The following is a 70,408-nucleotide window of genomic DNA, read 5'->3' on the forward strand; positions in this document are numbered from 1 at the left end:
AATTGTGCCTTTAAGGCTATATATATTCATTTTTTTATAAGTACATAACAAAATTTTGAATGGTAAAAGTCTCTAATATATCAAAACAACTTTAAATCTTTGTATATATTACCTCATAAATTTCTTCTAACATTTCTTGATGCGAATTCATTGATAATAGTGTTGCTATCAACCTCGTTTAATAATTTTTCTCAATACATAACATAGCCTATCCGTTGAGTCGATCTTGAGACATTGTTGACCTTAAATGTTGTCGAGCTCAATAAAAACCCAAATATACTCTTGAATGTCTGGAGTTACAGATGCAGTTTTAATTAGTTAGACAATTAAAAAACAGGTCTATTGTAACTTTAACAGACCGGACCCAACATATAAGACTATATATATGTACACTACTTGGGGCCCTTCTAAAACCGGGGGCCCGGTGCGGCCGCTCCACTTACCCCCCTCCAGGACCGGCCCTGATGCCAACAGTGTATAGCCAACTCCGCTCGGGTCCAGATCTGTTTTATGTAGTCTGCTGCTTGGTCAAAGATGTTGTACTAATATAGACACAACAGCTGCGGGGTGCGGATGGTCAAAGCTGGACATGGAGGATGCCTTTACACTGTGGGCTGATTTGGTGATAAGGGGATCATGGAGAGATTAAGAGAGAAATGAACTATTTTTTTTGGTAAATTGTTATAGGAAGCGGAGAACTGCTATGTTCTCTTGTAGTTGTATAATCTTTAGCAGGGTTTGTATGTCCTTGCTTTTGCAGGTCTTACTCTTGCGTTCTTTACTTTTAGGCCTATTTTGTCAACCCCATTTTTTCAAGTGATTTTCGTTTTCAATTGGAAAAACGGAGTTACCAAACTAGCCTTATATATAAAAAATGGGTGGCTTAATTACCTTGCAAAATAAGTAATACAAAACTTATATATCAACAGTTAAGATAAAACTTGTATATAGAAGTGTAATAAGCAATACAAAATACTTCACAATATGATTGTGAAAAATAAATGTAATAGCAAGTGTAACTTGAAGCACAAACCACACAGGACAAAAGATAGACACAATATTTATCTCTATGTCCTCGTTGTGGCGAGTCTAACCTTAAACATGGATCTCCTACATATTTAGGGATAGAAAGTAGAAGATGTAGATGTAGATATAGTTTAGCCTTAGACATAGGGATCTTCTACTTAGGTATAGAAAGTAGAAGATATAGATATAGACGATATAACAACAACCGTGGGTATTTTAAATGATAGTTTATCACTACACGACGGTTGATCTTTAGCGACCCTTATTAGGTACCAACTGTTGGTTGCTAAAGGTTAGGGACCGACGGTCAGTCGCTAAATCCTTTTGTAGCAACAGTCGGTTGGTCGCTAAAAGTTTAGAAATTTAACAACTTATGGTTGGTCGCTATAGATGTCGTCGGGGACTAGCGGTGGGTCGCTATAGAGCAAGGATAACTATCAAATCTTATAGCCTGAACGTACCTGTAGATGTTAGTGACTAAAAATTAATTAAAACAAGTAAACATTGATCGCTAAATTGTGTGGTGATTTATTTCTTTTTTATATTGCTTGTATGTTTATTTCATGGTTTGTTTATGTATGGACATGACTATAGTATGCAACTATGTTTTTTGTGCTTATATGATATTATATTCGAGTTGAAAGTCGTTTCAAATCCTACATAAAGAGTATGGATAAATCATGGATCACAAGTGAATGGTTTTTTAGGGAGACAAAGGTTTATAAACAAGAGGTGAATTGTTTTCTAGTTTTTTATGAATTTTTGAGTAATTTAAAAAAGTGCTTGTTATTTATTTACCTTTGGAATGATTTTTGATTGCTTATAATTGATTTTTTGGATATTTAATAAACATTTCTTGTTAAATAAAAATCCTAGTAAATTAATAATATAATTATTAGTTCCAAAAATAAATATTTTATTTATAAATAGCTTTGAGTTAATTGTTATAAATTTTATGGTTATTTAAAATTATATTTTGAAATTAGAAAGGAATTAGAAAAGAAATAAAAAAACTAACCTAACCTAAGCCCATGAAACCGGCCATGCCCCCAACCCTAGCTGCCACTACCCTGCTCCCTCTCCCAAGCCGCCGCCACTCCTTCTCCCTCCCCCTTTCTCTCTCTTCTCCTTCTCCCTACCCCTTTCTCTACCCCGAGCCCCCACCCGACCTGGCCGCGCAGCCCCTGCCGGCGTGCACCCGACGTGACCGCGCCTGGAACACCGCCTAGGCGCCCCGCCTCTGCATCCGCCCGCCAGCCGACGGCGGGGACGACAGCGCTGGTGCTGCTGCTGCTGCCTCCACCAGCCGACGGCGGGGATGGGAGCTCGTCGTTATCCGCGCCGGCGTGATGCTGCGAGGAGCTAGCGGCGGCCGCCGCCGCCGCTGCAGGCCAGTACTCCTCCGACAGCTGCGTCGCGCTGTGGCCTGCATGGAAGGTCACAGAGGTTGGTTACTCTGCTCATCTGTGTTTTAGCCATGCTCTGTTTTTTTTCTTTCCCTGGAACAAAGAAGCAGAGATATGCACTTTGCGTATCCGCAATCGCAATACGACATCTTGCTCTTTGAAAGCAACCTGATTAGTGTGAAGTTTATTTATTTAGCTGTAGACATATTCGATTGTGTGAAAATAGGCATCCATAAAGCCATTATTAAGTTGGTCCCGTTTGTTTGAGCTTCTACACGGCTTGTCGGCGTGAAAGACCAAATGGTTGATGTTTTCTTTTTCCTGATCACATAGTAGACAGCGAGCTGGATGAGGCAAGTTTCTTTTGGCTAAACAGTCAGCCATCCAGCATCTGCAACTAGCCAAGCAAAAAAGACACACTTAGGTCAACCTGCTGAACCTGACAGTCAGACAACAAGGGAGCCTGTCCGAAGTCCTGGAAGATTTTCAAATACAGCTAAGCTTGCCCTTCTTCATGAATATCGTAATCCTGTTAAACTAGACAATTAGGACGACTATGAATGATTTAGTTTTCAAAGCAATGCAACCAAACTTGCAGACAAGTCGAAGTGCCCTCCAAAAAGAGCTTGGCCAGCTCTCCTTTAGAGCTAAACAGAGATCGAGCCACTTTTTTGAGTCATGGTGCCAAAGTCTATTGTAATTGCTGTCCTTTTTCTCCTTTTCTTTGTTTCATGATTTTATTGTTGTAAACTTGTTGAACGTTTATTTTTAATTAATTCTGTATAGGAGCTTTGGCTCTTCCAGTTTCATCAAAAAAAAAAAACTGAACCCTGAAGACCCAAGTAACACTATGTACTTAAGCTGATGATTTGTGGACGGGGCTGAACTTTCGAATTCAGAACACTCACATATCTGTGATTTATCGATCCTAGATCAAAAATAAAGTGGAGGCATATTTTGTGGTAGGACCGGAGGAGTAAAACCTTTATCGATTCTTTTAGGGTTTGTTTAGGAGAAAGAGATAGAAGTGGCTTAAATCCCCTTGCTATTCATATTGGAGGGGAATGAAGGGGCTAAAATCCTCTTGATATCCAAAACAATATTTTCCTTCCGTGCCACATATAAGCTAGCTACCGAACTCTAACCGACAGCGTGAACAATATTTTCCTTTTGTTGTGGTGGAGTGTGATTCCGATCCCATAATGCGGTAGAAAAAGAATATGTTAGCATGATTTCTGCATGTCCTGTTTTTTATGAGCCATTGTCACTTCGGAAATGGAAGCTGCTTTTATGGTCATTTCATTACATGTTTATTTTTATGATATTATGACACATTGCTGTTTTTCAAGTAAACCTAATTTGTTTTAAATTGTTCACGAGACTATTCTTCCTGTTGTATCCATATCTTGAGTTCTTGACATACATGTAATGTTAGCTAAGAGTGCTACTTGTGTGGTTGTGCCTTTCATTCTTTATGCTTATTTTTGTTGTGCATGAGTAGCAATTTTAAGACTGATATATTGTTTTATATTTCTAGGACAAGACTCTGGTAAGGAAAAGATTGATATCAAGCAACAACACTCGTGTCAAGGCAGAGTCTGGCACCTGTTAACGATGATGAGTTTAGTGCAACCTCATATCATGCTTTGTATCTGTAACTGGTAGAAACAAAGTTGTTGCAACATCATCCATTGCCGATGATTTGACAGAGGTTGACATGCCATCAAAACGCAGGAGGCTGTTGAATCAAGACACAAGACTATCTAGAGCAGAATACCTTGATGACAACAACTCATGTGTTACTGGTATATCAGCAGAAGGCAAACTTCTTGTGGATAAGAAAAAACTTCAAGCTGGATTGATGTCGATGTGGTGCTTTTGTGACTGATCATCTTTAGAGCTTTTGTGAATGATCTAGCTAGCTATCTGTAAATGATCTAGTTGTGAATGATATTATAATTGTGATGCTTTTGTGAATATATAATTGTGGTGCTTTTGTGTTTATGTGATGGATCTATGACTATGGTATACTGATTAACTGTGTATGTTTTTATGATTAATGTATAAAAATCTGTGATTTGTGGTGCTTAATTAAATGTATGTTATTAATAATAACAACTGTAAAAAGGGCGACTTTCTGTTGGTTGCTAAATGTATAGTATGTCGACTTACGGTTGGTTGCTAAATCTATAGTACAGCAACCCACGGTTAGTCGCTAAATATACAATATTAGCAACGGTCGGTGGGTCGCTAAAAAGATGTCGGTCGCTAAAGCCTTTAGCGACGGCACTTACAGCGACCATCCTTATGGGTCGCTAAAAGTTTTTAGCGACCAACCGTAGGTCGCTGAAGGCCGTTTTAGCGACCAACCGTAGGTCGCTGTAAGTGAACCGTCGTGTAGTGTATGGGCTTAATTATGTTTTATTATATCATATGTGGCCGGGTAATTTGTATACAAATTTAGGTGGTTATTTTAAGTTGCCTTTTATAATGATAGGTGAGTAATTTAGATGCAAGATATATTAGAAGGGTTACTGCATGTATTTTTTTCATAATGATATATAGAGATGTTATATATATCTTTAGAAGGGTTATTTTTTTTAAAAAAAAACTTTTTCTTGCATGCAAGATTAGAAGGGTTATTTTTTAAAATCTTTTTCTTTCATGGAAGAGCAAGTCCAGCTGTTACATATATCTTTATAGAATATATAATTATTGCTACTCTTACATACTATTCGGTGACCAGCTTGAGCACGGTTGTTGTTGTATTATATTAATTGGATCTGACGCATCCCCGGCCGGCCGCGTCAAGTGTGGGTGCAGCAGCAAACAGGGATGTGCATACGGCTCGTGCACCTGAAACCGGAGAGCTTGGAGTGGAATTCCTCACTGCATTTTGCCTCGCACACGGCGTCCTGGCATGTCGGGTACTGCTGGTAGCAATCCTCTGGACATACGTATATATATAAATTAAACTCAATGGATCAGCTAGCAGAAGTACATGCATTATTTGCACACTGGGTTTTAAATTAACCAATTTCATGCATGCATGCGTTTATATATACAATGTATGTATACCTGCTGCCCAGGTGGGTGTCGTCATGAGGGTGCAAGACATGACCATGAGAAGAAGGATGCAAATGCCAGCAGCTGTGGAGTGCACCGTCCTCATCTCGTGCAGTGCAGGTTGTGTTCTGACTTCTGAGATGCAAATTGCCGTGCAGATTGTGCTTGTTTATATAGAGGGAAATTGTTAGTGTAAACGCCAGGTACGTACATTAATGCTGGCATATCTCAGAGCCAGGATATATATATTAAATGTGTACACCAAAGTATTAAATGTGTTCGTATCCAATTCGCGTGGCTCTACATAATTAAAAACAACAACAAGCTTTAATCTTTTTCCCCCTCTACTGTAACCGTGACAACAGATTTGTAGATATAATTCCATTACATTATTAGGCACACTAGCTAACGTACTGTGATACCAGAGCGTCACGTTGCCAGGTTGAAAGGGAAATGTGCCCTTGGGCCATTTCTAAATATTTTGGTGATTGAGTGCCAACTTAAGTGCTTAAAATGTGAATTTATGCAATGGATGAACAAAGTGCAAATCAAGAGCAAAGGTATGTTTCTAAGTCTTAGTACATTGGTTTTGTGTACTAATATATTTGTCTAAGTGGTAGAAACAGAAAGAAGAAGAGAAGAGAAGACTTGGCTGTGTACAGCCAAGGGGTTGTCTCGGTCTGGGGCACCGGACTGTCCGGTGGTGCACCGGACAGTGTCCGGTGCGCCAGGCTGCCTCGACCGAAGAGGTCGCTCTCGGGAATTCGCCGACGACGTACGGCTATAATTCACCGGACTGTCCGGTGTGCACCGGACTGTCCGGTGAGCCAACGGTCGGCTAGGGCCAACGGTCGGCCGCGGATTCTGCGCGCGACACGTGGCCAAGGCAACGGTCGGAAGGGGGCACCGGACTGTCCGGTGTGCACCGGACATGTCCGGTGCGCCAACGGCTCCCGCATCTGCAACGGTCGGCTTCGCCATTTAAGGAAAGGAATCGGGCACCGGACAGTGTCCGGTGTGCACCGGACTGTCCGGTGCGCCCGACGACAGAAGGCAAGATCAGCCTTCCAGATTTGCTCTCAACGGCTCCTAGCTGTCTTGGGGCTATAAAAGGGACCCCTAGGCGCATGGAGGAGCACACCAAGCAACCTTAGAGCATTCTTGATCATCCACACTCAGTCTTTGCGCATCTGTTTGTGATTCTAAGTGATTCGAGCTCTGTTCTTGTGAGAACTGTGAGATAGTCTTTGAGCTCGATTCTTGGCCGTGTGTGTGCGCATTTCGCTGTGGATTTGTGTGTGTTGCTTCCCTCCCTTACTCCGTGTTTCTTTGTGAATCCTAAGTGTAAGGGCGAGAGACTCCAATTTGTGGAGATTCCTCGCGAGTGGGATAAAGATAAGCAAGGCAAAAACACCATGGTATTCAAGTGGGTCTTTGGACCGCTTGAGAGGGGTTGATTGCAACCCTCGTCCGTTGGGACGCCACAACGTGGAGTAGGCAAGTTTTGTACTTGGCCGAACCACGGGATAAATCACCGTGTCTCCCCTGTGTTAAATTCTTTGTGATTGTCATTTTGTGCAAGATCTCCTCTTTAGCCACTTGGCAATTATTGTGCTAACCCTTAACAAGTTTTTGTGGCTTAAGTTTTGAAGTTTACAGGATCACCTATTCACCCCCCCCCCCTCTAGGTGCTCTCAATTGGTATCAGAACCGTTCTCTTCACAAAGGGACTTACCGCCCGAAGAGATGGATCCTAAGGGGAAGGGAATCGTGATCAACGACAAAGAAAAGGAATCCTTCGTCAACGAGCCGAAGGACGACAAGCCTACCGACTCCGGCTCAGGACATAGACGGAAGGAAGGAAAGAAGAAGAAGACAAGGCGCATCAAGGAGATCATCTACTACGACGATAGTGATGAGTCTACTTCTTCCCAAAAGGATGATGACAACGACTACAAAAAGACGGTCAATTCGAACTTTTCATTTGATTATTCTCGTATTCAACATAGTTCGAATTCGCATTTGCTTTCCATTCCTCTTGGCAAACCTCCACACTTCGATGGGGAGGACTACGGATTTTGGAGTCACAAAATGCGTAGTCACTTATTCTCTCTCCATCCAAGCATATGGGAGATTGTGGAGAATGGAATGAAATTTGATAGCTCGGATAGCCCTATGCTTATAAATGAACAAATTCATAGAAATGCACAAGCTACTACTGTTCTCTTAGCGTCTTTGTGCAGGGAAGAGTACAATAAGGTGAGCGGCTTGGACAATGCCAAGCAGATATGGGACACCCTCAAGATCTCTCACGAGGGGAACGACATCACCATGCTCACCAAGATGGAGTTGGTGGAGGGCGAACTTGGACGATTCGCCATGATAAGGGGAGATGAGCCAACTCAAACTTACAACCGGCTCAAGACCCTTATCAACAAAATAAGGAGCTACGGAAGCACGCGTTGGACGGATCACGACGTCGTCCGCCTAATGCTCAGGTCCTTTACCGTTCTTGATCCTCATCTCGTGAACAATATTCGTGAGAATCCCAGGTACACGATGATGACGCCCGAGGAAGTACTTGGAAAATTCGTGAGCGGGCGGATGATGATCAAGGAGGCAAGATACGTCGACGACGCGTTGAACGGTCCACTCCACGAGCCTCAACCCATTGCTCTAAAGGCAACGAGGAGCAAGGAGTCGCTACCTAGCAAGGTGGCGCAAGTTGAGGCGGCCGGGCTCAATGATGAAGAGATGGCTCTCATCATCAAGAGGTTCAAGACGGCGCTAAAAGGTCGAAAGGGACAGCCAAGCAAGGCCAAGACCAAGGGAAAGCGATCATGCTTCAAATGCGGTAAGCTTGGTCATTTTATTGCTAACTGTCCCGAAAATGATAGTGACCAGGAGCAAGGGAAAAATGGGAAGAGAGAGAACAAGAAGGTTTACAAGAAGGCCAAAGGCGAAGCACACCTTGGAAAGGAGTGGGATTCGGATTGCTCTTCGTCCGACTCCGACGACGAAGGACTCGCTGCCACTGCCTTCAACAAATCGGCTCTCTTTCCCAACGAGCATCACACTTGCCTCATGGCAAGGGAAAAGAAGGTAATCACTCGTAATGCTAATACTTATGATTCTTCTAGTGATGATGAATCTAGTGAGGATGAAATTGATTACTCTAGTTTATTCAAAGGATTGGATAGAACTAAGATAGCTAAGATTAATGAGTTGATTGATGCCTTAAATGAAAAGGATAGAATCTTAGAGAAACAAGAAGACCTTTTATATGAAGAACATGATAAATTTGTTAGCGCACAAAATTCACTTGCTCTAGAAGTTAAAAGAAATGGAATACTTTCTTGTGAACTTTCTACTTGTAATGAAACCATTTCTTCTTTAAAAGGTGAAATTAATGTTTTAACTGCTAAACTAGAAGTAGCAAGTAACTCTTGTATTGAAAATATTACAATTTGCACTAGGTGTAAGGATTTTGATGTTAATGCTTGTAGTGAACACTTAATTTCAATTTCAAAACTAAATGATGAAGTGGCTAGTCTTAATGCTCAACTTAAGACTAGCAAGAGTGAAGTTGATAAAATAAAATTTGCAAGGGATGCCTACACGGTTGGTAGACACCCCTCAATTAAGGATGGTCTTGGCTTCAAGAGAGAGGCCAAGAACTTAACAAGCCATAAGGCTCCCATCTTCGTCAAGGAGAAAGGGAAGGCCCCTATGGCTAGTAGTGCTAAACGGAACCATGCTTTCTTGTACCATGATAGGAGACATGCTAGAAATGCTTATAATGATTTTGATTCACATGTTTATGATTCTCATGCCATGTTTGCTTATAGTTCTTCCTATAAGCATGATAGAGATATGTGTAGGAGAAATGTTGTGCATATGCCTAGGAGAAATTTTGCTCATGTTCCTAGAAAAGTTGTGAACAAACCTTCTACCATTTATTATGCTTGCAATGCTCCCTTTGCTATTTGTAGAAAGGGTAAGAAGGTAATTGCTAGGAAGTTAGGGGCAAGATGCAAGGGAGATAAAACTTGCATTTGGGTCCCTAAGGAAATTTGCACTAACCTTGTAGGACCCAACAAGAGTTGGGTACCTAAGTCCCAAGCCTAAATTTGCCTTGCAGGTTTATGCATCCGGGGGATCAAGCTGGATTATCGATAGCGGATGCACAAACCATATGACGGGAGAGAAGATGTTCACTTCCTACGTCAAGAATAAGGATTCCCAGGATTCAATTATATTCGGTGATGGGAATCAAGGCAAGATAAAAGGGTTAGGTAAAATTGCAATTTCTAATGAGCATTCTATCTCTAATGTATTTTTAGTAGAGAGTCTTGGATATAATTTACTATCTGTTAGTCAATTATGTCATATGGGGTATAATTGTCTATTTACAAATGTAGATGTGTCTGTCTTTAGAAGAAGTGATGGTTCACTAGTTTTTAAGGGTGTATTAGACGACAAACTTTATTTAGTTGATTTTGCAAAAGAAGAGGCCGGTCTAGATGCATGCTTAATAGCTAAGACTAGCATGGGCTGGCTGTGGCATCGCCGCTTAGCACATGTGGGGATGAAGAACCTTCACAAGCTTCTAAAGGGAGAACACGTGATAGGTTTGACTAACGTGCATTTCGAAAAAGATAGACCTTGTGCAGCGTGTCAAGCAGGTAAACAAGTGGGAGGAGCGCATCACGGCAAGAACGTGATGACCACTTCAAGACCCCTGGAGCTGCTGCATATGGACCTCTTCGGACCCGTCGCCTATCTGAGCATAGGAGGGAGTAAGTATGGTTTAGTTATTGTTGATGACTTTTCCCGCTTCACTTGGGTGTTCTTTTTACAGGATAAGTCTGAAACCCAAGGGACCCTCAAGCGCTTCCTCAGGAGAGCTCAAAATGAGTTTGAGCTCAAGGTGAAGAAGATAAGGAGCGACAACGGGTCCGAATTCAAGAACCTTCAAGTGGAGGAATTTCTTGAGGAGGAAGGGATCAAGCACGAGTTCTCCGCTCCCTACACACCACAGCAAAATGGTGTGGTAGAGAGGAAGAACAGGACACTAATCGATATGGCGAGGACAATGCTTGGAGAATTCAAGACCCCCGAGTGTTTCTGGTCGGAAGCCGTGAACACGGCTTGCCACGCCATCAACAGGGTCTATCTTCATCGCCTCCTCAAGAAGACTTCGTATGAGCTACTAACCGGTAACAAACCCAATGTATCTTACTTTCGTGTATTTGGGAGCAAGTGCTACATTCTAGTGAAGAAAGGTAGAAATTCTAAGTTTGCTCCCAAAGCTGTAGAAGGGTTTTTGTTAGGTTATGACTCAAATACAAAGGCGTATAGAGTCTTCAACAAATCATCGGGTTTAGTTGAAGTCTCTAGCGACGTCGTATTTGATGAGACTAACGGCTCTCCAAGAGAGCAAGTTGTTTGTGATGATGTAGATGAAGAAGATGTTCTGGCGGCCTCTATACGAACCATGGCGATTGGAGAAGTGCGGCCACAGGAAAAAGATGAACAACCTTCTTCCTCAACTATGGTGCATCCCCCAACCGAAGATGACGTACAGGTACCTCAAGTGGAGGCGCTTGAACAAGGACGAGCACAAGATGATCAAGTAATAGAGGAAGAAGCGCAACCGGCACCTCCAACCCAAGTTCGAGCGATGATTCAAAGGGATCATCCCGTTGACCAAATTCTGGGTGATATTAGCAAGGGAGTAACTACTCGATCTCGATTAGTTAATTTTTGTGAACATTACTCTTTTGTCTCTTCCATTGAGCCTTTCAGGGTAGAGGAGGCCTTGCTAGATCCGGACTGGGTGTTGGCCATGCAGGAGGAGCTCAACAACTTCAAGCGCAATGAAGTTTGGACACTGGTGCCTCGTCCGAAGCAAAATGTTGTGGGAACCAAGTGGGTATTCCGCAACAAACAGGACGAGCACGGGGTGGTGACGAGGAACAAGGCTCGACTTGTGGCAAAAGGTTATGCCCAAGTCGCAGGTTTGGACTTTGAGGAGACTTTCGCTCCTGTGGCTAGGCTAGAGTCCATTCGTATCTTGCTAGCATATGCCGCTCACCATTCTTTCAGGTTGTACCAAATGGATGTGAAGAGCGCTTTCCTCAACGGGCCAATCAAGGAGGAGGTGTACGTGGAGCAACCCCTGGCTTCGAGGATGAACGGTACCCCGACCACGTGTGTAAGCTCTCTAAGGCGCTCTATGGACTTAAGCAAGCCCCAAGAGCATGGTATGAATGTCTTAGAGACTTTCTAATTGCTAATGATTTCAAGGTTGGGAAAGCCGATCCAACTCTTTTTACTAAGACTTGTAATGGTGATTTGTTTGTGTGCCAAATTTATGTCGATGACATAATATTTGGTTCTACTAACCAAAAGTCCTGTGAAGAGTTTAGCAGGGTGATGACGCAAAAATTCGAGATGTCGATGATGGGTGAGTTGAACTACTTCCTTGGGTTCCAAGTGAAGCAACTCAAGGACGGCACTTTCATCTCCCAAACGAAGTACACGCAAGACTTGCTAAAGAGGTTTGGGATGAAGGACGCCAAGCCCGCAAAGACGCCGATGGGAACCGACGGACACACAGACCTCAACAAAGGAGGTAAGTCCGTTGATCAAAAAGCATACCGGTCAATGATAGGTTCTTTGCTTTATTTATGTGCTAGTAGACCGGATATTATGCTTAGCGTATGCATGTGTGCTAGATTTCAATCCGATCCTAAGGAATGTCACTTAGTGGCGGTGAAGCGAATTCTTAGATATTTAGTTGCTACGCCTTGCTTCGGGCTCTGGTATCCAAAGGGGTCTACCTTTGACTTGGTTGGATACTCAGATTCCGACTATGCTGGATGTAAGGTCGATAGGAAGAGTACATCAGGGACGTGCCAATTCTTAGGAAGGTCCCTGGTGTCGTGGAAGTCTAAGAAACAAACCTCCGTTGCCCTATCCACCGCTGAGGCCGAGTACGTTGCCGCAGGTCAGTGTTGCGCGCAACTACTTTGGATGAGGCAAACCCTCCGGGACTTTGGCTACAATCTGAGCAAAGTCCCACTCCTATGTGACAATGAGAGTGCTATCCGCATGGCGGAGAATCCTGTTGAACACAGCCGCACAAAGCACATAGACATCCGGCATCACTTTTTGAGAGACCACCAGCAAAAGGGAGATATCGAAGTGTTTCATGTTAGCACCGAGAACCAGCTAGCCGATATCTTTACCAAGCCTCTAGATGAGAAGACCTTTTGCAGGCTGCGTAGTGAGCTAAATGTCTTAGATTCGCGGAACTTGGATTGAATTGTAGCATACATGTGTTTATGCATTTGATCAGGTTCATTCTGCATTTTGTTGCTTATTGTGGTGCTCAAGTTGTACAATCACTCCCTGGACCTCACAAGTCCGTTGCAAAGTGATGCACATGTTTAGGGGGAGATGTGTTACAACTTGACCCTTTGAGACTAACCATTTGCTTGAGTTTGCTTGATTTAGTCTCGAAGGTGAATTGAAAGGGAAAGGTGAACTTGGACCATGCAAGACTTCCACTGCACTCCGATGAGAGGGTAACTTATTCCAAGTTCATCTCTATGATCTTCTTGCCTTTGTACTCTTAATTGACGATTTTGGTGAGGCAATGGGGTTAAAGGGCCAAGATTGATCCCGTTTTGGTGCTTGATGCCAAAGGGGGAGAAAATAAAGGCCAAAGCGATAAATGGATCAGCAACCACTTGAGAGATTTTGAAAATAGTAGAATAGAGCTTTTGTTTTTAGCAAAACTCTTTTATTGTGTCTCTTGTCAAAAGTTGGCTTCTTGTGGGGAGAAGTGTTGATTATGGGAAATAGGGGGAGTTTTTGAAATCTTTGATCAATCTCTTTTGGAATGACTCTCTTTATACTTCAACATGTGTGTTTGACTTAGAGATAGAGATTTGAATTTGATTTGCAAAAACAAACCAAGTGGTGGCAAAGGATGATCCATATATGCCAAAATTGAATCAAAATCAATTTGAGTTTTATTTGAAGAGTTTTTGCACTTGTTCTAGTTGCTTTATGTTGTGTTGGCATAAATCACCAAAAAGGGGGAGATTGAAAGGGAAATGTGCCCTTGGGCCATTTCTAAATATTTTGGTGATTGAGTGCCAACTCAAGTGCTTAAAATGTGAATTTATGCAATGGATGAACAAAGTGCAAATCAAGAGCAAAGGTATGTTTCTAAGTCTTAGTACATTGGTTTTGTGTACTAATATATTTGTCTAAGTGGTAGAAACAGAAAGAAGAAGAGAAGAGAAGACTTGGCTGTGTACAGCCAAGGGGCTGTCTCGGTCTGGGGCACCGGACTGTCCGGTGGTGCACCGGACAGTGTCCGGTGCGCCAGGCTGCCTCGACCGAAGAGGTCGCTCTCGGGAATTCGCCGACGACGTACGGCTATAATTCACCGGACTGTCCGGTGTGCACCGGACTGTCCGGTGAGCCAACGGTCGGCTAGGGCCAACGGTCGGCCGCGGATTCTGCGCGCGACACGTGGCCAAGGCAACGGTCGGAAGGGGGCACCGGACTGTCCGGTGTGCACCGGACATGTCCGGTGCGCCAACGGCTCCCGCATCTGCAACGGTCGGCTTCGCCATTTAAGGAAAGGAATCGGGCACCGGACAGTGTCCGGTGTGCACCGGACTGTCCGGTGCGCCTGACGACAGAAGGCAAGATCAGCCTTCCAGATTTGCTCTCAACGGCTCCTAGCTGCCTTGGGGCTATAAAAGGGACCCCTAGGCGCATGGAGGAGCACATCAAGCAACCTTAGAGCATTCTTGATCATCCACACTCAGTCTTTGCGCATCCGTTTGTGATTCTAAGTGATTCGAGCTCTGTTCTTGTGAGAACTGTGAGATAGTCTTTGAGCTCGATTCTTGGCCGTGTGTGTGCGCATTTCGCTGTGGATTTGTGTGTGTTGCTTCCCTCCCTTACTCCGTGTTTCTTTGTGAATCCTAAGTGTAAGGGCGAGAGACTCCAATTTGTGGAGATTCCTCGCGAGTGGGATAAAGATAAGCAAGGCAAAAACACTGTGGTATTCAAGTGGGTCTTTGGACCGCTTGAGAGGGGTTGATTGCAACCCTCGTCCGTTGGGACGCCACAACGTGGAGTAGGCAAGTTTTGTACTTGGCCGAACCACGGGATAAATCACCGTGTCTCCCCTGTGTTAAATTCTTTGTGATTGTCATTTTGTGCAAGATCTCCTCTTTAGCCACTTGGCAATTATTGTGCTAACCCTTAACAAGTTTTTGTGGCTTAAGTTTTGAAGTTTACAGGATCACCTATTCACCCCCCTCTAGGTGCTCTCACAGGTTGAACTTTGAACTGACAGTAATGTCACGAGCATCATTGACGGCTTGTTTGTATATTAACCAATAGTGATACTATCAGCTGTTTCGTTGCAAGGCTATTCTTTTATTCGGCATTTGACATTCATGACACCACTGCTAAGTGAGTGTTTGGTTCCTTTTTAGTCACATTCCTAAAATTTAATTAGAGGCCAATTTTTAGTCTTAGAATCCTATTTGAAAGACCTATTTTAGTCATATTATTTAGTATTTTAAGAATTAAAACCAAACACAGCCTAAATGTGTGCCACAATCAGCATTCAGCAGTGAGTGTTGTCGAGTCACTGTCTCTCAGTACCGCAACCGACGGTACTTTAAAAAATGATTTGGAGTTCAGAGGCAGTCTTTTGTTGTCTCCCAAAATCTCTAATTTGGAACGGGGAGAGTATATATGTAATTTGTTTGGCATATACACTAATAATAATTATGAGATTTTTTTTGAATAACACGAGTCGATCAAATTTGAGATAAAAAAATTAGATAAATTGTAAATTGGAACGGAGGGAATATATGTTTAATGTATATGTTTTATCTCTTCTTACGGGTATTGACTACCCACATGAGCATCGTTATGGGCACAAAATTACACCAGCACATGTCTGGGTTTATTCGTGGATAAAAAAAAATTTATGATGAGCATGGGCAGGTGATACCCATAGGGTACAAACCCATTGTCATCCCTACAAACCACCAATGCAAGCAATGATCTACTAGAGTCACTTTGCAGTTCAACATGCATTCCAAAAGGCACAAAACTAGACTTTGAATTTATTTTAACACACAGCAATTTCTTTGCAGTAATGATCTGTGAAGGTTTCGTTCAAACAACACGCTACAACATATCTGAAACAAAAAACAGAAACACCATGTGTGAACTATATAATGCAACTACTATCCATCTCTCATTTATGCTGAGTCCATGACACATTCAATTGCGTGTTTGCAGATCCCAAACTACCCAGAGCTACGCTCTGATTACGCTGCAGCCATGATGCATTCAATTGCTTGTTTGCAGATTCCAGTCATAGTCGCTTCTGGCCCATACACCTGCGGTGGATTTTTTTTCAAAACACAATCAGCTCATCTATATGTGAAGTTGTGAACTGCTGACCATGATTTGTGACTGCCAACAACAGACGGTTCAATGCTATTTTTCACATCTATTTTCTGAGCTAAAGGGTTTCCATCACCCCAAAAAAATGCTTACAGGCAACTAGATCAGTACCTCAATTGGAACGCCGAGTTCTGCACCAAGCTTACGCATTTTAGCCAGTCCAGATTGGTAATTTGGACCACCTCGGCGGACATAAATGTGCATTCTTGAAGCCTTCAACTTGGATTCCTGAAAGTGAATTGTGTGGCGATAAAACAGGTGAAGAATCAATTAGGTGAACAGATATGAGTGGTGCCAAGCACCAGTGAGGATTCTAAAGTGAGTGGTCTTAGGTACCTTCTCCCTTAAGGCTCGGATGATGCCATTGAATGTGGTAGCAACATCAGTGAAGTTAGCTATGCCACCTCCAATGAGAAGGGCTCTCTTGCGGCCATCAGGATCAGCAGTTGCACACTACATTTAATTGTATGGTTAGCAGATGATCCTAACATTGTCCCAACCAGATGATGGTCCTAAGGTGGAGTTAAGAGCAGCATTGACAAGGTTACAATGTTTGCTTACATCAAGAACAACTCTAGAATAATTCAGAACCTCCTCCTCATTAGGAGCACCACTATACTCTGCATAGTTTCCAAGCTCTGATGCATATCCCAAGTCTCCAACCTGGTAAATGGGAGGAATTGATTTCATCATGGCAGCTAAATATAGGTGAATAGTTTAACATGCATCAACATGAAAATCTTTTTATGTGTAAATACAAATTGATGCTTACTGTATCAGCATAAATGACACTAGCACCACCACCAGCGACCATGGTCCAGATGCGACCTTTCGGGTTCAAAACCGTGAACTTCAGAGAGGCACTTGTCTGAAATAACAAGGTTGGCGAATTAACACACGTCAACAGAATACACTCCAGATCTAGTATTTCTAATGGAAACTGATTATTTTATACATGATAGACCTCAGAAAAAATAAAAGATAAAAACATAGCCCTGAGATCAATACCTTCTCATCTAGTTCATGGATGAAACTTTCTGTAGGGCTGAGTACTCTTCCAAAAGGTAGAGGAAATTCTATACCTCCCCACCTGCACGATTGATAAGAATAAATCCAACAATGACAAGAAGAAATTGTATCCCTAGGAAATCTGACTCACTTCTTGAAGTTCTTGAAAGCTGCTGTGTCATCTAGTTCTCCTCTCATGTCCAGAGGATATGGCTCCCCATTGACCATGGTGAACGGATTCATCTCAAGAAATGAGAAATCCAAGTCTGGAGATGGAGCATATTTCTTATCAACATGGCAACTCAGGAGATATAGCGACATGAGCAATTCTTAATTCACTACAGCTGGCAAATAAAAAATTCCCAAATCTGCGGTACCTAGGAAGACGGCAAACACTCCTTTAATGAAGTCACCAATTTTTCCGCGTGCCTGATCAGCAAATAAGGAGTACCTCCAATGTGAGAAATGAGATAACATGGAGGTATTGAGGTTAGAGCTGAGGAGGAAAGCAACAAGTACCTCCAATGGAAGGGTTGCAATCAAAGGAGCACATGAATCAGACGTCATTGGCTTCTCAGTAGGAAGGAAAATAGTCTTAACCTTGTCCCAGTTCTCCTCAATCTCAATCCCTCCACACTCTGAGAAGCTGATGGTGCTGCCCAACCTCTCTGAGACAATCGAAAGGTAGTACTCTTGATCATGTGGCACAAATGGCTCGACGATGAAGGTCGTGATTGGAGCCTTGCAGCCACCCATCTCAACCTGAAAAATTAATGGATCACATGACACAAAATCAACTCATGTAGCATGTCTGGAGGACAGGTTATTTTTCACACAAGCAACTACTATACCTCAACCCCCAGCCGCTCCTTGACAAACTCCTTGACTTGATTGAAATCCAAGTTGAGAGCCACGAGGCCGCTCTTCCCACGCTTCCCGAACAGCATATCAGGCTTCACCACTAGCTTCATGGTTGACAGCCATGGCTGCTGGCTCACAAGCTCCGCGAAGTCCGTTGATTGCGTGATCTATCATTAAGCAAGGCACAGAAATTCAGTCTTGACTTGTTATTATCATCTGACGACATGACACTGTGTCCAATCATCAGTCCTAGAATAAGACTGGAACCACCCAGAGTCCAATTTTATACTAGAAATTGAAACCGGTGATCATGGATGTCTTTGTAAATGAAGTTACTTAAAAATACCCAGATACCCCCAGATTCAACAATCTGAGCGCCCCTGTCACTGTCCTACGGATCCAAGCTGCTTCAGACTACTTTAGACTGGCCTGAGTAAAGCAAATGACACCGCACGGGCAAACAACCAGCAGATCCGGCAAAATAAACAGTTCTACTCACCTACTGCCACTGGACTGCAGCAAGCAACGGTAGCTCATATCGATTGGATACAAAAGTAAAAGAAAAAAAATCGCACCTTTTCCCATGTTTCTCCTTCTCTGTCTGTCTAGATCCCCATACTATATAGGGGTAGTTCGTAACACGCCACATTTTCTACCGATTGACGCAACGGTTCAGTGATAATAAAATCATAGGAATGCGGCTGCTTAAATCCGTCGGGCCGGCCGCTCATGAAAACCGGATCTTTGCACCGCCCGAAGCCGGATCACGTGAACCGAGACAACACGGCGACAGATCCAGTGCGGAGAGGAACGCCGGTCAGACAGAAAGGGGGTGGGAGGGAGGGAGGCGACGCGGACGGACTGACCTGGGCGGAGAGGATGGTGAGGTCGATGCCGGCGAGGCGCTTGAGGTGCTCCCTGAGGAGGCGCTTGGAGTCGTACTCCCGGATCTTCTTGCGCGCCATGGCGACGGAGGGAGGGAGTGGAAGGTTGGTGACTGGCGCTGGGCGTGCCGGGGGAAGAAGAACAAAGGACTGGTTTTTGTTTATGTAGAGAGAGATTCAGAAATGCATGGGTTAGATGGGATCTAAGTAGTGGTCGTTACACAGAAATGGACATGGATTTTAACCCTTTTTTTTTAAAAAAAAACATAAGCATCACAGCGCTGCAGTGCAGTGATAGATATAAATAAATATTACGAAATAGTAATTGTCCATCTTAATTAACATTATGTGTGTTGAAGTAGTATTATTGTACATGGACAAGTCCTCTCTTCCTTTTGTTTTGCTTTTTTGAAAGTCCAAAACTGTGTTCCTAGGGGAGAAAATTGGGGTGGGATACTAGTACTGCACAAGATTGTGTGCAATGTGTCAAACACTACGTGCGGGTATTAATAACTCGTGCTTTGACCTCGTGGTGAAGGAAGGAAGGAATGGTTAGACCTTCTTTGGAAAAAAGAGAAAAAGTGAAGGAATTTTGAAAGATTAAAAACTCTATGCAAAAATTTCATATATTCTTTTGGAACAAATGATTGAGTTGTCATAAATCCTATAAAATCGAGCCTTGTAGTGAGATTTTGGAGGATTTTTAGAGCTAACTTGGTAACCCTATTTTACCAAACGAAATTAGTTTATTTTCTTTTGGAAAATTAGAAATGTCAAACATCCTTTAACATGAGGTCCAACCTCTTGAAATTTTTTCTATGGAATCCTTCATGACATACAACTCTATTTCTATAATTTTTCTCATCACTATGTTTTAGTAATACTCCTTTCCAAAGGAGGCCTTAGTTTTGAGGTGCATTGCAAGTGAAGGGAAGACGAGTTTGGTGGCAGGTGAATGGAATGGGCCTGCTGACCGGTAGATGCATGCTTGGTTGGTGTCAGTTGGTTGGGCAGCTGCTGCTTGCTCTTCCTTCGTAGCCACACACGCAACCTACACCCAACACGTTGGTGAATGGTGATGGTGATGGTGATGGTGATGGTGATGCCTCCCATGGCCGCAACCAGTGCAGGTGGTCCGTGGGCCGTCTCGGCCTTTCGGCCAGTTCAGGTGCAAGATGAACGGACAAATGAGTGAGGTCCAATTTGGTTTTTTTTTTCACAAGGATTCGGCCCAATTTCTCGTGATACAAGCTTCAACCCAAATATTCCGGATGGCTTTTCCGAATACAATAGATAGTAAAAAAATTGCATGTAAGCTTTGGTGTCATAAATATAGTTAAGAAACTATATATAGAGATGATCCCTTATCCAATAGACCCGCCTTTTGTTTTTTAAAAGAAATCACATACAAATAGGAAGAAAGCAAGACCAACAATTCGTTTATATATATATATATATATATAGTGTGATTTAATATGGTGTAATGTTTCTCATCCTAATGACACCCCAAACATACATTCTTCTTCCACGGCTGGGTAGCCAAACAATCCCACAACATTAAAATCCTAATGCCTTCCTAATCATTGTTCCCGCTTTGCAACTAACATTTCCATTTCCCGCCACACTCTCCCGCGCAGGCGCAGCACCCCTTCTTCTTTCCCTCCACTTGCCGCTCCAGTTGCAGTTGGTCGAAAAAAAAAGTGGAAAGGAAAGGGGCAAAATATCCTAGGGTTCTGCCTCCATGGACATCGAGACCCACGCCGCCGCCCTGGCCCGCGACGAGCTGCGGCGGCTCCTGGCCGCCACCCTCAGCCCCGACAAGGCGTCGGTTGACGCTGCCGCGGCGGGGCTCGACGCGCTCTCTTCCGACCCACGCTTCCCCCTCGCCATCCTCGCCGTCGCTGCAGGTACCCCCTTCCTTCCTTTCTCCGGCCGCTGCTTCAAATTGTAGCTGTGCTCCCGCTATAGTCCCGTCCCTTTTTGCGAATGCTTGAGCCATTAATTGCGCTGCTTCGAGAATCAATACCTTGCGTGGCTACAGTAAGCTGGCACGCACAGCACCGAAATCCCTCCTGTATTTTACTGAAAGATGGCACTTACCATGTCTGGATTCTGTTTATGCACATGGAAAGACCAAATTTAGGAAAACCTTAGATTCTGGGACATGATAGGACCCACCAACTGTGGCCATGGCCCATGGGTATTATTCAATTGATTGCAACTCATGTTTTTTTACTCGGGAAAGAGAAACAGAATCAGAAGTTAGTTATTATTTACTTCTGAAAGTTTGGTGGTTATGTTCTTAGTTCTTACTATTTGTGATGTGGCTATAGGGGACGGTGATCAGGGGATGAGAGTCGCTGCAGCGACATACTTGAAAAATTTTACCCGCCGCAATTTGGAAACCCGTCTGTGTTCATCTGAGGTTTACAAGGAGTTCCGTGACCAACTTGCCCAGGCTTTGCTTCGAGTGGAGCCTGCAATTCTTCGAGTGCTGATTGAAGTTGTAAGTCCTATACTCTTATATCCCTCAAGAGCTCTGTGGTCAGTGCCCTGTTTTGTAAGCTTTAGGGTCTGTTTGGTTGGGCTGTGGCTGTGAAAAAAGTTGCTGTGGGCTGTGAGCTGTGGAAAAAGCTGCTGTAGGCTGTAAGATGTTAAAAAACTAAAAACCGTTTGATGGAAACCACTAAAAGTCGTTAAAAATTCTTCAATATATGTTTTCATAGTTATATCCGAAAAGCCACTAAAAGTAGGTCCAGAGGTGCTTTCAGATTTACACTACGAGAAAGTCAGCTTTTAGAAAAAACTGATTCCTGGATCCAGCCCTTTGGTTGGCTTTTGGCTTTTAGGGGGGCAAAAGCCAAAGCCAAAAGTCAAACCAAACACACCCTTATTTAAGGTTGTTTTACTAATGGCTTATAATATCTTCTGAACAGTTCCGCCAAGTTGTTGAAAAAGATTTTGTCAAGGATAACTTGTGGCCTGAGCTTATCCCTCAGTTGAAACTAGTGATCCAGAGCAGCAATCTAATTAGTCCAGGCCAGCATCCTGAGTGCAATACTATTAATGCACTCACAGTACTTCAATCTGTTGTAAGGCCCTTCCAGGTACATCTCTTGCTTTCTATGCTTCTGGCATTTTTTTAAAACCACCTTTTTTACCCTCCGTTTTATCTCTAGAAGCATGAAATATGATTGTGACTTTGACGTCTATACAGTGTGCCCTTTGATTATCCAACAGCAACAACAACAATAAAGCCTTTTAGTCCCAAGCAAGTTGGGGTACCAATTTCTTGTTTCCTGTGAATGAAACTAAAAGCTGATTCCTTACTTTTTGAAATTTACTGTTTTGTCCTTATTTTCTGGTAAATCTGTTCGATATGCTATACTCATAACTTAGCATTTCAATTCACTTGTAAGTTTATTATGCTGCTATCAGACTTGTACCGTCCACACTAATTTGTTTAGTTCTATCCACTGATGTTCCAGAATCCAGATTTCAGCCATAGTATTTTAATATGTTCCATATTTAATTTGTGTCATCTTACAGTATTTCTTGAATCCAAAAGTTGTGAAAGAGCCTGTTCCACAACAGTTGGAGCAAATTGCAGCAGAGATTCTTGTACCATTGCAAGTGACATTCCATCACTTCTCTGACAAGGTATTATGTTTCTGCACACTGTTTTTAGTTAAATGCTACAGCCAGCTTGATACTTTCTGTTGAACATTTATCGTGTGTGCAAATAGGTTCTTTTGTCACCTGATGGGACTAACTTGGAATATGAGCAGCTCCTACTCATCACATGCAAATGCATGTATTTCACTGTAAGCACTGTTTTTATTTCTTTTTTTTTGTCTTAAAAATATCATCACAACATTTTCTTGAATCATGACAACAACACAATAAAGGCGAAGAAGAAAACCACAAATTGGTACCATAAAACTAAGTATCATTCTCACAGATGTATTTAGTTATTAAAAAATCTGGGATGGTAAATTAACGAAATGGCGGGTTGAGTTGTTTAGCTTCATGTATGTTTGTGATATTATTATAGGATTGTTATATTGGGCTTGGCTTTACCCATTTGTTTTGTAAATCCATTAGTTGCTTCTCTGTGCATTGAAACTTATGGTGCAGCACTGCAGCTTATCAATTCTGTGGCATGCATGCTATTAAGTGCTAACTTTTTATCATGGGTATCTAATTGTTACTCTTGCAGGTGAGGTCATACATGCCATCTAGGGTGAAACAAATTTTGCCTTCCTTTTGCAAAGACATGTTCCGTATACTAGATTCTTTGAACTTTAATAGTCTTATTGAAGATGGATCTACCATGAAGCTCAAGATTGCAAAGAGATGTCTCATTATATTTTGTGCACTTGTTACACGTCACCGGAAACATACAGATAAGTATGTACTATCCTTTACTACTCTTCTTTCTAGCATATTTTCCATTCTATCTTTGCAGCTATGCTCTAACATTTTCTTCAAAACTTATGCTCCGATGTTCTCAGCCAGATGCCACATATTGTCAACTGTGCAATCAAAATATCAAAACAAAGCATCCATTTAAGTGTAAGTTCTACATCTCAGAATTTAATCATTTGTGGCAAATATGGAGATTAGCATTCTGAGTCAATGCTGGTATTCTAGATTAATAAATGCTGGGATAATTGTTTTTAGTTCTCATCGGATTAGATCCTAATATAGACAAATGATTGCAGAAACTCGACTCTCTCCCCAATCGGATTGTTTCATTGGCATTTGATGTGATTTCTCGAGTTTTGGAAACAGGACCGGTAAGTGTCTGCGCCAAATAGTTTGGATGATAATTCTCGGATATGTTCAAAAAATTGATGTCCATCTGCTCTCTTATTTGAAGGGATGGCGACTAGTTTCACCACATTTTTCTTCACTTCTTGATTCAGCAATTTTTCCAGCATTAGCATTGAATGAGAAGGTTGGCTCCTATCTTTTGGCCATAAATAATGCATGCCCAATATGTACTTCTTTTGTCCTAACTTTTGTCTATAATAGGATATAGAAGAATGGGAGGAGGATACTGATGAGTATATGCAAAAGAATCTTCCTTCTGAACTTGTAAGGACAGGGTTCAGCATTTCTAGTTTTGTTTCTGGTGTTCGTTCTGTTACTGATATATTTATTGGCAGGATGACATTTCTGGATGGACTGAGGATTTGTTCACTGCCAGAAAAAGTGCAATCAATTTACTTGGTGTTATAGCGCTATCAAAGGTTGTGATTCCTTTTTTATTATAGTTTGTTGAACACGCATAGTACTGACTTCAGGCTGAGCAAAACATTTTAACGGATTGTTTTGCTATATTGTATTCCATGACTTTGTCATTCTATATTAAGTGATTTCAATGGCTGCATGCAGTCTTTCATATTCGAATACACTTGATATTTTTCACAGAACCATGTAGTTTGTTGAATTAACTCAAAAATTGAGATGTTGCTGTCATTTGCTTACACTTTTTTTGGTTTCAGGGTCCACCAGTTGCATCTGCAGCATCGAAGCGTAAGAAAGGTGATAAAAATAAAGGGAAATCTGAAATGAGCTCAATTGGGGAGTTATTGGTCACCCCATTCCTTTCAAAGTTTCCTATACCTTCCCATGGTGAAGATGCATCATCAGTAGCAGTGCGGAAGTAAGAAAGGCTTAAAGACGATTAGACATACCACTATGTTTATTTACTATACTATTATCCTGATGTACTAAATGATTTCATTTCAGTTATTTCGGTGTTTTGATGGCATATGGAGGCCTCCAAGATGTAAGATTTTCAAATTTTACCCTTCTAGTGTGTCTTATTTTATGAATTTGTTTTATAAGAAAATGCTGATTCATTTCAGTATCCATCTTGCAGTTTCTGACTGAAAAGAAAGATTTGACAATTACATTGATCAGGAACCGGATTCTCCCATTATATTCTTTGGATCCTTGCAGCCCATATTTGATTTCAACGGCTAATTGGGTTATTGGTCAGCTTGCGATATGCCTACCAGAGGTTACATGTTTTTCTTGTTTTTTAATTCCATCATCTCATAGGACATGCTGGATCAAAGTAGAGGCTTAATGTAATATGTATATCCCTCTACATTATACATTTCACTTTATTTCTTGTTTGCTTACCTGTAGGACATGAGTTCTAGTATTTATGAGTCCTTAATGAAGGCGTTGACCATGGAGTATGTGGAGGACATAACTTGTTATCCGGTTTGTGCCTCTGCTTCTGGTGCTATTGCAGAACTCATTGAGGTAAGACTGGGTCAAGGCAGTATTTTGCATTGTAGTCTACTTGCACCTGGAAATATGAACTGATATATTTTGTCTGTTTTTTTTTCAGAATAGTTATGTTCCACCTGACTGGCTCATTCTTCTGCAAGTGGTTCTGAAAAGAATAAGTACTGGAGATGAAAATGAGTCTGCTCTTCTGTTCAAGCTTCTGGGCACAATAGTTGAGGGTGGACAGGAAAAAGTTCTGTCTCATATTCCTGAAATTGTATCCAACATTGCCAGTACTGTAATGGAGCTCCTACCCCCTGTCCCAGATCCTTGGCCTCAGGTAGTAGTGCATCTTTCTTCTGTGTGGTCAATATTTTGGTACTTTGTGCATGGAGGTTAAATCACCATGCCTGCTTTTAATCTTATGATCAGTTATTACTTTCATGTTAACAATATCGTTTCCATCCATTGACAATTTATGGATTAGCTGATTCCTATACACATTGGTACTTAAAATTGGACATAAAAATATTAACCTAACTTGTAAACCTATTTGAATAGAATAATACCATACAATTCATTTGGAAGTACTGACTGTTTACTTTTTTATATAGAAATGCATGTTTCTTCAGTCATGCCTGTACGATCACCTTTCATCATATTCCAGTATTCCTGGTGTATCGGATTCCTTGAGGAAATCCCAGCCACACTATTTAATATATCTGCCATATAGGTTGTTGAACAGGGTTTCGCAGCCCTCGTAGCAATGGTGCAAGCTTGGGAGAGCTCTGCACCAGATGAAAACAAGACACCTGAAAAGAGGTTCTGGCAGTCAGGCCAGTCTGCAATTGCCCAAACAATTTCATTACTGTTACAAAAAGCTTGGTTGTTGCAAGCTGACAATATGGTATGTTAGTTTGCCGTTGACCTGTTGTCTTGAGGTATTCAAGTGGTGAAACTTGCTTGACTGTTTTCAACATTCATTTCAGGAGGGCTCTGCATTACCACCTCCGTCATGCGTAAACGATGCTTCTGTGCTACTTGAGTTTGTCATGAGTTCTGTCACTTGCATGGAAGAAACGGCAAATCTGAAGGTCTTTGAACTGGTAGCTACATGGGCTGACGCTATTGCCAACTGGGACTCCTGGGAGGAGATGGAGGATCAGGGTGTTTTCAACACAATTAAAGAAGCTGTCAATTTCCACCAGAGATTTGACCTCGACGGTCTCTTCCTGAAAACGCTTCCGTCGCAGTCTGAAAATGGTTCACAGAGTTCAGTCATCGGCCGTGTCTCTAATTTTGTGACTAGGGCAATTGCAGCTTACCCATCCGCAACGTGGAGGGCATGCTCGTGCGTCCATACACTGCTGCACGCTCCAAAATTCTCCCTTGGAGCACAAGACACTAGAAAGACTATTTCCGAATCCTTTGCACAAGCAGCGTTTTCCCGCTTCAAATCTGTATCCGACAGTCCTGCTGGGCTATGGAAACCACTGCTGTTGGCGATATCCTCGTGCTACATCTGCTATCCCGATGCCATCGAACAAGTCCTGAACAACGTTGATGGTAACGGTTTTGCGATCTGGGCGTCTGCATTGGCACAAGTCTCAAGCAGCTTGTTCAATCCTGGCCTGTCATCTGAATCCGAGATCAAGTTAGCTGGTAAGTGGAGTATGTGCAGACCACTGCATTGTTTATCATCCTGTGAATGTGGGCTAGCTTTTAATTGTGTGTTTCCTTGATGCAGTGCTGACGCTATCTACTGTGATCAACCATCTCGTGTCCCTTTCCACGGGTGGCACCAAATTGTTGCAAGACTGCTATGCATCACTGATGGAGTCTTGCATTCAGCTGAAGGAAGTTCAGGACGATGGGGACAATGACGATGATGATGATGGTGCTGAAGATGTTGATGACAACGATGAAGAGGAAGACACCGAAGATGATGATGAGGTAACAAAACCGTCCTGTACCTTTTCTCGTCACGCTTAAGCGCTCCGCTCAAGATTAAAAAAAAACAATGATGTGACTAGGATTCGGACGACGACGACGATGCGAGAGAAGAAACAGAAGAGGAATTTCTGGAAAGATATGCACTAGCGGCGGCTGCGGGCGAGTCAGTCGAGGAAGGAGACATTGATGAAGAGACCCAAGACATCGAATTGGGTAAGTTCCTTCATCTGTTTACCCCAAAACACGGGGGTACGGCTAGTGTCATGACCACTTGGCTCTTGATGAGTGAACGCAGGCTCTCTGGATGACGTGGACATACAGCAGGTGGTTATTCCCCTGATGCAGAAACTTCCTGCTCTGCAGCCCGCCGGAGCGTTTCCGGACAGCCTGGTTGAAAGAATTGCAGAAACATTCCCGGAATACGAACAGTTTTTGCAAGCCCTTCGACGAGCTTAGAGTATAGGAAACATGTGCAGATTTTTCTCTTTTTGTTATATGTTTATATTTTTTTGTGTCATTTTTGGTTTGCTTCTACCTTGAGCGTTGTTCCGAGATGTGTTTCTTTTTGTCAGATATGGTGTTTATTTTCCCTTGATGTGGGTGGCAAGATATGGGTGATGATGTACGTACGATGGTTACAAGTATGTTGTGAGCATAATTGTTATGGCAACACTATCCTCCGTTCGGCTATTTTGCCTATTTTTGTTTGTTTTTACTCTCTCTTTTGCCGTCGCTCCACTTGATATATGTTTGTTTGTTTGGGTCAAAACTAAGGCCTCCTTTGGAACTTAGAAAAAAAATGAAGGAATTTTATAGGATTCAATTTCTACAGAAAGTTTTCCTATATGAGAGTCTTTACATCAAGGATTGAATCTATCAATTTCTTTAAAATTCCTATAGAATGATATCTTCTATAGCAATTTTGAAGGAAAATAAGCATGCCTCATGTTTTCTTTTGCATCTTAGCATTTTTGTATTTTTGCTGCGCATGGTCCAAACAAATGATATGTGTATTCTAATCCTGTGTTATTCCAATGACATGTGTACGATATAACGTGACACCACATCATTTTAATTGTTTTCACAAAACTGAAACAGGAGGCGACAACAACAAAGTGCGTTGCAGAGAAGCATGTTATACGTACGTGCTTATTATTAGTACCATAATACAACGCACGGTACAGGTATATATATACGTATAATTACGTGATATGATAACACAACACAACACACGGTACACATATCATCATTTGTTTAATTTATTCCATGCATCTATAGACTCCCTCCCTCGTAGTCGCAGTAGTTCCTTTTATTTGTTGGAGATCACATCCCATCGTCCTACGACCCCATCATCCTACGACGACCTAGAGGAGAAGAGCTTCGGTTCGAGAATGAGAAGGAGAAGGGCCCGGCGGCCAGACCGAGCAGTCCGCCGAGGAGCGGCCCGCCGCCGACGACCCGAACCGGCGCGCTGAGCGTGCCATTATTGGCGCCGGCCAGGGACACGTTGCAGGCGGCCAGCGGGGTGGTGACCACCACGCTGCACTGGTTGCCCAGCAGCATGGAGGAGAGCGAGAGCACCGCCCCGCCGCTGCTGTTGGCGTTGCGGATGACGCCCACGCCGACGAGGAAGTTGCCGCGGCTGTCTGCCGTCGTCGCGCGTCCACTCACGTTGCCAGCAAGGGAGGCGGCGCCGCACTGCAGCTGTAGGCTGGCGTCTGTCGCAGGCCGCCGAGACCGGCCGGCCGTCCGGACATTAATAGTACGTAGTATACGGAAAACAAGAGACACACGCATGCATGAGAAAATATAATAATGGCAGCTCACTTGGGAACGGCGGGGCGGTGGCCACGTTGATGGAGCTCCCGGTGCTGCATGGCACTACGCCGAAGACGACGGCGTTGGGGGCGCTAACATTACCCGGAATAATGGCCGCCTCCGCACCACGCGGCGGCGGCGTCGTCTGCACCAATATGGTGGCGACGACGACGACGATGAGAGCAGCGAGGACGACATGCTGCTGGCTCTTCATGTTTTGGTGGATCAGTTTGTTTGTTGTCTGTCCGTGTCTATCCATCCAATAATGCAAGGGAAGGTGTGTGCCGCTGAGAGCTGAGTGACGGGGAGGGTGCATATACATGGATCATGCACGTGGCGAGGCATTGACAGGACGTACGATACGTGCTGCTAGCTGTTGATAGCATCAAGTGGAGCGACGGCGGTTCTAGTTGGAGGCACACGCCGCCGATGCTCTTCTATCTGTCCTCTTCTCCGGGACAGCCGCCTCTAGCTAGTGTCCTACAACTACAACGGTTCTAGCTAGTGGATCAAATATCATCTGCCATTTTTTGGTCTGCCGCTTATGTACTCGGCAAAGAGCCGTATTTAAGTAGTGGAGGCGTCTTATGTGATTTGCCGATCTCAAGATAAATTCTAGAATCTCTTGTCTCTGACGGGTCTCTCCCGGAGCGAGACCATATCCAGATGTTGTTGACGAACGCCGTCATCCCTATGCACGTGTGGACCGTCCGGCTCATTAGCATGCGGACCGTCTATGCATGCTGCCGAAGAGAGCACCGTCGCTGGTACACTTCGTAGTGATTAACGTCCAGATTGACGGCAACACTTTGCTTATAAGATGAGATAGTGAGATGCTTCATATACATATATGTGCTAGCTCTGGATCTTTAGTACATGCATGCATGTTGAATAGCCATGCTAGTAGCTCTTGAACACTACACCATGACACAATATTGCCAACGGATTGTCTGATGGTAAAACACCTAAATAGTGTCGCACAGTCTGTCGGTAAAGAGCTTTGCCGACAGATAATGTGTGTCGGCAAAAGTCCTGTCGGCAATAACCTTTACCGACAGACATAGATCTGCCGACAGACTATGTGTCGGTAATGTTCATGTTATTGCCGACAGACATATCTTTGCCGTCGGACAAATTTTTGCCGACATATTCTTGTGCCAACGGCTTGTGTGTCGCTAAAAATCTATATACCGACAGATTGTCTGATCTTATCCCTATGTGCAGTTTACAAAAAATCATGTATACAAATATATGCTAATGAAACAAATAATAAACTGATTATGATGCACATTGCAGAACAACTTGAATAATATGTAGCTCAAAATATATGAAATTTGATTATAAAAAAAGATACCAATCTTTGATTTTGAATTCCAACATATATTGTTTTGGAACACAATTTGTGTGATGAACAAATAAAAATAATAGCATACATGTTTTCTAAATTCTGAATTGATCTTTCAGTTCTATTACATGCAAAGTCTAAAGATTCATCTAGCAAACTAAAATCTCTCCATCAGCTTGGTGTTACGCCAACGGCTAGCATGCATGCGAGTAATCATTTTTCACACACTTCAAGCACTCTGATCCTTGCTTCCAGCACCTCTTCCCTACAACATATTTTGATAATTTGTCAATTACTATATCAATAGGTATATAAACTCCCAACAGAAAAAAAAACAAACTGAAAGTTTAATAAAAGTATTAAATGGAAGTCTATAAGAACTAAGTCTATATTGTTATAGTGCTGATTATGATTATGATAGGAAAATGGAAGTCATGACAACAGTAAACCAAAGATATACACTAAAGGCAACAGTTCAAATCCATTATAAATAATTAAATTGGCACTGTCATGAATGAAATTGGCAACAGTTCAAATCTAGGTGGGCACATACTATACCTTGACAACAGCAGCATGTGTACTATGTCGGTATCAGCAAAGATGGGCCAAAAGATCACCGAATAAGTTCTGAAGAGGACAAAACAGAGACATGAATTTGGACATTAAAAATTAAGACATAATAGAGTATTGTGTGATTGTTGCACTGCTACAGGTATCTTGAATGAAGATAATTAAACAGGGATTAATTAAACAGGGATATGAACCCATACTATTCTATCTTATACTAACCTACTACGCTCCAGACTTTTGGTTAATGACCACTACATGTTTATAAACAGGTTTGTTTCAAAGTATATTGCTTTTTTTTATATAAGCAAAGAATGTTCTAGCCCCTAGAGAGCCTGGTCAGGATTGCATTGCCATTGATGCGGGCAATCAATCAGGCCCCTTATATCATGATTGTCGCCAACAGCCTGATGCAAGAGAACTGTCGAGTGAATGAGGAAAGGCTTCACAGTCATGGGTGGCCGCTGATGAACCTCGAGAAGCAACAGAACTTCACTGATAGTACCTCCTACTATTCTTTTTCTTTTTGCTCATTGTATGCTGCGACTTCCACCTCGAGAAGCGGTTGGGTGCTGAAAATGATGTGGGTGAGCTCCAGAATGACAATGGAAGGGACACAGAGCTGCAGATTATTGTTAGGGAAAACAAGCTTCCAATTGAAGTGATGGCTGAAAATAATGGTTTATTGTGGGCCGAGGAACCAGAACATGGCCTCACAGCAGCTGGTCCTAAAAGAGCAGAGGAGGAAGAGGTGGAGCACTATATGGATCTTGGTTTTGAGGCAGAAGGAGATGATCCAACTGGAGCTGACGAAGAATGGAGGTATTTCAAGAATGCAGATTTCGATCATCCAACTGACGCAAGAGCTGCAGATTTGGATCATCCAATTGAGGCAAGACTTGATGCTGTACCAAATGATGAAGCTGCAATGATTGGTGATGCAATTGCGGCACAAACTACATATGATCGGGAGAATCCAAAAATAGTAGTGGGATGAGCTTCACTGCTTGAAAAAGTGGAAGCAGAACGAAGTGAAGCAGTGAAGCAGAACGAAAACAGAACTAAAAAAATGAAGCAGAGGAGATTGTTGATCTGTGCCTTGCTGACAAATGCACCGGCCTCCAGGGCTTCCTGGTCTTCAATGCCGTTGGTGGTGGCACTGGCTCTGGCCTTGGTTCTCTCCTCCTTGAGCGCCTGTCTGTGGAGTATGGCAACAAATCCAAGCTGGGCTTCACTGTGTACCCATCTCCCTAGGTGTCAACCTCTGTTGTGCACACTTCATACAGGAAGCATGCACACGTACATGTTATCAGTCTTTGTCACCTGATAATGATCATCGACCTCAAATAATACGAGACAGTTATCGAGATCTGACAACGTCTTCAAAGACTCCAAGAGTAGATCCATGAAATTGTGCTCTGTGAAATCTTTGATGCACATGGGCTTGAGCTGTGCCATTGAAACGACCAGCTTGCAGGTAAGCTTCACTGTCCGCAGGTAAACTGCAATTGATTTATGATGCAACTGAAGATAGCTATTGGTACACCACATGGATTGACAATCCACACCGATGCTTGCAAAGGTTTGGCAAATGCAGTCCTCAGGGTCTTCCAAGGTGCAGCTGAGCATAGAGAGTGTTTTAGACACCTCATGAAGAATTTCAGAAAAAAGTACCAGGGTGATGTGTTAAGGTACATGTGGCCTTGTGCTTGGGCATGCACACCTCGTAGGCACCAGGTCTTATGGGAAAAAATTAGAGAAAGTAGTCCTGAAGCTATTGTGTACTTAGAAACGAACCATAAACAGATATGGTCACGAGCTAAGTTCAGTGCAGATTGCATGGTTGATTATGTGAATAACAACATATCGGAGTGCTTTAACAACTGGATTAAGGACTACAAAAGCTTTCCGGTGGATATTCTCATGGATGCTATAAGGGGCAAGATCATGGAAAAGATAGCAACAAGGCAAAAGATTGCTGCAAGGCTAACCGGACGAGTACTTCCTAGTGTTATCAATGAGCTGAACATTAAGAGCAGATCCTTGAAATATACAATCACAGGAAGTGGTGGTCTTAAGGCCGAAGTACTTCCTAGTGTTATCAATGAGCTGAACATTTTGGGGGTATTTTTCGAATCTGAAGAACTTTCAATGCTAGAGAAATAATTTTCCCTTAATTTTTCATTCATGACAGTCAAGGTCTTTCTGGGCCTAGGTAGTGAGTCAGACCTTTCGAATGACTACACTTATACACAATTATATATGAAGAAAATATTTACCTGCTGCTGTAGAACCTTGGGTCAACGTTGATTTTTTGTTACGACCCATCTAAAAATACAGAACATTAGAAGCTTGTTCCATTAATTACATAAATAAAATACAAGGTTGTAGTATTACCTTGTTTGTTGGCCATGCAATGGGCATAAAAAGAGCATATCCCATACTCTCTACACCTAAGTATGGTCGTGGCAGAGTACTTTCCCTTTTTAGCACGCGAGTCACAAAAACCTGTGTGAACTCTCTTCCAAGAGGAACATCTCCCACCTTAGTGGTTGGGTCGGTTGAGATAATATTTGCTATTGCAACAGGAACTTCTGATCTCATCATAGAATATAATATCACTTCTTTACCAACCTAATAAAATATGCGAAGTAAGATTACAAAGTTCAAATAATGAAACATAAATATGAAGTGATAGATGAGAAAATTACAGGATTATCATCTGCATTTTGAGATGATCCATGATTTCTTTGAGGTACCATTGTTGCAATGTCTCGCCTGTGACTTTGCTCTTCAATAGTATTAACATCTTCACGATTCCTTAGACGACCCATAGTGCTTGCAACTCGCCTAGTAAGTTGGAAGTCATCTTCAACCATATTTTGTGAATGGTTATTACCATTGTAATCATGTGCTACCTCATCTGAACGATGCACCCTTGAGTTCTAAAGAAAAACAAAAAGGGAAAAAGTGTTAGTGAGATAAAGGAAACAAGCCTAATTAACATGATAGACACTGACTAAACATATGCAATATTATATCACCTGTCGAGAATTAGACCCATGTTGTGATGGGCTTTCTATATGTTGCACCCCTTGAGCTGCTACCATCATTTGATAAATTTGATCCATTTTTTCTTTCATTTGATTCATATCCTGTCTTAAGGCTCTAACCTCTTGCTCAGACTGACTGCGAGCTTGCAATGCCATTTGAAGCTTTGTTGATATTTTCATTTGAGTTCCAGGGGTGCCTACATCTTGTGGAGTTGGTCCTATGCCTAAACCACGAATACGACCTCTTGGTTCTTTCTCTCCAAAAACATGTGCATATAAATCACCATCTTCAATACTTCTGTCCTTCAGTTCTGGGTTCTCAGCAACAGCTTCTTCAAATTTATTCTTAAGAGGACCACACATATATTATATTTTGTTCACTTATATTTTAATTATTACATAAATCAAAAATATGTGTACTCACAATGAATATTTCTGCTCCAGGTAGAGGCACAATATCCCCTTCTTTGTTCTTACGCGTGTGTGTTCTAACATATATTTCATCTCTTCTCGCAGGGCGTCCTTGTTGCTCGGCCTACAAGAAAAAATGATTTGGTCCAGTAATTGATTAGATTTTTCATAAATTAAAATAATGATTATACAAACTAGTGATTATAATTTTTTACCAGTTCATGACCCACACGAGCATAACTCTTGCTGCCAGCTGCATGCGACATAGTCAGCTTTGAACGGTTATCTTTACCTCTATTTGAATGAACCTACAACATAAATATGAATCTATCAAAACAATAATACAAATTCATTCATACAATAGTTTAATGAAGGTTTATATCTCAAAAAAGAATTCAAAACAAACCAGCATGTACCTCGGCTTCTGGAGACATCCAATAAGTTATCAACCACTCCCAATCAGATTCTTTCACCCTTTCATCCCTTTTAGCAATAAGCTCTTCAAAACTCAATGTTTCATCAAAATATTTGTTCTTTAGGTCAGCCTTAAACTCTCTCCACTTTTTTGCTGCAGATGTTATAACATAATCTATACCAGATTCATCCATTTCATAGTATTCCTGTTTCAACAAAAATGTAGTTGATTACCAAATCTACTGACAATAGGCTAAGACAAATTATCTCACTAAATCAGATTACCTTCACTTTTGTCCATAACTCAAACTTCTTTTTAGAATCAACTAGTCTCCAATCCTCACAAGAAACAGGGATATTTTTCCTCACCAAAGTTCCTATGAAATTACCAAACTCTTTGCTGTTCCTACCAACTGGTTGTCCATATTCATTAAGGGTAATGCAGATTTTAGGCCCACCACTACTTGAATATATGTTCTTCTTTAAGGTTGGGCCCCTTCCTTTCCTTATATTTTGATGCCCAATAGGTTGCTCTGCTTATTACAGGAGATAAAACAAATGAAAACCTTTGTTGATAACTATTTTCAAAATTGCTACAATAAATTTAAAGTTTGTTTGATTTTTACCTTCATCATTGATGGGATTGTCAGATTCTTCGTAACTATTTTCAGATTCTTCATCAACAATATCCCTTTCAGTCCTTGATCGCAAAGTAGGTCCATTAGTTGAAGCTGCTAATGTCCTTGTCTACACTCAAAGAAATGAAAACATTACTAATCGTCCATGCCAGTTAAAACTTAAGGTTCAGAAATTAAAGCAGTCAACCAATTGCTAGTGAAGCAGCAGAAATTTCAAGCAGTGAAGGAGCAGAAATTAAATTACATGCTCAGTCGTCCATGCCAGTTAAAACTTAAGGTTCAGAAATTTGGTTCAGAAATTAAAGCAATCAACCAATTACCAGTGAAGCAGCAGAAATTTCAAGCAGTGTGCGTTCAGAAATTTCTCGGACAGGGGGTCAGCTTCACTGCTTGAAAAAGTGGAAGCAGAACGAAGTGAAGCAGTGAAGCAGAACGAAAACAGAACTAAAAAAATGAAGCAGAGGAGATTGTTGATCTGTGCCTTGCTGACGAACGAAAACAGTAGTGGAGATGGCAAGGTGTCTACTGAAATTGACAAGTTGTCTGGCAAGGTGTAGAGAGTGCCTTGGCAGACCAGAATTGGAGAGATGCAATGAATTCAGAGCTGCAGGCCATAGAAAGCAACAACACCTGGTCTTGGCCAGATTTGCCTAAAGGGCATAGAGCTATAGGATTGAAGTGGTGGTTGAAGCAGCTGGGAATGTATTGAAGCAGCTGGGATTGTATTGAAGCAGCTGGGATTGTATTGAAGCAGCTGGGAATGTATTCAAGCTGGGAATGTATTGAAGCACAAAGATTCTGTGTTAGTCACTCTGGGTTTTGATAAGTGCAGTGTGGAGGATGTTGTCTACAAGAAAGGAACTAATGATTCACTATTGATGGTAGGGGTTTATGTGGATGTCAGATGAAAGGATGTAATGACTCTACAAGAAAGGAACTAATGACTCACTGTTGGTGGCTGCCAATGTTGTCTACAAGAAAGGAACTAATTGTCTATCAAAGTGCTTATGCTGCAAAAATAGTAGAGCTATGTCAGATGAAAGGATGTAATCCCTGTGATACTCCTATGGACAGATGACGCACACAGACAGTACAAGAACTGAAAGTCTGAAGGAAGGAGGAGGAACAGAACTATCTTTACTGGGAGCTATGTCAGGTAAGATACATTGAAAACAGTACAAGAAGTAGAGACTGCAGAATGCATGTATTGAGATAGATTGTGGTACTATTAAATTAAATGTAAAAAACATGGACTTATTAAATAGGGAAATACATTAACCTTATATTTCTTATTGGCTCGATGTGATCCATTTGCTTCTTCATTAACCATAGTACTAGGTACATGGAGATTAAGAGATCTCACCCTCTTCAAATTTTCTTTTATGTTGGCAGCCCTTTGTAGTTCATATTCATTGACCTCTGTTTCTTTACCCATTCCTCTTCCTCTTACAAACTTTCCTCCTGAATCAAGACATAAAGAGATTACAATCAAGATTCAAGACAAAGAGATTACAACGTAAAATGAAACATTTTTGCGAAAACAGATATAAACATATCTTACTTGCTAGGTTGGTTTTCGGCAATCATTATTCCATCTATATCAGTCCTAACACAACTACCACCAATAGATACATTAACTTGTGTGTTTGCATCCAAATCTGGCAAGAAAGAACCTATTTCTGTACTATTGTCTAACCTTTCTTCCATATCATACATGTCACGTTGTTTTGACTTTAAAACAGCAAACCAATCAGCATCAATAGGATCTTGCACATAGTAAACTTGAGTTGCCTGAGAGCTGAGATGCAAAAATAAATGGCTCATCTAATTCCTTGTCACCGGTATTGAATAAATGCTTGAAGTTGACCATTGTCACCCCAAACTTGTCTATTTTGACCCATTTGTCTCGTACTCGGTTATCAATCCAATCACATTTGAACAATACTATTTTTCCCTGATGATGGTAGTTAAGCTCAAGAATGTCTTTTATAACACCATAATAAGTTTTGCTCGTTGATATTGGGTTATTATTGTTTGTCCCATCAAAACTTGCTGCTTGTGCAACTAGGGCTACACCACTACACTGCACTGACCTACCCACATCATAAGAATGTGTATGGAAATTTATCCCATTTATAGTATAACTGTCATAAGAATGTGCAACCATGTTAGGCTCCTTAGCTAATATTGTTATCTCCTCAGGTAATTCTTCACCCGTTGTTTCCACCTGATGATATTGAAGATTGTTATTGCACTAAAGAAATAATGTGGAACTATATTCTATATAAACATTTTCCTAGATACTTACGTGTGACTTAAACCACTCGTGAAAAGTCTCATAGTGTAAACGACTGATTGCTCTTTGATTTTGATGACCACCAGAGTAAAGGTATTCTATATGTTTACTAAACAAACATTATAATTTAGTAATCATGAAATAAATGGATGATACTGATTATAACATATAATGGTTAACTTACTTCAAGTAAGGCTCTATATGGTCATAGTTGAACAAGACATATCTATGTGCTTGAAGCCATGTTTTGTGGTCTAATGTGACACTATGCTTACCAACCAATCCTCGACCTATGTTATGGAAGAAAGGGGTGGTATTGATTAAATCAACATCCAAGCCATCGTCATTTCTTTTTTTCCGGTTAAATCTAGTTTCACCATGTAAATAGCGAGAACAGAATGTGAGGCTCTCATCAAATAGATAACTTTCTGCAATTGATCCCTCTGGGTGACTCCTAGTGCGAACATGGCCCTTACATCTCATTAAAAACCTATAAAAGAGAAATGGCATATATGTTAAACCTTCCTTTGAGTAAAACTAAGTTTAATTTATTGCTAAAATATATTAAATTTTACCTCTCCACTGGGTACATATTACGAAATTGAACAGGGCCAGCAATTCTAACTTGAGTAGGGAGATGAACCATTAAGTGTACCATAATATCAAAAAAGGATGGCAAGAATATAGTCTCAAGAATGCTTAGAGTCTCAGCTATTTCTGACTCTAGCTTATGCATATCGCTTATACGAATAACTGGCGAATAGATTTGCTTGAAAAAATTGCTCACACGAATCAACGCAGCACTAACTATTTCTGGTAAAATCCTTCTCAGAGCAAGTGGGAGTAAATACTGTAACAGAACATGGTTATCATGGCTCTTTAGCCCAACAAGCTTCTTCTCCTTCACATCCACATTGTTTCTTATATCTGATGCATATCCATCTGGAAATTTTACTCCTTTCAATACCTCACAAAATAATGTCTTCTCGGACGCACTCATTGTATATGATGCTGGTGGTAAATATAACTTGTCACCCACTGGAATAGGATGAAGCTCAGTTCGAATGCCTAGGGACTGAAGATCCAAACGATATTTCAAGTTGTCCTTGGACTTCCGTTGAATGCCTAGGAGGGTGTTGACAATGTTATCACACACATTCTTCTCGATATGCATGACATCTAAATTATGTCGTAACATTAAATCCTTCCAATATGGAAGCCTAAAAAAATAGACCTCCTTTTCCATATGATAGTAGGCTCCCCTTCCTTCTTTTTTGCTTTCTTTTTATGTTGGCAACCTTTCCCATGCACTGTGTGCATATTCTCTGTTTGCAATAAAATTTCCTCTCCAGAAAGTGGTCTAGGCGCTGGCTTATCCTCAACTTTACCATCAAACGAATCTATATCAAATCTATATGGATGGTTTGGGCCCAAGAATCTACGGTGTCCCATATAACAATTTTTTGTACCTTGTTTCAATCGTAGAGAACATGTATATGAGTGGCATTCAATACATGCTACGTCACCTGATGTACTACATGCTGCAATGTACCCTAGGCCTGGATAATCAGATATGGTCCATATTATTGCAGCACACAATTGAAAATACTCATGCTTTGAAGAATCATATGTTCTTACCCCTTCAACAAACATATCTAGCAGATCATCAATTAGTGGCTGAAAATAAATATCTATATCACTACCAGGAGATCTACGGCCTGGAATCAGCAATGAGATGATGAAATTTGTTTGCTTCATACACAACCATGGTGCAAAGTTATATGGGATGAGAATAACAGGCCAAATGCTATAGCTAACATTCATGGACCTAAACGGATTAAAACCATCTGTAGCTAAAGCAAGTCTAATGTTGCGACTATCAGAAGCAAACACTGGGTGCTTTTGGTCAAAATCCTTCCAGAGAGGTGAATCTGCAGGATGCCTTAGTAATCCATCTTGTATACGCTCCTCATCATGCCACCTCATGTCACTTGCTATCTTAGATGACAGAAATAACCTATGAAGCCTTATTTTTATTGGAAAATAACGAAGAACTTTGCATGGAACCTTGTGTACACGTTTTCCATTTAAACTTATCCTTTTTGATTTCCAGCGTGACCTTTCACATGTGGGACATGCATCATACTTAGCATACTCCTTCCTAAACAAAATACAATCATTTTCACATGCATCAATTTTTATATACCCGAGTCCTAGACACTTAATTACTTTCTTTGCTTCATTGAAATTTTTTGGCAATGCCAAGCCATCAGGGAAAGCCTCCATTAGTAGATCTAGTAGCATATCAAAACTTTTATCTGTCCACCCTCCAAGCAATTTCAAGTGAAGAATTCTTATTAAGAAATGCAACTTGGAGAACTTCTTACACCCTGGGTATAGCTCTTGGGTATTATCTATCGCTAACTGATTGATGGCTTCTAAATCTACATCAGTTTCATCTAAACCATCAGATACTTCAAAATCCCCTTTATCATCTAGACCACCAGCTAAGTCTTGAACCAAATTGGCTATGTCATCTTCATTTGAATTGTTTACAGCCTCTGTATCAGTGTAGTCATGACTATTAATAGGCATAGAGTCTATTTCTCCATGATAAGTCCACCTTTTGTATCCCTCTTGAAAGCCATCACATATCAAGTGTGCACGAACTTCATTTTCATCTTTCCATAGAGAATTAACACATTTTCTACAAGGACATAGAATTTTGTTTCCACCTATAGAATTGCTAAACGCAAACTCAATAAATCCAGCCACCCCATCTATGTAGACCTTCGTGTGCCTATGAAGATTAGGTACAAATACGATATGTTGGTACAAGGTGATTACCAAAAAATAATGGTTTATAGTGGATTGTCAGAAATATACCTAGGTTCATTCATCCACCTTTTATCCATGTTGTACCTTAATAAATAATAAGATGGATTGTACCCTTCCCAGCTTCATAATATAGGTGAAAAAATGGTGGAAAAGGGGGGATCATTACAAGTATCAAAGATAAAAACCGAATTAAGTAGATTTCCTAGTGAAGATAGTTCTAATCAATAGAATATGGAAAAGTTAAGGCTGGAGATTACCACTTACCAATGGATGTGATCCAAGAATCTGTAGCAGCCCGCCCGCACTCGTCCTCGCGGTAGTCGCGCACACTTGCCCTCGCCGGCAGCCTGCCCACACTACTCCTCGATGGTGGCAGTCGGCCGCTTGCGACTCGCCACCGTCCCCTTCTCCTGTGATTAAAAGCATATCGATTTAATTTTGTTTTAAAAATAAAATGTATATAAAATTTTAAATAAAATAATGATAGTAAGACACAGGTGGATGGCTAAAACAATAGAACACACAATAATAATAACACTAAGGTGCGGATATCTTGGTTCAGTAGTTCTTTTTTATCTGAATTTGCTAAATCCTTCGACAGTTGCATTGTCTACGGGCAGATCGAAGGGTTTATGACCTTTGCAGCACTAATGAGAACAATTACTATATTAATTTAAGGGACTAGCTAAAGTTCAAAAAATATTGTACCCTGACCACAGTAAAATCATCACAAAATGCCATGCATTCAGAGCAAATATCAGTATCAACTATCAAGTAACTCCATATCATTTTTGTAATCATTTCACTAGAAGAATCCATCAACACTGAAGTAACATCTTACTGAAATTCTTCGTACTTGGACATTTGTGGTTCACTGATCTTCAATATTCGATACAGTACCCTAGAAAGTTGAACTGACGGCTAAACCTACGTGCTCTGTCATCCTTCAGTAAATTGCTAATGAAGCATTTTGGGTGTGTTGATTTCAAATCATAGTAATCATGAACCAAAAAAATACCGATATGCTTTTAGGAATTAGGACTAACCGAGAGATAAGAGTCAAGTTACACACTAAATCCACTTAACATTAATTACCAGAAGCCATGTGAGGCCCCGATTGGCTGGACCCTGGCTCCATGACGGCGTTCGAGCCCGAGATCGAGTCCCTACGGGTACCCAATCTTCCAGGGCGGCGTGCACGTCTGCTCAGCAGAGAGCTCGCCATCATGGAGATGAAGTCCGTCATCGTCTCCGTCGTGCAGAGCTTCGACATCGAAACGCTCGTGCCAACGAATACTACTTCAGGTAATTATGTATAGATCACGGCTTAACGTGTTGGGCTACACCATCAGCAACCACAGACGAGAGAAATGGAGGCAGGGGCAAGAAGGGAAACCAACCTTGGCCGTGCTCGACGAAGGGGATCAGCAGCAGGAGGGGACGAAGTGGATTATTGGCCGTGCTCGACGAAGGGCGTGAGGCAGTGGTGGACTGGCGGCTGCTGCTCGACGGAGGGCAACGGAGGCCGGGCGCGACCGCGCGCGGGTGAGGGAGCGCAGGCCGGACGTCGGCGGCGGCGGCGTCTAGGGTATAAGGCGCGGCGGCGGCTCCTGCGCAGGCACACGCGATGGGAATTTTTCTTACGGGTACCCGACCGCGCAGGAGAGGATGACATGCATGTTGGTCTTTTTTTAATTAAGTCCTAGCAGTTTGTTTCCGACAGATGTTGTGTCACGAATAATTATTTATACCGACAGATAGTCTATCACAATAGCTACAAATTTTTGCCGACAGTTTGTTTGACACCAAAATACTATATGCCGACGGATGCTGTGATGGTATTATGTTGCGACAGACTGGCTGTCGCCAAAAGCCTATTTTTACCGACAAATGTTTGTCGCTAATTTTATGTCATGGTATAGTGGAATATAATTAAACCACCCCATCTTCATTATTAATTCGATGACATATATATATAGCAGCAGGCACACTATATGCATGCTATCTAAATATAATGTTTGGACTGGACATATTTATTAGGCGTTGGTCTTGGAGGAGGAGCTTGGAGGCCAGGGGTGGTGTGGGTCCTTGACGGTGCAGCAGCACTTGAAGGGCGCGACGGCAGGCTCGCATGCTGACGCGTAGTTGCTGCTGCCCTCGGCGCGGGCCTTGTCCCGGCACGAGTCTCCGCACTTTCGGGAACCTGGGAAACGGTTGCAGTCGTAATTCACATCGGTGCACTCCTTCTTACCGATCTCTGCCGACACAAGAGCGGACGCCATCAGGACGACAGCGACGAACACTTGAAGGGCGGCAGCCATCGAGCGTGTACTGCACGCACATACAATACAATGGCTGAGTCGTGTACTGCACTGACCCCCGTTTTATTTCCTTATATACAGAAGGAACGGCCACATATATCTATCTCATGCACATGTACATTATATAATTTATTTATGTTGATCTCAATCTACTACATATCTCTATTTCTTAATTTCTGCTATACATATCTGATATCTATCTGTCCCTGACTCTCTGTATATGTCTATCTACAGATCTATCTATCTATCCTAATCTAATCTAATCTATCTATCTATCTATCTAATCTATCTATCTATCTATCTATCTATCTATCTATCTATCTATCTATCTAATCTGATGCTCAATTGACGAGGATGCTCACATATAGAAACTAAACCCACAGAATTAATAATGTGGCTCTGGTGCTGGGTTTTTATTCACGACTGCTTTATTGTTCCATACATCATCACACTATGACATGCCGAAGTTACGCTTTGATTTATAGCAGGCCTTGTTTCGCTTGAGAGAAACTGAATAAGCTCGCTTTTTAATAGGCCTGGCCCAAGTATACTTGCTCCGTAAAAGATTTGACACACTGTTTGTTTCCTTGGATGACCATCTATACCGAACATCCAAATGAAACAAAAAAAAGCTGCTAGTTTTTTCAGGGGATAGATTTCCATGACTTGACATTCAAACAGCGTACGACAGTGTGATATTCATTCATTCTACTGAATCTGCACGCATCGCTCAGAGAAAGAACACACACACTCACACAACATGCAGGTAGGCGGTCATCATGCATCGAGCACCCGGCAGCAGCAGGTGGGGTAGTACTGTCCCGGCGTGCAGTAGGTCTGGAAGTTCTTGTAGTTGTTCTTCTGGCAGTAGTAGAAGCACGTCTCGTCTGAGCACGGCACGATCGCGTGGCAGTAGTCTGTACATATGCATGCATTGAAGCAGAATCAGGCCAGGAAATATCAAAGCATTACTTGCATGCGTGCGTGCGTGCTGTTTTCTGCTGAACTACATACAATAATATGCAATATATATACTACTGGCCTGATGCGTTGCAAGATGATAAGAACATGGCCATGGCGACCACAAGAGCTGCTACCGCCGGCAGGAGGCGGCTGCTGGCGGTGCTGCCCTTTACCTTGACATGGTGCGCCATGGCCACCAAGTCCCCTTCTCGATCGTCGTCTATTGATCTCTGATTGGATTTGCAAATGAAATGATATATAGCGAGCCAGGTACTGCCAGTCTGAGAAACGGGATATCACCTTTACCACCATAACCTTCTATCGTATCGCAAGTAAATCGGATACCTTAATCTCATATGGTTGGAATGTCATTTACCAGCGGCTGCATATGCTATGCTACTCTTTGCTTTTTTATGAGATAGATCTGAGGGTCAATTTTGGCTGCAAACAAAATACAAAATAAAGTGATGATTCGATATTCTCCCCTCCTCTCCACTTCTTTCCCTTTCATTTCCCTTTCCATATGGACCGTCGTGGCCAAAAGACGGAGCTGATCACACTAGTGGACCCGCCTATCCTACCATTAACATACAATAACCATTAACAGCTTACTGTACATGTTTACACACTCATGCATGATAACAAAATATATTACATAGAAAGCATGAAGCAAATGGCATGGGAAACAATTAATAGCTACTTGATTGGAGGAGGAGGAGGAGGAGGAGAAGAGAACCCTTGTCCTGTTTCTTCCCAAGAATCTTTCAATATCACAAGCGCACTCGCTACACTCACCATAGCCGGTCTTTCATTAACATTGTCCTTCAAACACCTCATGGCTAGTTTGGCAATTTCATCAAGCATAGGTATATCTTCTTCAGCAGCAATATCCTTGTCAAACAACTCCTTCCCAGTGTTATTATCATCTGCTTGTTCATAAACACTCTTAAACTGCCTGACGATGCTGCTTTCACTACCATCTACAGCGGGCCTTCTAGAGATCAGCTCCAAGAGAACAATCCCGAAGCTATAGACGTCGCTCTTCGGAGTTAACCTCCCTGTTTCCTTGTACACCGGATCCATGTAAGGCAAACACCCTACCACATTCTTGGTATAGTCCTTGCCCACCACAGAAACCTTGGACAGCCCAAAGTCGGAGATCTTCGGGACCAACCCGCCATCCAGGAGTATGTTGTCTGGCTTCACATCTGCATGCTGTATGCCATTTTCTGTGTACGAATGCATGTAAGCCAAGCCCTGGGCACACCCAATGGCGATGTCTAGGCGTGACCTAAGCGTCAGAGGCTCACGCGGCTGGCCATCGTCGTTTTTTCCATGGAGAAGGTCCTTGAGACTCCCTTTGGCAGCGTACTCGTACACCAGCAGTGGGACATCGACCCGCAGGCAGCAGCCCAGGAGCTTGAGGATGTTCTTGTGCATCATCCCTGACTGGATCTCTACTTCCTCCACAAACTTGTCCAGCGTACCTTTAGTCACCTCGATCGAGGCCTTGACAGCCACCTCGGTCTTGTCGGGTAAAACTCCTTTGTGAACCTCGCCAAATCCTCCCTTGCCAAGAGGCACCGAGTTGTTCATGGTTATTTTGTCGAGTTCCTCTTTTCTGAATATTTGTAGAGTCCTCACGTTTTTAAGCTTCTCGCTTCCATTCTTCCTTTCGATCGCTTCCAGTTCTATCCGCTTCAGCATATAGCATACCCCAGTCCCAAGGATAATGAAAAACAATACGGAAGCACCAACAGTGATTCCTGTAAATAAAAAACAAACATATTTACATAAATTTTCATATATTAGCTAGGGAAGAAGAAGTTTAAATAATCAAGATTCATGTGTGTCAATACCTATGATAAGCTTCGCTGAAGTAGAAAGTTTTGGACGGCACGGCTTTTCCTTTGGATCACCATCACTCTCATAGCCAGCACGACAGCTGCATTCGTAGGATCCTTGGGTGTCCTTGCACTCGCCATTGCATGGGAAATCAGTCGGCCGCGCACACTCATCTATATCTGCAAAATGTGCAAGAGTGACTACTATATCCATAGTATGTACTAGCTTGTTTGTGAGAAATTAAGAAGGAACAGAGACTTGTGCAGCCGTCGTCAGGGCCGGTGGCGTAGGGATTGCCCGCGTATCCTTGGGAGCATTTGCACAGGTACCCAGGCCCTTGTGTGGCGTTGACACAGTAGCTGTTGGAACTGGCACATGCTGATGATGCCGACTGACAAGAACCGTTCCTGATGGCCCAGTCCAGCACGACTGGGATAGAACGCTTCCCGACCCTGCTAGCGAATGTGTCTGTGCCGTTGCGAAGAAGATCTCGCCGGCTGAATCTGTACCTAGAACACCACATAACAAGAAGCCAATTATTTACATTACATGAAGTCACATTGATATAGTATTTATTGCTTACCATCCTTTCTCAGCCAAGAAGGCATACCCACAGGGGCTGTAGCTCCACGCGTTGTTTATGGGGGTTTGGACTAGATTGTTCTTCCAGTAGATGTGGACGTAGCTAAGGTTTCCCGCCACCCTGGTCTGGCAGCAGCCGAGCCCGGTGCAGTCGTCGCCGTCTCCAGCGGCGGCGTCCAGGGTGATGCTGGAGGTGACGCAGCCGGTGTAGTAGGTCAGGTCCTCCCTGCCTTCCATGAACGCCAGCGTGTTGCCTCCGATGGCCGTGAACTGGTTGCCCGTCGGCGAGACGAGGAACGGCGACCCGCTGTAGTTGAGGTACCAGCCTCTCATTTCGTCGGTGGTGTTGGACGAGGCGAAGCAGATGGACGCGAACCCCGAGAAAATCCGCACCTCTCCCGTCTCCACTGAGATGTTGATGATCTCGTACAGATGGTGGTTGTCGTAAACCGAAAGGTATGGTCTTGGGGGGCTGTAGCTATGGTCGCAAGTGACGGTGAAGTTGTCACTGCCGCCTGGCCAGGCACAGTCGTCGCCGATGCCAAACGGGTAGGTGATGTTCACCTCGCCACACGTGCTAGGGCAGCCGGAACGTGGAGCCGAGCTCGGTGGCGGCATGCTGTTGGCAACGACGGCGGCCGCCAGCAACAGTACCACCATGTGGAAAGGTACCGTGACCAGTGGTACCAGAAGCCGCATCCATTGTGGCATGGTCTTCAGGTCCATATGTTTCAGTCAGTCTCTCGCTCAATTCGTGTGTGAGTGAGAGGAAACAGATTGAACTGGGATCTAGGTTTTTATAGGGAGTGATTATATATATAATCTAGATACCTAGATTATGATAATCCATAAGTTGGATTATATAATCTTGGAATGGAACAAACTGCAGGGCCCTACATATACGGCCATATTTTACATTCCTAACTTCCAGTGCATAGCTACCAAAATTCAATCGTCATATTACCATGTTTTGAAATGTACTCCATCTTTTTTTACGTTGCACTATATTAATTATCTATATCTATACTACTTATTAAGAAGGTAAGAGTAGTCTGCCGTTCTGCCCTTCTCCGTTCCGCGCGCAAAAAAAAAAAAAAAAACCGTGGCTACCTGGATTATATAATCTTGGAATGGAACAAACTGCAGGGCCCTACATATACGGTCCATATTTTACATTCCTAACTTCCAGTGCATAGCTACCAAAATTCAATCGTCATATTACCATGTTTTGAAATGTACTCCATCTTTTTTTACATTGCACTATATTAATTATCTATATCTATACTACTTATTAATAAGGTAAGAGTAGTCTGCCGTTCTGCCCTCCCCGTTCCGCGCGCAAAAAAAATTCAAACCGTAGCTACACAGGGATCAAACCTTGGATCTATTGAGCAGAATGCCTAGCTTTCCACCCTCTAGCCAACATGACTCATGTTGAATTATGTACAACTTCAATTAAGACGTCTTTTGTGTTTAACTCACCGTCCACTCTGTATGCTCACTGAGTCTAGAAAAACATTTATAGCTCGACCCCTGATCTTTCTGGAATTTGGGACGCAGTCCAGGAAATAAAGAAAATAGGGAAAAGGAGTTTAGAAATTGATTTTTAGTTTAAAAATAATTGCAGAAACTCATTTAATTCATGGAAATTTTATATTAAATTCAAATGAGTTCATTCCAATTTCTATAATTCTATAATATTATTTTTATCACATAATACCTCTGTTTTGTCATGAAAACAACAATAAAATTGATTTCCTAATTAATCTTATATCAAATACATAGAAACTTTGGAAATTCGTAACTTCCCCATTTTAATTCCAAATTGAATCGTTCCAGTTGTGTTAGTCTCGTATGAATATTTACTACGCAGTAACAACATTGATTATACCATGTTTCATACTTTTATAATTAGATATTTATTTATCCTATGTTAATTGGGTTAATCTATGTCTATTCGATTAATTTATTTAATATATTAATATAGTATTCTAACTTTATGGTTATACGATGTTTGACCATTAGTCTTGCAAACACACACTTACCTTTTTGTTTAAGCAAAAGCGTATGGTGGTACGTGTCCGATGACTAACGATGTACGAGAGAATTTCTTCTGGTATGTGTAAAACGTGCTCTCTAATAATGAGACCATACAAATCGTGATATATATCAAAGTCTGCATGATACTGATGGTTGCAATGTAGTGGTGAAATAACTAGATTAAAATAACAAAATTTATGTATGGCCAGAATCACAAATTGATTATAAAACATTTTCTCATAACGGTATAACACATATTTTGTATATAAGTTATCATAGTATACTGATATTATATATTCCCGTTGCAACGCACGGGCATTTAGCTATCATGTATAGAAGTCTGCACGGAACTGTTGGTTGCAATGTAATGATGAAATAGTTAGATTGAAATAACAAAATTTATGTATGGCTAGGATCACAAATTAATTACGAAATATTTTCACATAACAGTATAACACACATTTGTTCATAAGTTATCATGATATTAAATGTTTCTGTTGCAACGCACGGGCACCCACCTATATGTGTTTATGTCTACATCTATGACAGGAAACACATCTACTATATCTCTCTCGAAGCTCACTTGCTACCATTGCACAATGTGTAGTAGTAGATAAGTATCACCGATATTCTTGAATTATATTTTTGGATGGAGGTAATATTATTTAAAGAAGAGCTTTGCATGTTATTTCTTTTGTTTGAATAATGCATTATACTTAAATTCCCTTTTTTACATGTGTGAAATTTTTTCTTCGTAATATTTTTTTTCCATGGATCAGACTTGTGAGTCATTTTCATAAACCAACGCCAAGCATGAATCCATGTTTCCTACTTCAAACCCCGAACAAACTCCATGAGCAGGAGGCACTCGCGTTGTCGTCGCTCATCGATGATGAGAAGAAGCTTGGCGACTGTCAGTTCGACCTCTAAAAGCAGTCTTACGTGGTCGCATGCGCCGCTGTGTACGACAAGCTCTCGCGAAGCCGCCGCTTGGACGCGGTCCAGAGCAGCTGCACCGCGCTGTCCATCGTTAAGCAGGGAGGCCTCATGGTTGTCGCCAGCGTCGAAGACTCTCGGGTTGTTCTGGACACCGCATCCGACGACGACGCCATCACGCCGTCGAGCTCATCGTCCACCTGAAGCCCAACCTACCACGTAAGTCGCTACTGACCGGACATGAATTCTTGTGCGCTGGGACGATGGACGTTGCTGACGTTGTGTGAGTGTCCTCGAACATGATGTATGTAGTGGAATAGCGTATCCGGTGGTGCAACGGCCAGGGGTACTACCTCGCTGATGAGCCAGGGGTGCACTTCGTTTGGCAGCCCAACCAAGAGTCATCGGTACTCGTCATGTCGCGTGCGTTCGACGACTACTATATCGAGGATTGTGGCGTCATCTTGGCGCCGGAGGTGACACAGAGGAGGATCGACAACAGTGACCAGTTTGTCATCCTCGCCACCGTCAGGGTAGCTTTTGTGCCGGCCTGCCTTTAATTCTCTTCGCAAACACATACACACTTACCTTTTTGTTTAAGCAAGAGCATATGGCGGTGCGTGTCTGATGACTAACGATGTACGAGGGAATTTTTCCGGCATGTGTGGAACGTGCTCTCCAATGATGAGACCATACAAATCGTAGCATATATCGAAGTCTGTATGATACTGATGGTTGCAATGTAGTGGTGAAATAACTAGATTAAAATAACAAAATTTATGTATGGCTAGGATCACAAATTGATTATGAAATATTTTCTCATAACAATATAACACAGATTTTGTATATAAGTTATCGTAGTATACTGGTATTATATATTCCCATGTTTTGAAATGCACTCCATCTTTTTTTTTTACGTTGCACTATATTAATTATTGAACCATATGGGCAGTTTGGTAAGCCACGAGGGAAATAAACAATCCAAAGGCGAGGCCAGGGACATATTATTATGGAAAAGTTAGAGCTTTTCAAAGTATCCATCCACTGATCGAACGCACAGTAATTGATGGAATAATGACGCACGCAGGGCAAGAATCACAAAAGCTAGGCTCGGTCTTATCTGATTACCCTACTTAATTTGTTCCTACTCAAAGATATATGATAATGCTACCAACATGTACTATTTCGGATTTTCTTTTGGCTTTTAGAATCAACGGGGAAAGCGAAGATGGTTTATTTTAGGCATAGATATATAAGTACGAAATTTTTGTTTGTTTTTATTAGGGGGGGGGGGGGGGGGGGGGGGCATGACCTCGCTAGCCTCCCTTGTCTACGCCACTGAAGTGATGTGTCTGTCTAGTTTCCAGGCAATCATCCTTACTTCTGTGGGAATTTAGAATCAGTCAGGGAACTTGTACAGCACCTTCAATTAGGTACATTAATTTCCCCACAAGTTGCTATTGCTTTAAATACCCTCCACCTCTGGACTCAACATACTGAATCTAAAGGGAAATGATTATTAAAAAGTTGCACCTTTAGTTGTACAGCAAAACAAAACAGACAGTCACTAATGGAGCTAGCATGACAATCACTGTTGGAAAAGTTAGCCTTTAGCCTTTTAAACCATCTATCCACTGATCGACGCGATGTGCACATACAGAGATGGACACGTGAACACACACACACACTAATTGATGGCTGAAGAAAACTATATAAACATGCATGGTAAAATACAAGACAGAATCATGACAAGAATCACGAAAGCTAAGCGAATCTTATTTGATTGATTAATTACCCTACTCAGAGATAATTTAGAGCACCACTAGAGCACTAATCAATTAGTATTTCCCGCCTCCGGCCTTGTGTCTTTTAGAATAATGCAACTGAGAAAAGCAAAGATGGGTGTGTGTTAATGTATATAATCGAAAGTAGCGGGCCTTCCCCACGATTTCCAGTATGGATTAAAGTGATGCGTTTTGGGCCAGTTTTAATTTCCATCATCAGCGGAGGACTCATTATATATATGGCAGCATGCATGCTGCATGCATGTCACTACACTACTACTAGTAGTAATGATTTGTACAGTCAAGCGTGCGGTTCTCGGTTATGGAACTCAAAAGACATCAACACTACCTGGTGGTGATTATTGGAATATCCTCCATCTTTCAACTTAATATATATCGAATTTAGAGGAGAAATGTTGGACGTAATTATTAAAAAACTGCGACCTTTACCTCTGTAAAGTACCCTGTGATGATTCGAGAACACAGAACAATTTTGCAGCACAACATGCAGTAAACCAATTAAAATTCGTATGCTGTGGGATACAAGCTAATAATCCTCGAAAATAACATATTTCTAATGCCTAAACCATTGGCAAAATATATTATTGGATTATACGTAACTTCTATATGCGTTGAGTTACCTGACAACATGAATACCATATGGAATGCATAGCTTTTTGGCAACCGGTCAAATCCAGCTTCCTGATCTTAACTCTGGCGCAGCATCTGACGTTCGAGTTCTACAGAGCCAAGGCACCTGCGGAATTCAGAGCAGCGAGCTGGAGGCGCAGAACGGAGGCAACGAGGGGCCGCCGGCGTTAGGGAAGACAGCAGCGGAAATTTTCAAAAGAAACAAAATAAAATGTAAAACGGAAAAAAAAAACACAACAAAAGATAGATGCAATTGACAACATCTCCTTTTCATGAAATTCAGCACAAGAACACACAAGATCCATGCGTCAATTCACCACAAGATCATCAGAAATTGTGGAAAAGCCAATTTATAGTCATATAAACTAATACCCGGAATCTCATTTCTCGTATTGTACACCGGATTAAATGGGAAGAAAAGGGGGGCAGTGCACTACATATTGTTCAACTCATTATACATCAGGAGCGGCCTGTTGAACTGCTGCGCCTGGAAAATTTTCGCCTGCAGGAAAACTGGGGAATGCAGCATCAGTCCCCTGCAAAGGTTGGCCAGTTGGTATGCCGCCAAAGCTGTTGTCATTCCCGCCGCATATCAACGGTGCAGCAGCTGGCTGGACTACGCCACCAGGAGACATTGGTGACATTGAAGATGTATCGGCCAGTGATTGTTGAGCTGCGATAGCAGGAACAGGTGGTGCTGCTGGTCCAGGTACGGGGGCAGGGGCAGGTGCAGGTCCAGCAGCTCCAGGTGCAGGAGGCAGCACATCAAAACCAGATCTTGCCCGAGGCCTGCGCTCTGGTGCTGCACCATGGTCACGGCTATTGCTTCTGCTGCGACTCCGGCTACTGCTTCGGCTCCGACTACGGCTCCAGCTCCTGCTGCGGCTTCTGCTGCGTGACCAGCTCCTGCTGCGACTCCTGCTCCTACTAATGCTCCTGCCATCACTTCTTCTGTCATAACCCCGTGACCGGCCTCTGTCTGGGCTGCGGCTGTAGCTACGATCCCTACCCTTGTCTCCAAATCCTCGACGGTTATCATATCGCCCCCGTCCATCTGAGACAAAACGATCACGTGGGCCTCGGTCAGAACGTCCCCTGCCACCAAATCCACGCCCCCTGCCACCGCGCCCACCAGAAAAATCTCCCCTGCCTCGTCCACCAAAACTGGGAGAATCACTCCTACCACGCCCACCAAAACCAGAAAAATCACCCCTGCCACGCCCACCAAAACCAGGAGAATCGCCCCTGCCACCTCGTCCACCAAAGCCCCCAGGGCTTGCTCCGCCTCTACTTCCAAAACCACCAGATCCACGCTCCCCTCTACCACCAAAACCACTTGACCCGGGGCCATCCCGTCCAACAAAGCCACCTGGGCCCTTTCTGCCCCCAAAACTACCAGGACCCTCCCGGCCACCAAAGCCACCAGGGCCCTCATGGCCACCAGAGCCTTCCCGGAGACCAAAGCCACCGGGGCCACCCCGGCCACCCAAGCCATCAGGGCCTTCCCGACCACCAAACATGGCTGGGCTTTCGCGGACACCAAATCCACCTGGGCCCTCACGACCACCAAAACCTCCAGGACCCTCCCTAACACCACCATAACCAACAAAGCCACCAGCACCAGGTTCAAAACGACTACCACCAGGCCCATCCCAGCGACTCATCCCAGCAGCCTGGTTTCTTGGACCTCCAGAAGCACTGCGTGCAGCCATGTCACGCAGCTGTGGAGGGACATGCTGGTTGGCACCTTGCAAGAGTTTCACCAAATCACCAGCATGTTTCCAATCTTGTTCAGAGAAAAAGGTGTACGAGACTCCAGTAGCGCCAGCTCTTCCTGTACGCCCTATGCGATGCACATAGTCCTCTATCCCAGTTGGGAAGTCATAATTAATTACCACTCTGAAAAAAACACATTGTGCAGTACAAATGAGCAACAGAAATTTGTCAGTGTTCAGTAAGGTAATATTGGACAGTTGGACACTAAAATACTTTAAGGATTTAATATCTCACAATCAAATAAGCCTCACCTGATATCTTTGATATCAAGTCCACGAGCAGCAACATCTGTGGCTACTAATATTGGAGCCCTGCCTGTTCGAAACTGATTAAGAACATTATCTCTTTCGGCCTGTGATTTATCACCATGGATGCTTAAAGCATTAAAATTGCGACCAATGCCACGAGCAAGCTGGTCGCACATTTTCTTAGTTGAGCAAAATATGATGATTTTTGAGCCCCTTTCTTGATCTCTAAGAATCTGCTCTAGGCGCCGCTGCTTGTCCATAGGCGGAACCACCTCTACATACTGCATACATACAGGAGCCATAGAAATGGATCATCCTAGAAATGACCACATAAAATATTAGAGATAAAGGCTGACACATAGAAATTAGGTGCCAAAGAATGCTTTTTCCAAAATATTTAACAATAGAAATTGACACCAGTCAACAATGGCACTTCAAGGACTCCGCATCCTAAAGAAAAGCGAAGCACAAAGTATGAAAAGAAACAATCATAATTTCACTAGAATACCTGAGTGATGGATTTGTTCGCAACAAGTTCGTCGATGCTTCCAATGTTAACCTGGACAGGATCTCTCAGTAAATCCCCAGCTATTTTTGTAACCTCCTTCGGCCAAGTGGCAGTGTACATTAGAGTTTGTCTAGTATTAGGAATTTCATCCACGATTTTCCGTATTTGTGGCTCAAACCCCATGTCAAGCATACGGTCTGCTTCATCAAGCACAAGTAATGAAACCTGATGGAGGCTAATCTTCTTCATCTCCAGGATATCATTAAGACGCCCTGGTGTTGCTACCACAATATCTGCTCCACGCTCAAGTTCTCTTAGCTGAGGGCCCTTTGAAGCTCCACCATATAGGCACTGAAAAAGAACGTATCAACGATGAATTCAATGTAAGAAATGTGACATGTCATTAGTAAACATAGTACCAGAAATGATGCACATATTCTACAAGGCACTTAGGTACATAAATCTTGAATGATCGATGCACACAAATTTGGTGAGTTCGTGTGCTAAGGTAACTACTATAAAAACAAACTAAGCCTACATAGGTGATCAAGCTAACCTGGTGCCCTAATAGCCGCATCAACCACATTGAACTTTCTAAAAGTGAAGCTATCATAAACTTTTTGAAGAACAAGAATTGAGTCTATGACTATGTTTCAAAGCCGATAGAGCACATTCTTAACTTTAGATATCCAATAACTTAATTACTATGCATTGTCTTACAAACAACAACAACAAAGCCTTTGTATCAAACAAGTTGGGGTAGGCTAGAGTTGAAACCCAACAGAAGCCACAAATCAAGGTTTGGGCATATGAATATTTTTTTTTCATGCCCCACTATTCAAGGTTAAATCATAGGGTATATTCTATTCTTTCAAGTCAGACACCTTTTACTACCTCTTCCATGTCAACTTCGGCATTCCTCTGCCTCTCATTCAATTACTATCACGGCTTAGAATCCCACTACACATTGGTACTTTTGAAGGTCTACGTTAAAATGTCCAAACCATCTCAACCGGAGTTGGACAAGCCTTTCTTTAATTGGTGCTACCCCTAGCCTATCACGTATATCATCATTCTAGACCCAATCCCTTTTTGTATGGCCGCAAATCCAAACGCAACATACACATTATCACAACACTTATCTGCTGAATATGTCATCTTTTTGTAGGCCAACATGTAAACAGCGGGACTCTTACACTCATTGAGAGGATGACACTACGAGTTGGAGCAATTTTTTGTTTATTTCTCACACGCTACTCAAATGACATAACCATCGAAGGGTTGGGGACACATTTATTGTCCCAGGTGCTGCACTACACACTACACTACACACTACACAAAAGGTGTTGTCCTCTAGTCTGCAGCACTAGAGATGTTGTTGCCCTGTTGTCCTCTAGATGCTAAAAGAGGACAGTCAAAAGGCTCTTGCTGTCCTCTAGATGCTAAAGGAGATGTTGTTGTCCCTGTTGTCCTCTAGATGTTAAAGGAGAAGATGTTGCTGCTGTCCTCGCAGTCAAAAAGGAGCCGCACTCCGCCTCCACAAGCGTTCTGGACACGCCTGATGGTGTTCGCAGCCTCTCCCTTGCTACCAAGGACCATCACCCACATGTAGCGGGAGAGGTCGTCGACAAGCAGCAAGTAGTGTCGTCCTCCTGGTGTGCCTGGTGTCACCAGGCCACACAAGGCCCCATGCACGAGCTCGAGCCTCTCCTTGGCTCGGAAGCTCGACTGCCGGGGAAAGGGGAGCCGTCTCTGCTTTGTCAACACACAAGACATCGCAGAACTGCTCCACATGGTCAAGGCAAGGCAGGCCTCGTACCATCTTGGCACTGAGCCGCTTCAGGGCCTCGAAGTTAAGGTGCCCAAAGCGCTTGTGCCACTGCCATGCCTCGTCGTCTCGAGCAGCAAGGTGGTGCCACCTTCATGTTGAGGATGTAAAGCCAATTTGGACTCCTACGTATGGCAAGAAGACAACGATAGGGGTCCTAGATCCTCATGACTCCATGCTCGACCTCCACGCGTGAACCGTTTTCATCCAGTTGTCCCAAGCTAATGATAGAGTTCCTCAACGTGGGTATGTAGTAGACTCCGGTGAGCAACCTGTATTCACCAGACGCGGCGGTGAAGACGACTGAGTCGGTGCCCTTGATCTCTACGTTGGAGGCGTTCCCAAACTTGATGGAGCCTCAGACGCTAGAGTCAAGCTCGGTGAAGAACTCCCATCGGTCGGTCATGTGATAAGTGGCATCGGTGTCGAGGCACCATCCTTCGATCATGTCTTTGCTGGTGTCGTCACCGAGGAAAGAGCGTCTCATCAAGGTGGAGGATCATGTCCTTTGTACTCAAACGTTAGTAAAGATCCTTGTACACACTAGCCTTTACCACACTTACAACTCGCTTTGCGGTCTTCTTTGGTACATTGTACTTCTCTATGTTGTCCACACTCCTGCCATTGTACAAACGTCTATAGCATTCTTTTTTCTCCTTAATAGCCCTTTATACTTTCTCGTTCCACTAACAAGTATCCTTAGCTTTGCCTCCACTCCCTTTAGTTGCTTCACAGAGACCACCTTCCGAAAGCAGGTTTTCATCTTCTCCCACACGTTTGTGTCATCTTCTTCCTTCCAAGTGTCCTCTTTGATGACCCTTTCCTTGAAGACTTCTAATGTCCACTCTTTCAGTTTTCACCACTTTGTTCTTGCAATCTTGACTTGTTTATCCCTACGGACACGCACCTAAAAATGGAAGTGCACCACCACAAGCTATGCATTGTCTTACAAAACTTAAAAAATGTGGACATAGTCTCAGGATTACAATTGGTTCAGATCAATGATTTATTATTCTATGCAAGGAAAGATAAGGCCATAATAAAATATATCAGGTTAGAACTTACTGTGCAGGAAACTCTTGATGATTGACCAAACTTAACTACTTCCTCTTGTATTTGTGAAGCAAGCTCACGAGTAGGGGCCAAAACCAATACTGTTGGACCCAACATCGGATTATTGTGGCATCTCCTTAGATGTATAAAAGCAGGAATTAGGTACCCTAGTGTCTTTCCAGACCCTGTCTTGGCAATAGCTACTATGTCCCGGTTTTGCAGTGCAACAGGCCATGTCTGAGCTTGAATTGGAGTGGGATTTGAAAAGCCAGCTGCATGGATCTGAAATGAAAAAAAAAGCATCATAAGTGCATGTCCACCTGCAGGAGATAATTGGTATTTTCCATAGCAAGTAAAAAAATGGTTGCAAACAATGAGAAAGTGGTTAAAATTCTATCCTAAGTCAATATGGCTGCTTACTTAAGCAACTCAAGGCATGAAGAAGCTCTTTTGTTGATTCAGTGGCAGACAAGAAGCAAGAAGCCTCAGCCACATTTTATAATCTAAAACAACATCAATCCTCCCAATACTTGTCAGCAAAAAATAGCAAGAAGTATTTCACTACAGTGCCCAGAAATCCATTGTGCTACATCACCGCAAATACATTGTGCTACATCAGTGAGCAATACCACATGATGTGCTCATTATGAGAGAAGATAATTTTCCATTTCAAAGATATCATTTTCAGCGGGCCACATTATCAAGAATTTGTAGGTTATTAAGATAAAGTGTAGATAATGCATCCATTGACCCACATGTAGCAAAAACCAACTAAAGAGGACATACCTCTCTTAGAATCTCTGGGGGAAATCCAGTGGACTCAAATGTCATAAATGGAGCAGGAACATTTTCACCCTGGATATTGAAAAAGCAGTGGTCAAAATATAAATAATCAGCAGGTAACAGTACAAAAGAAACAGGTAGCAGTCTAACTAAAGAATCAAATTAAATTGTATACAACATGCTTGAAATGTCAAATGTGTGTTACAAAATATTTTTAGCCATGTCAATGTTAGATATCAACCAGTACATCAATTATGCAAATGGGTTATTAAATTATGCAGAGATACAGAATATCTTACAAAACACATGTGGAACAGCATTCCTATACTGTTTAAGTATAATGACCAACAGCCTCTGAGAAAAATTTAAACTGTCTTAGTTTTGCGACAAAATATGTCCATGCAATCAACTCCTTACCATGGTACTGACTTCATGATGTTGACGGTATGCATCAGCTGAAGATATGCTTGGAAAATCTGGAGGAGCAAGCATACTTGATGGTGGCCTCACTGAAGTTCCAATAGGCAATGGACCAAGATTATGTAGATTTGGTACTGAATGTGGAGGTGCCATGTTATAACCACCAAAATTGTCTGGCTGAGGATAAGGTTGTCCATTATGCATGCCCTGCCACAAAAGTTTATGCAAATCAGGGTGAATGTTAGAACTTTAGAATTGAGGTTAGCATGAGCATAATATATAGAAAGCATTGAATACATCAGAAAACTAATGGGCATTGTTGCCAACATTTTAACAAGTAGTTCTATTCAAATACCAAGCATATTGACTTAATGATATGGTGTGAAAATATCATCAGACCTTATAATGTACAGGAAAAATTATAGCTTACTGTTATGGAAGGACATAAATTTAGGCAGTGTAAGAGTGAACTTTTCGCTCCATTAAGATTCAACATTACTGTACCAAGATTATTACCATGGGATTTTGTGAAGTTGGGAGAGCAGCAAGCTTTGGTTGCTGCTGGAGAGCCTTTGCTCCATCAAACCTTCCATAAGTGTGAGGGTCATCTCTTTCAAAGTGTCCATCACTATTACCCATATCAGAACCCATTGGAGGTCGAATTGGTGATGGACCAGCATGATTTGGAACTGCGTGACCACTAACTGACTTTTGCTGGTAATTTGTACCTGCTCCACCTTGATGCATTTGAGCAGGTGAGTTCATAAAACCCATGTTATTAGTCTCAGCAGAGAATGATCCACCAGGCAGATGCTTGGAAGGATATAACGGCCCACCAACTCCAGGAATATTTGGCTGGCTACTAAGGGCCCCGGGATGTTGATGACTAGAAGGTAACTGCTGGTTTGGAAGTGGAGCTTGGCCATGCTGCTGGCTAAGTGGTAATGAAAATCCAGTCCGCTTGCCTTCATGAAGCCCATCATCATCCTTCAACAATGGACTTTGTTGCCCATGTGACAGTGGTGATTTTCCATGCTGAATGAACGCCAATCCATGCTGCGGTTGGCCTTGTTGAGATGTCATTTTAAGTCCTTGAGGTTGAGAAACCTGTGGCGACTGCGAAGCTTGGGCAGGGTGGTGAAAGCTCAAAGATTGTTGAGGATGCTGCCCCTGACTCTGAGGAATCCTAACTCCCGGCGGTTGCTGGCTTTGATTATAACTCTGAGGAATTTGAGGCTGCTGAACTTGATTGTAGGCAGACTGCGGCATCATGGATTGCTGACCTTGATTGTAGGAAGGTTGTGGCATTGGTGGCTGCTGGACTTGACCTTGATTGTAGGAAGGTTGTGGCATGGGTGGCTGCTGACTCTGACCTTGATTGTAGGAAGGTTGCGGCATCGGTGGCTGCTGATTCTGACCTTGATTGTAGGAAGGTTGCGGCATCGGTGGCTGCTGAGCTTGATTATAGGCAGTTTGTGGCATCTGTGGCTGCTGGTCTGCCTGGTATGAATATGGTGGGGCCTGCTGTTGCTGCTGAGGTTGCATGTAAGGACCATGCGGGTACGGCATGTGTTGAGGATGCACGCTGTGGTACTGATGTGTCTGATTTGGCATGGGTGTCTGCTGTTGCTGATATGGCACTTGCTGAAACGGTGCTTGGTGCTGAAACGGTTGCTGCTGAGCTGGATGTTGAGTGTGCTGCTGCCCAAGCTGGCCAGCCTGAGGAGGATAAGCTGCCTGGCTAGGACGCTCCTGGTGCCCTGCTTGGCCAGTTTGGCCGAACTGCACGTTAGGCTGTGAAAAAGCTGCAGGTGCAGGTTCCGGAACCTGCGCAGGGGTCGACGGTGGAGGACCTGCTGCCAAAGGGGGCACCCCTGCAGTTGCTGCCGGCTTCTCATACTGGGTAACATTCGTCTCTGGGTTCCAATAGTACAGCGTCGCGCCATCAATCAGCGCTTTCCAGGGCACAGGAAGCGTCGGGTCATCCGGAGCAAACCGAGGGCCTGAAGAATCAACTGTAGCGGTCTCCTGAGCCGCCATGCCCAGCAACTCTTCTTGCCCCTCCTAATGGCTCCCTACCTACGCTTCGACCATACTGCAAATGCCCTGCAAACCAATAAAATTCAGGGGTGGCGGAGCCAGCTAGGGAAAAGATCCAAGTTCGTAAGCATTATAGATGCATAAGCTTGCAATCAGAACAGATCCGAAGACAAATAGCGAGACAGCTTATGTTAGGGTTTGGGCGCCCGGTTCCGCGCAGCAGGAAAGGAAGAGAAGGGCTGGCATACTTGGAGGGTGCTCGCCAACAGCGAAGGGCACTACGGGACCCAGCGAAGAGCGCTAAGGGGACCTCGGCACCTGGCGTAGGGCGGCGGCGCTAGCCCAGTCGTCGCCGAGAGGGAGAGGGAAAAGGAAAAGGAGAGCGCACACGGGGTGAAACGGGGAAGACTAGAGACGGAAGTGCCGCCGATGGGCCGCCCTGGGCCGTTCCTCAATCCGCAAAAGCCTTTAAGATATTTTTTCACTTTTGTGTCTAGTCCTGTTTTTTTCTAGTAAAACTGTAAAAGCTTTTTGTCTCTAGTCATGTTGCGGGTTTAGGGTTTTATGTTAAATTTATTCCTTCTTTTCTTCGTACAATAAATAAAAATATTAAGGAGAAGGAAGTTTTAAATAAGAAATATAAATTATAATTATTAGGAAAAATTAATCGTGTTCTTTATTTCTCTTTTTTTCTTATTGTAATTTTCGCGTCGAAGGATTAAAGTCGGTGACTAGACGAGAGTTAATGGAACCTAATTAAAGGGTGTTAATCTCAAATACACCAGCTTGAGCTTAGAATATTTGTAGGAGATAAGCCGTTAGACTTTTCTATATCTATCCTATACTACTATCTCCGTTCTTGAATATTTGTTGTCCGCTAGTTCATTTTTAAACTAAACGACGACAAATAAAAAACGGATGGAGTACTATATAATTCAACAGTTTAAACTTTGCAAAACTCACTCGACCAAATGACACACACTCATAACCTCCACTAAATCTACCAAACAAAGTGCACCCAGATTTATCACACCATCAAAAACGACGATTCAGATCGATGGATAACACATCTCCCTTATTCACTCAAATCCAATAGACAATATTATTTAGATCATCCATCATCCCTCCCCTACGACTTAACCACCACCCCTTCTGCCTCACTCGCGCCACCGCCCCCGTCAACCCCTCCCCTCGCACTGACGTTGTCGTCGACCGCTCCCCTCCCCTCCTAGGATCATAGCGGTTAGCACATGCTATATGTTAGTTCCTCTAAATCTAATAAGGTCAAGGATATCACTTGAAGGATAATGTTACATGAAAGGGAATCATCACTCGTAGGTGATATTGGGGTATCTATAATTTTGAGTTTTAACACATATAAGGTGATACAACTTGTAATCTACTGATATCAATTGAAAACTTGATACTGGTTGAAATTCTATTGTATCACTTTGAAATTAATGAGTGCTATGTGGCATGCTCCCAAAAAAATTGAACCATCAAGGTATGCTCCAAGGGTAACAGTGAAACTGAGAAATCCTACAATATGGTTATCATAGTGTATATATGACAAGTATATAAATGTGTATATGCAAAATCAAGCGTGAGTAACTAAAAGAAAAAAAATAAAATTGCAAGAATTTAAACTCTAGTTACCTAATCATGAGTGGAGAATTTAGGTCCATAGTCTTCACTAATCAACTTGATAGTGGTCATGATCCGATATGATGCACCCCATTATATGGATTCCAAACTTTGTCAAGTTTCCTAACTCCTCAAGGTTCATTGGGCTTCTAACTTTCCCTTAGGGATCCAAACATTTCTTGTGCTCTTCATATTTGAAATCATTTCTTTTGGCAACCATATTTGTTTGACCCCTTTTTTGTGTTGCCTTGCTTGTTTACGATGACAACCTCATCATATTGTCGTTTTTATTCTTTAAGAGATAAGGTGTGGTAACCTTTTTGTCCACCTTGTGTGTTGTAAGTGTTAAATTTTTTACCTATTTTGTTTTTTATTTCTCATCTATTCTTCACCTTGCACTGGCCTTCTTTGTGGCATAAGAATATTATTAGTGGTTGGATTCATTTAATAAATTCATAGTATCCTAAAACACACTTTAAAAATATTTGGATAATGATGTATTCATCATCTAAATCTATATAGATTGGGGTGGATCGAGGTATAAGTTTTAGGCTCTATTTGTTTCCTTCCATGATTATATAATCTAGCTTATGGATTATGTAAGTACCTATTAACCTGCTTATGAATTATCATAATCTAGATATCTAGATTGCATAAACCACCTAATAAACTATATTGTTTGTTTACCTCTCAACTTATTTAAACTTTGTGAGGTTAATAATATGTCATGTATGGATTTATCCCTGGTATAAGTTTGTGTCTCACTAAAATTAGTGGAACTAAATTATGTAATCCATAGTATTTAGGGAATCACTAATCTCTAAGTGCACTAGTCCACCCTAGCACCTAGGTTTACCTTTTTGTGTTATACTTTATTATCCAACTTGTGTTCACTTGATTGCATATGTTTGGTGTATTGTTCATTTGTCTTTATCCAAATGTATTGAATGCACGATCGCTTTGCTTAGACAACGAGCAGCTCGTGGTTCCTGAGTGTGTTGCTGAATATCTTCCTGAGCAACAACCTGGTGGAGGCAAGTGTCCTGTAACCTATTATGTCCTACATACTTTATAATTTATTGTCCCGCATTACTTTATTGAAACCTAAGGATTGACTAGTCTGTATTTACTTATCCTTGTTTACCTTTTGGTTTTATCATGGTTAGCTTTATGCTATTACCTTAACTTAATCAACGAACATGATGTGAATATTTATGATACGATGATGTTATTCTGATGATGATCTTGTGATACTTTATGGGACTCAGGTTGTTTCTTGAGTACCTCCGTAAGGGCCTATTCGTTGAGTAACCACCCAGGATAACAGTACAACCATGAGGGTGGAATGGGACGACATTAGCTGATTAATTAGAGGAACCTGAGGTGTAGTTGGCTTCGTCGTAGGGCCGTCAATGCAGTCCAGGCATAGTACTTGCTCTGCCGAGGCTGGTTGCAGAGGTTCTTTAATTTAGTTTTGTTAGTCACCCTTCTTGTGGGGAGAAGTATTGTGTTTATCAAACTGGAGAAACCTAACAGGCGGCTATGACCTCTGGGAAATCTTTGTAAATGCTACATAGTGAGACCATGCTAGGTCACCCTGGTAGTGATCAATGGGGAGGCTAAAACCCCGGGTAGAATGGGAATCACGACTTGTGGGTAAAGTGTGCAACCTCTACAGAGTGTTAAAAACTGGTATATCAGCCATGCTCACGGTTAAGAGTGGCCTTGGGATCCTCTTTGATTAGAAGAACTTTGGATACTTTTATGATGATGTTTAATGATGATGGCTATAATTAAGATCTCTGGTATTTCCTCTTAGAGGGAGTACATTTGGGTAATAACTGGGTTTATCACTAAAATTTGGCTCTACTATTATTAATAAATACTTGACCAACTAAAAGCATCTGCTTAACCTTAACTCCACATACATCTAATCCATTTTAGCCAAATGGGACATTTGCTGAGTACGTTGATGTGTACTCACCCTTGCTTTAAAAACCACCCACCCTAGGTTGTCCCCACTGTATTCAGTGCACAGGAGGAGATGTTGGCAACATGGAGGACTTTGAGGAGTTTCAGGACTACGACGAGTTTTAGTAATGTTAGTGGCAAACCCCCAGTCAGCTGCCTGTGAAGGCATTATCTGCTACGTTTCGTATTCCACACTTTGATAATGTTAATGACTATGTTATAGACTTTGTGGATGTCTTGGACATCTTGATGAAATAAAGTACCTTTCCGCTACTTACTTTGAGCAATGTGTGATGATGTTCAATTATGTAATCGCTATGTACGTGAGTTTCTGATCCTGACACGTATATGGTTCGCATCTGGTTTGCCTTCCAAAACCGGATGTGACATACTTACACTATTTATGCATTCTAGTGATGATTTTTACGACGATGAATATGATTTATGTTGCCATAAAACTGTCCCTAATTCCCGCTGTTAGTTGAACCGATAATAGGTTTTTTGCCGAGTACTTAGCTCTCGGCAGAGACCCTCTTTGCGAGTGTCGTTCTATGTCGAGTGCCCGATAAATAGCTCTCGACAAAAAGCTAGACACTTGGCAAAGAGCCAGATTCCGGTAGTGCTCCTCTGGCAACAAGCAGGTGGCCAACCTTCTTCCTCTTGACATCGTCATCCTTCTTCGAGAGCAGGCGGTCAACCTTCTTCAGTTTCTTCGACTTTGTCTGTGTCGGCTTGCTTCTTCCCCACGGTGCCTTCTCTACTGGGACCATAGTCTCCTCCTCCATGCGCGGGCCTCAATGACGTCGGCTTCTTATCTGCCTCTTTCACTTCCACCACAACTTCTCGGCGACGACGACTAGCCTGTTCCCTGGCGATTAGCAGTTTATAGGAAACGGGTGACACCTAAAAGGGGGTCAATTAGGACTTCTAAAACTTTCGCTAAACTAGGCCACAAATAAATCCTTAGAGCAAAACCTATGCAAATAATCAAACTAGAATGTGCAAACTAGGTTTTGTCTAAGTGTTGATATCTCTACTGCAATGTCTAAGTTTCAATCTACACTATATAAGCATGAATACAAGATTGAAACTTAAATGCTTAATATAAATGCGGAAACTTAAAGAGCAAAGTAGAGAAGCAAACTCTCGTGGATGACGCCGGTATTTTTACCGGGGTATCCGGAACCGCGCAAGGTCCTGACTAATCCTCGTTAGTGCCCCTATGCAAAGGGAAGCCCACGCGAGGGCCAAGCACCTCGGTCGAGTAACTCCGTAGAGAGCCGTGGGCCTTCTCCACGCGCAAGTGGTGCTCCGCTTCCGGCTCCTCTCGGACGCTCCCCGTCGTCTCCACTATCGAGCTTCCGGTCGAAACGCCGCGGGCCTCGTTCCCTCTGGTACACGGTGGCGGCCGTGACACAAACACGGTTGTCACGGTCTCGCAAGACTCTCGCCCCACTCGGTACAATTAAAATGGCTCGCGCAAGAGCCGAGGGGTTGTATGGTTTTACAAAACTCACTCAACTAACTAGGGTTCACCTAGAGCAAGCGCTAATGCGGTCTAACTAACCTAAGCACTTCGCAAAGCACCTACGCTAATCACCGAGTGATTCTATTAAGCACTTGGGTGTTTGAGCACTTGGAAATGTCTACAATATGCCTTGGTATGTTGCTTGGGCTCCCACACTTGGAAATGGTCGGTTGGGGGTGTATTTATAGCCCCCAACACAAATAGAGGCGTTGGAGAAAAGCTGGTGCTTCTCTGCGGCACACCGAACAGTCTGGTGGTGCACCGGACAGCGCACTGTAGCCTGTCCGGTGCGCCTAGCCGTTGCCCTATCAGAGCAGGTGACCGTTGGCGCCGCAGGCTTTTTACACCGGACAGTCCGGTCCTCACACCGAACAGTCCAGTGGTCTTTTTCTCCGGGTGCCACCTGGAACTAGCCGTTGGGCTGCGGTTCCCTGGTGCACCGGACAGTCCGGTGCTCCACGCACAGACAGTCCGCAGGCAACACACTTGGACTTTTCTTGGATCTTTTTAATGTCTTTTTTGAGGTGTTGCTTTCCCCAATTCCTTAGTCCAATTAAATCTTGCATCCTGTGAACTACAAACACAAACACTAGAAAACTTATTAGTTCACGGATTGTGTTGCTCATCAAACACCAAAACTCAATAGCCAAATGGCCCGGGGTCCATTTTCCTTACAATCTCCCTCTTTTTGGTGATTGATGACAACACAACCAAAGCAAGCAAATAATACAGTTATTTGAATGACAATATGCAATCTACTTGCTAGGATGCATGTTTGTCCCCATAATGTGAGATTATGGACTTAAGCCTCCCCCTGACTCCATAATTCACTTACTTCCTATTTTAGACCAAAATGCAAAAACCACTTGTAAGATCAAAATTTTAATTTGGTGGTGTTTGGTGTTTGATAACATTTTCATTGCTTTGGTCCCTACAACTTCTCCCTCTTTGGCATCAACCACCGAAAAGGAAGACATTAAAAGCATATAGGAAGCAAATAAGACTTGCCCTCTCTAAAGAATTATCAATTAATATCTATAGAAGCACTAAAAACTTACGCCCCCTAAATGAGTGTTCTCCTTCAGAAAGAATTTTCTCCCCCTTTAGAGACGAAGAAAAACTCCCCCTCATAGAGATCTTCTACTTTGGAAAAAGCATGTGAGAAATAGAGGAGCAAGACATAATTTGAATAGACTAACTTTCCTTATGCATAGGTAACAAAATATGAGTTAATAGTATATGCATTTATAGCAACATGGGAAGTATATAGTCTAATCAAATATTGGAGAAGACATGTAAATAATACTAGATGTAGTCTCAAAAGATACTGATTTGAAATTCAATGGCAAGCTTGAGAGACATGAGGGTTCTTGGAGATTTTGCAGTGGAAGATTGTTGTCTTTCTCTGGGGACCTCATTTTCCTTACAATGAGACTATCACATGAAATAAACTTGAAAAAGGATGTTAGTCTCAAAGTATTAGGTCATAGAGTAACCTTCCCCTGAAGGTGTGCATACAAGTTTTGAATACTTGCAGGAGACATGCACTTTGATTTGATATCAAGAGGGAAAATTATCTATAATCCAAACTTTGGTACATATAAGTTTAATGATACAGATTGTGGAATATGTGTTCTACTACTTGAGGAATTCATAGTTATTGATGTATCATTTACTATGGAGTGATATTGAAGCTATGTGCCGTGCTTAAATAAACGTTGTAGGTTTGCTTAATTATATGAATTGAAAGCAAGCAATCCTACCATGTGATTTACCTAGTATGCAAAAGTGAATATCAAATGTAATACTAGGCATGAAAGGTAAACTAGATACAAGGTAAATAGATATGCATATCTAAAAACAAGAAATACAAAAAATCTAGTTACCTTAGTCATGGTTGGGAAATTTGGGTCCAAAATATTCACTAACCCACCTGGCAATAAACTTGATCCAATATGATGTATCCCATGATATACATCCCAACTTTGCCAAGTCTCCAAGTTCCCCGACTTTCTTCGGACTCCTCACTTCCCTTTCGGGATCCAAACCTTCTTGGTGCTTTTCATGGTTGAAATTATTTCCTTTGGCACCCAGATGCGTTTGGCCCCTTTCCCACTGTTGGCTTGCTTGTTGGCCTTGATTGCTATCACCTTTCCATTTTTTTCTTCTTGATCAAATATGTTGTAGCAACCTTTTTATCCACCTTTTTGATGTAGATGTTGCAGATTTTGCTTGTTGGCTTTTGCTTATCCCCGGTCATTGCCTTGCATTGGAAAGACTTATGACCTTCCATGTTGATAGTCGCCTAGAGGGGGGTGAATAGGGCGAAACTGAAATTTACAAATATAAACACAACTACAAGTCGGGTTAGCGTTAGAAATAAAGACGAGTCCGAGAGAGGGCGTGAAAACAAATCGCAAGCGAATAATGAAGTGAGACACGTGGATTTGTTTTACCGAGGTTCGGTTCTCTCAAACCTACTCCTCGTTGAGGAGGCCACAAAGGCCGGGTCTCTTTCAACCCTTCCCTCTCTCAAACGGTCCCTCGGACCGAGTGAGCTTCTCTTCTCAAATCAAAACCGGGAACAAAACTTCCCCGCAAGGGCCACCACACAATTGGTGCCTCTTGCCTTGATTACAATGGAGTTTTGATCACAAGAACAAATGAGAAGGAAAAGAAGCGATCCAAGCGCAAGAGCTCAAATGAACACTACAAATCACTCTCTCTAGTCACTAAAGCTTTGTGTGGAGTTGGGAGAGGATTTGATCTCTTTTGGTGTGCTTTGCAATGAATTCTAGCTCTTGTATAGTGGTTGGAAGCTGGAAAACTTGGATGCAATGAATGGTGGGGTGGTTGGGGTATTTATAGCCCCAACCACCAAACATGACCGTTGGTGGAGGCTGTCTGTCGTATGGTGCACCGGACAGTCCGATGCACACCGGACATGTCCGGTGCGCCAGCCACGTCACCAAAGCCGTTGGAGTTCTGACTTCTAGGCCCGCCTGGATGTCCGGTGCACACCGGACATGTACTGTTCAATGTCCGGTGTGCTAGTGCGCGCGTGCCTGACTTCTGCGCGCTACTGGCGCGCATTAAATGCGCCTGCAGGTGACCGTTGGCGCGAAGTAGTCATTGCTCTGCTGGTTCACCGGATAGTCCGGTGTACACCGGACATGTCTTGTGAATTATAGCGGAGCAGCCGCTCTGGTTTCCCGAAGCTGGCGAGTTCCTGAGCCGCGTTCCTTTGGAGCACCGGACACTGTCCGGTGTACACCGGACAGTCCGGTGAATTATAGCGCGTCGGCTCTGAAAATTCCCGAGGCTGAGGAGTTCAGCGTGGAGTCCCCTGGTGCACCGGACGGTACTGTAGAATGTCCGGTGGTGCACCGGACATGTCCGGTGCGCCAGACCAGGGCACACTTCGGAATGCTTTTAGCTCTCCATTTTGAACCCAACGTTGGTCCTTTTAATTGGCTTGTTGTGAACCTTTGGCACCTGTATAACTTATACACTAGAGCAAACTAGTTAGTACAATTATTTGTGTTGGGCAATTCAACCACCAAAATTATTTAGGAACTAGGTGTAAGCCTAATTCCCTTTCAATCTCCCCCTTTTTGGTGATTGATGACAACACAAACCAAAGAAAATATAGAAGTGCATAATTGAACTAGTTTGCATAATGTAAGTGCAAAGGTTGCTTGGAATTGAGCCAAAAAATGCTTACAAGATATGCATGGATTGTTTCTTTAGTTTAACATTTTGGACCACGCTTGCACCACATGTTTTGTTTTTGCAAACTATTTTGTAAATCCTTTTCAAAGTTCTTTTGCAAAAAGTCAAAGGTAAATGAATAAGATTTTGCAAAGCATTTTCAAGATTTGAAATTTTCTCCCCCTGTTTCAAATGCTTTTCCTTTGACTAAACAAAACTCCCCCTAAATGAGATCCTCCTCTTAGTGTTCAAGAGGGTTTTGATATACCATTTTTAAAATACTGCTTTCTCCCCTTTTGAACACAATAAGATACCAATTGAAAATACTCTTTGAAAAACTAAATTTTTGAAATTGGTGGTGGTGCGGTCCTTTTGCTTTGGGCTCATACTTTCTCCCCCTTTGGCATGAATCACCAAAAACAGAATCATTAGAGCCCTCTAAGTACTTTCTTCCCCTTTGGTCATAAATACATGAGTTAAGATTATACCAAAGATGAAGTCCTTTTGCTCTCTCCCCCAAAGATGGAGAGTGGCCCGGAGCGACGGCGAAGGATGAGTTACGGAGTGGAAGCCTTTGTCTTCGCCGAAGACTCCAATTCCCTTTCAATACACCTATGACTTGGTTTGAAATAGACTTGAAAAACACATTAGTCATAGCATATGAAAGAGACATGATCAAAGGTATATAAATGAGCTATATGTGCAAGTCAACAAAAGAAGTTCCTAGAATCAAGGATATTTAGCTCATGCCTAAGTTTGTTAAAAGTTTGTTCATCAAGAGGCTTGGTAAAGATATCGGCTAATTGATCTTTAGTGTTAATGTAAGAAATCTCGATATCTCCCTTTTGTTGGTGATCCCTAAGAAAATGATACCGAATGGCTATGTGTTTAGTGCGGCTATGCTCGACGGGATTATCCGCCATCTTGATTGCACTCTCATTATCACATAGCAAAGGGACTTTGGTTAATTTGTAACCATAGTCCCACAGGGTTTGCCTCATCCAAAGCAATTGCGCGCAACAATGGCCTGCGGCAATGTACTCGGCTTCAGCGGTGGAAAGAGCGACCAAATTTTGCTTCTTTGAAGCCCAAGACACCAAGGATCTTCCCAAGAACTGGCAAGTCCCCGATGTGCTCTTTCTATTGATTTTACACCCCGCCCAATCGGCATCCGAATAACCAATTAAATCAAAAGTGGATCCCCTAGGATACCAAAGCCCAAACTTAGGAGTATAAGCCAAATATCTCAAGATTCGTTTTACGGCCGTAAGGTGAGCTTCCTTAGGGTCGGCTTGGAATCTTGCACACATGCATACGGAAAGTATAATATCCGGTCGAGATGCACATAAATATAGTAAAGAACCTATCATCGACTGGTATACCTTTTGATCCACGGACTTACCTCCCGTGTCGAGGTCGAAATGT

At 42.5% G+C, this 70,408-nt stretch overlaps 7 protein-coding genes and 1 long non-coding RNA gene across 8 annotated transcripts; 1 reads left to right on the forward strand and 7 right to left on the reverse strand.

Annotated features, from left to right (window-relative positions):
- Positions 1-5,074: 5,074 nt before the first annotated feature.
- On the reverse strand, positions 5,075-5,646 carry LOC111591294 (uncharacterized). Its single transcript, XR_002750454.2, has 2 exons — positions 5,511-5,646; positions 5,075-5,379 (listed from the first exon to the last, which is right to left on the reverse strand). It is a non-coding gene; the product is annotated as an uncharacterized lncRNA (long non-coding RNA).
- Positions 5,647-15,645: 9,999 nt separating this feature from the next.
- Positions 15,646-18,929, reverse strand: LOC100273868 (uncharacterized). The gene is given in 11 exon segments (NM_001148264.2): positions 15,646-15,949; positions 16,128-16,244; positions 16,353-16,469; positions 16,578-16,679; positions 16,789-16,884; positions 17,025-17,106; positions 17,176-17,290; positions 17,402-17,453; positions 17,544-17,786; positions 17,876-18,052; positions 18,752-18,929. Coding segments are annotated over 11 exon segments (1,272 nt in total). The 5' UTR covers positions 18,851-18,929; the 3' UTR covers positions 15,646-15,877.
- Positions 18,930-20,222: 1,293 nt separating this feature from the next.
- LOC100277820 (uncharacterized) lies at positions 20,223-27,680 on the forward strand. Its single transcript, XM_020551456.2, has 21 exons — positions 20,223-20,676; positions 21,103-21,275; positions 21,706-21,876; positions 22,319-22,429; positions 22,516-22,593; positions 22,989-23,179; positions 23,284-23,344; positions 23,494-23,568; positions 23,652-23,729; positions 23,807-23,869; positions 23,941-24,024; positions 24,280-24,440; positions 24,527-24,566; positions 24,660-24,800; positions 24,932-25,051; positions 25,140-25,358; positions 25,752-25,925; positions 26,008-26,680; positions 26,766-26,971; positions 27,052-27,184; positions 27,267-27,680. The coding sequence occupies exons 1-21, from the start codon at positions 20,511-20,513 to the stop codon at positions 27,425-27,427; spliced, it is 3,279 nt and encodes a 1,092-aa protein (XP_020407045.1). The 5' UTR covers positions 20,223-20,510; the 3' UTR covers positions 27,428-27,680.
- A 406-nt stretch (positions 27,681-28,086) lies between these two features.
- On the reverse strand, positions 28,087-29,028 carry LOC100279102 (uncharacterized). The gene is made up of 2 exons (NM_001152146.2): positions 28,799-29,028; positions 28,087-28,689 (listed from the first exon to the last, which is right to left on the reverse strand). The coding sequence occupies exons 1-2, from the start codon at positions 29,001-29,003 to the stop codon at positions 28,310-28,312; spliced, it is 585 nt and encodes a 194-aa protein (NP_001145618.1). The 5' UTR covers positions 29,004-29,028; the 3' UTR covers positions 28,087-28,309.
- Positions 29,029-30,099: 1,071 nt separating this feature from the next.
- LOC103652683 (uncharacterized) lies at positions 30,100-42,275 on the reverse strand. Its single transcript, XM_035967145.1, has 13 exons — positions 40,616-42,275; positions 36,581-36,678; positions 35,206-35,326; positions 34,865-35,112; positions 34,582-34,785; positions 34,381-34,473; positions 34,179-34,289; positions 33,746-34,099; positions 33,413-33,646; positions 33,099-33,335; positions 32,981-33,029; positions 30,693-30,761; positions 30,100-30,399 (listed from the first exon to the last, which is right to left on the reverse strand). The coding sequence occupies exons 2-12, from the start codon at positions 36,650-36,652 to the stop codon at positions 30,748-30,750; spliced, it is 1,737 nt and encodes a 578-aa protein (XP_035823038.1). The 5' UTR covers positions 36,653-36,678; positions 40,616-42,275; the 3' UTR covers positions 30,100-30,399; positions 30,693-30,747.
- LOC100273861 (uncharacterized) lies at positions 42,153-42,703 on the reverse strand. Its single transcript, NM_001148258.1, has one exon. The coding sequence runs from the start codon at positions 42,670-42,672 to the stop codon at positions 42,388-42,390; it is 285 nt and encodes a 94-aa protein (NP_001141730.1). The 5' UTR covers positions 42,673-42,703; the 3' UTR covers positions 42,153-42,387.
- Positions 42,704-44,103: 1,400 nt separating this feature from the next.
- Positions 44,104-46,853, reverse strand: LOC103652684 (wall-associated receptor kinase 3). Its single transcript, XM_020552404.2, has 4 exons — positions 46,064-46,853; positions 45,739-45,989; positions 45,495-45,659; positions 44,104-45,401 (listed from the first exon to the last, which is right to left on the reverse strand). The coding sequence occupies exons 1-4, from the start codon at positions 46,786-46,788 to the stop codon at positions 44,332-44,334; spliced, it is 2,211 nt and encodes a 736-aa protein (XP_020407993.1). The 5' UTR covers positions 46,789-46,853; the 3' UTR covers positions 44,104-44,331.
- Positions 46,854-51,717: 4,864 nt separating this feature from the next.
- On the reverse strand, positions 51,718-60,582 carry LOC109945984 (DEAD-box ATP-dependent RNA helicase 40). Its single transcript, XM_020552405.2, has 8 exons — positions 60,378-60,582; positions 58,606-60,195; positions 58,087-58,296; positions 57,673-57,741; positions 56,899-57,168; positions 54,006-54,356; positions 53,501-53,778; positions 51,718-53,372 (listed from the first exon to the last, which is right to left on the reverse strand). Exons 2-8 carry the CDS (start codon positions 60,127-60,129, stop codon positions 51,926-51,928), a joined length of 4,149 nt encoding a protein of 1,382 aa, XP_020407994.1. The 5' UTR covers positions 60,130-60,195; positions 60,378-60,582; the 3' UTR covers positions 51,718-51,925.
- Between the last annotated feature and the right edge of the window lie 9,826 nt (positions 60,583-70,408).

Source organism: Zea mays, chromosome 4 (assembly GCF_902167145.1).
Source record: "Zea mays cultivar B73 chromosome 4, Zm-B73-REFERENCE-NAM-5.0, whole genome shotgun sequence".
NCBI classification, from domain to species: domain Eukaryota; kingdom Viridiplantae; phylum Streptophyta; class Magnoliopsida; order Poales; family Poaceae; genus Zea; species Zea mays.

Coding starts and splice junctions, on each gene's coding strand:
- LOC100279102 (NM_001152146.2), bottom strand. CDS start 29,003: ATGAAGAGCCAGCAGCATGTCGTCCTCGCTGCTCTCATCGTCGTCGTC. Junction 28,690..28,798: donor CACCGCCCCGCCGTTCCCAA/GTGAGCTGCCAT, acceptor GGCCTGCGACAG/ACGCCAGCCTACAGCTGCAG.
- LOC109945984 (XM_020552405.2), bottom strand. CDS start 60,129: ATGGCGGCTCAGGAGACCGCTACAGTTGATTCTTCAGGCCCTCGGTTT. Junction 57,742..58,086: donor ATCATGAAGTCAGTACCATG/GTAAGGAGTTGA, acceptor TTCAATATCCAG/GGTGAAAATGTTCCTGCTCC. Junction 54,357..56,898: donor CATCAAGAGTTTCCTGCACA/GTAAGTTCTAAC, acceptor GTTCTTTTTCAG/TGCCTATATGGTGGAGCTTC.
- LOC103652684 (XM_020552404.2), bottom strand. CDS start 46,788: ATGGACCTGAAGACCATGCCACAATGGATGCGGCTTCTGGTACCACTG. Junction 45,660..45,738: donor CCCTGACGACGGCTGCACAA/GTCTCTGTTCCT, acceptor CACATTTTGCAG/ATATAGATGAGTGTGCGCGG. Junction 45,402..45,494: donor TTCAGCGAAGCTTATCATAG/GTATTGACACAC, acceptor TTTTATTTACAG/GAATCACTGTTGGTGCTTCC.
- LOC103652683 (XM_035967145.1), bottom strand. CDS start 36,652: ATGGGTAAAGAAACAGAGGTCAATGAATATGAACTACAAAGGGCTGCC. Junction 34,474..34,581: donor GGATGTCTCCAGAAGCCGAG/GTACATGCTGGT, acceptor TTTATGTTGTAG/GTTCATTCAAATAGAGGTAA. Junction 34,100..34,178: donor CTGGAGCAGAAATATTCATT/GTGAGTACACAT, acceptor GGTCCTCTTAAG/AATAAATTTGAAGAAGCTGT.
- LOC100277820 (XM_020551456.2), top strand. CDS start 20,511: ATGGACATCGAGACCCACGCCGCCGCCCTGGCCCGCGACGAGCTGCGG. Junction 23,870..23,940: donor AGAATCTTCCTTCTGAACTT/GTAAGGACAGGG, acceptor ATTTATTGGCAG/GATGACATTTCTGGATGGAC. Junction 24,801..24,931: donor TTGCGATATGCCTACCAGAG/GTTACATGTTTT, acceptor GCTTACCTGTAG/GACATGAGTTCTAGTATTTA.
- LOC100273861 (NM_001148258.1), bottom strand. CDS start 42,672: ATGGCTGCCGCCCTTCAAGTGTTCGTCGCTGTCGTCCTGATGGCGTCC.